The following is a 72,089-nucleotide window of genomic DNA, read 5'->3' on the forward strand; positions in this document are numbered from 1 at the left end:
AATGATCTAGTCTTTGTTGGGGAAGATAATTCTCTGTGGGTTTTTGAACTTCTACAAGTCTTGCTGGGAATTCTAAGAACATGAGGCCCTGACTGCCCTTTGGCTGGATCATTTCTCAAGGTTATGTTTGTAGTGAGTAACTTTGAGCAATGGGATAAGATCTCCCTCCAAGACAAAGAATGGGTCTATTTACTGTTCACTGTAACAAAGGTGGATCTCCCAAGCTCAGATATGACACAACCCCACTGTGTATAAAACATCCATCAGGGACCTTCTGTGTCAACCCCATGGGACTTGGGGACAAAGGGAACTGACATTTACCTGTTGATGCTCTTGGTGCTTGCTGGGCACTGAATAAGGTCCTGTGCCTCTGACCCAGGAGTCTCATGTCTTCTGCCAGTATCCATGAAACAGAAACAGGCTAATTTTATTAGCTTATAAGGAAAGTAAAAGCAGATACCCGACTCTTCACAGGTCTTGACACTTTTGGTGATGTGTTTGGTTGAGTTTCATGAAAAATTCCTCCTTAAGGATTCACTCCTACAGTGTTCTGGTGTTCTTTGTGGGCTCCTGTCATCTTCATTAACCAGCAGAGGGAGCCCATGCTAATTAATTAGGTGAGGCTAGCTTTTTTTGTGGTACACATGTTAAGCATCTTACAGATAAAATCCACCTACAATTATCCTGCTGCTGACAAAAATGTAGGACATAAAACAGTATCATCATTGACTTGGGCTTCAGGGTATCAAAAATAAAAATATTGCATTTTCCAAGGGAACCCTGCTAGGAAGGAGGAAGTTAGGGAATGTGCATTACCAACCCAGAAGAAGTCGGGAGATAGTATTTTCTCAATAAAGGATTTTTCTGAAGTTGATAGCCCTGGATTTTATGAAAGAAGAGGTCCTGAATATAATTAAACAGTTACCTTTGGAACTCTAGAACTATCTCTTTCCTTTATACCATGTATACTACTAAGAAATTAAGTCCTAACTTGAAAATTACTCTGCTTAAAACTGTTCATAAGTAAAGCAGACAAATACGTGCACACGCAGGTCTTATGCACTTTGCTTTGGCATCTTCATGTCTGTACTTTTACCCAGGAAAGTTTCAGGAGTTCTGGGCAAGTCCAGAGCTGACCATCTGCCCGGGGTTAGTTTGATTTCCCTGAGCAAGTTCTAGCATCATACTTGACAATCTCAGAAACTTCTGTTTGTTTACAAAATAAAGCTTCCCTGCGTGGAAGCACACACACACACACACACGCAAAATTTGTTAAAATAAGGGAGAAAACATAATAATTCAAAATTGCACTTAAAAATTGCCCTATAGAGGAAAATAGAATATTATTAATGATAAAGACAGTGATAATGAAAACTGCTAAATATTATCTTTTGTTACTTGAATTTTATTCTGAAACTTGGGAGATATATAGATTGTACAGTGACATGATTCAATCTCTAAATCTGGCTTTCTCCTTCTATTTCACAGTAATCCAATTAGATGGATTTGACAAAGTGGTCTCTTTACCTGTGCGTTTTTTCATTTTCTCATTAGCTTTAATTTTTAATTGTTTTCTTTTACTTACCATTTTCACCATCTTGCTTAGAAATACCTTAGAGAACTAAAGTGGCAGAAGATTAAGAATAGTGAGGACAAGAAAATGGCTGTTTTTCAAATATGGTTAGTCTTTAGGGCAGGCTATGCTCTTGAAGATTTGTAAGAGGAAGTGATGTAAGTAAATGTAATTTTCTCATACAAACAATGTTATGAGTAAAGGGTTATTTTCCTAAATAAGGACTTATGCCTAAAATTTAAAGGAATACTTTAAATACCCTATTGAATTAGCTGGAGATATTAGCTGTAGAGTTTTCTGAGGCACACTGCAAATCAGTTAGGGAGGGCAATTCAGAAACTGGCTGAATATTGTTTATGATTTAATTTGTCCAGGTAGGGCTGGAGGATCCCTGGGAGAGCAGCTGATTTCAATCTAGGAACTTTAGAGACCTTGCTGAGGCTGAGGGTCCAGTCAAGGGCTGGGCAGTGTGGCCACAAAGGAGAATAGTGAGGTGCATGATCCCAGGGGTGCTTGACAATGGGCAGATTTAGGAATGAGTCACTATAAGGCTCAGGGAGATGGATACCGGTTTTGTGAGGAGCACCCAAAGAAAGAGAGAAAGTAGGACTGGGACAGGGAGGCAGAGAACGAAGTGTTCTACAAACACATGAAGTAACCACCACATTTACGGTGCTGTACTAGGCGCTCTTCCACTTGAGGTTAAGGAGGAAAGGTGTGGCTGCTCTCCCGGACTTTCAGCTCGGTGGACACAGCTCAGTCCAACCACTGTGCACACCTTGAGCTGACCACTTCCTTTTGGGCATGCCTGTGAATGAGTTAAGGTTATTTGAGATTAGATTTTTTTTTCCCTCTCTACTTCTTTGCCCCAACAATTTCTGACATTTTTCACACCTCCATATTCTATGGTCCAAAAGAAATGTTTCCTTGAAAGTGGAAACTGTATCAGAAATCTGGCTTTTGTATTTTATCCGCAGCTACTTTCCTTGGAACACATACACAGAAGGCTGAGAGCAAAATGAAATCACTTTAAGTCACAGACACAATTAGGGACAGAGGGGACTTTTTCTTCCCGACCTGAGATCAGCTCTGGGGGCAGTGATACAGCTCACAGTGACAAGTCTGAACTTCAGCTTGTCACTTTGAGTCTGAATTGGGTTAGTTCAGAGGCAAGAGGGCCATGCTGATACCTGCTGGGAGGGTCTCGGAAAGCCTCTCGCCACAGACTCAGCCACCAGTGGCTGTGCTGACCCATAAACGACATGTCAGGCACCACAGAGTCCTATTCATGAGCTCGTGTTTTTGGAAGAAAGGTCCAGAGACTCTAAAAAGGAGCAGTGAGACAGTGACATCATAATGGTATTTATTATTTCAGGTTAGACTGGCACCTACTAAATCACTAAGGCCACAGGTAGGTTTTTCCACTTGAGGGAAGTCTTCTTTTTCCCTCTAAAGCTGGATTACTGGGAGGCGTGAAGCACGCACGTTCCCCAGGAGTGCCAGTGTGGGTGAAATAAAGACTCAAATAATTCCCACTTCATTTTATTTTCACACATTCCCCTCCCTAGAAGTTGAGTGGATTAATTTTTATAGGGCACAGACTGGGGCCAGCTCACACACAGGCCCTCCCGGCTGCTGCCTCCATGGCGTGATGATGATGTGAGGAACATCTCAGGACATCCTGCTCCTTTTGGGCCAGAAATTCCCATTTTACCTAAGCTTTTGGGTTCAAGCTTTCAGGCTTGAATTTTATCAATTTATTTGAAAGACATGACAAAATTATTAACATTTTAGCATAGATTCATTTATCACATGAAGTCTGACAGAATGGGACTGGTGAATTTCCGTGGGGAAGGAGAGAAAAGAGTGAGTGAATGGGGTTCCACCTAGAGAAGTGTCCTGTGCGCTGACTGATGGAAACATGCATGTGTGTGCACGTGTGTTTACAGAGTAGTTGAGGTGGGGTGGGAGTGCATGGGAAATGGAAGTCCTACCAGTCTACTAAATGGTTGAGATGTGGATGGTGACAGATGGCGACTATACTTACCATGACGAACACTGAGTAATGTATGGAACTGTCAGATCACTGTGTTGTACACCTGAAACTAACATAACACTGTATGTTACTTATACTTCAATAAAAAATAGGAAAAATTGGTTGAGATGTATGATGTATGTTAGAACTTGAGGAATGAAAAAAATGTGTATACATGGGATAATATATATGGTTTGTGATATATACATATGGTTTTAAACAAAATTCATAAAGTAAAATAGAGGTTAAAAGAGCAATCGTAGTGATCACCTGATTACCCAAGTTGCATTTCAGATCATGAGAACTCCAAGGGCTTGGACGCTTAAGAAAACTTTATTTTGGTCTTGGTGTGGGGGAGGCCAGAGGAACACAGCTTCCCATGGCTCTGAATCAGCCCAGCGCCTGCCTAGGGGAGTCTTTCTCTCTCTGGAGCTGTGGCTTTCCTGCATTCATATTTTCTTTCCGGGTCTCACAGCAGCTGCATCATTAAACTAACCTGGCACCTGAAAAGAAGGATAAATCCATGCTAAGATTAATGATAATGCACTTAAATTTACATAACATGTCAAGTCCAGAAGGATCCCAAAGTACCATGTAAACCTCTGGGAGGTGCTGGGATTCAGGCGACTTCCTCCAAGGCTCACAGAGTTGGCAGGTGGAGCAGAAAGGGTGGGACCTGTGTCCTAGCCATGGCAGCCACAGCAGGACCACTCACATCAGATGGTCAGGAAGCACAAAATGCTTGACAGACTTGCTTGTTATTGCTAAACTTTTGCAACACTCCAGCTCAGTGACTTAAATGAAACTGTGTTTCCTCCGTTTTTGCAGCTAAAGATAGGAAGCCCAACATGATGAAAGGCCTGATGTCAGCAGCAGACCAAGATGCTTAGTGGCAGAAGGGTGGCAGCCTGGTCATTCTGGCTGAGCCCACCGGCCACTCTGAGCTGCTGCACAGCTGCGGGGTGGGGAGGAGGAGCTGGGCCCCCTTCCTTGCTTCTCTGCTTTAGGCTTGTGGCCTTTTGCTGTTTTTATAACTCTGTCTGGAATTGCTCCTGCCCCAGGGCTCACTCCCTCATGTCATTCAGGCCACTGGCCAAGTACTAGCACGACAGGGAGGACTTCCCTGAGCCCCTGACCACAGTGTCTGCCCCTAGGCATTACTCATCCCCTTACCTGCATTCATCCCATCATAGCATGGACCTATGTGAAAGTGTGTTCTATTTTCATTGGTATTGTTTATTGTCTGTCTCTCCAACTAGAATATGAGCTCCATGAGTTGGGGCTTTTGTTCCATCCCTGCTGTATTCTCAGTGCCTGGAACAGGGCCTGAGACATAGTAAGTCCTCGGTAAACATCCCTTGGATGGGGGAATGCATGGGATGATTGCAGCCCTTACATCATTTGTCCACAGACTGGGTGGAGAGCATCAGGAATGTGTCCAGATGTGGCCTTAGGGAATCTAGTCCAGTGTCTTGTGCACAGGTGACATTTTGTTGAATTAAATGGAATTTTTTTTCTTGGGGAGAGGCCTCTGCTTAGTTTAGGGCATTTTTGATGTTGGACACTAGGAAGATTGAAGCTTTCCTTTTACCATTCAGAGGGGGTTTTGGTGTATCTAGGCTAGGGTAGATTAAAACAGCTGAGTCTCTCTGACTTTTTCCATTGGAAGAAGGTGGGGGAGTTGATTGCATTGGCGTCCCTAGCTGGATCTGCCCTGTTTGAAACTTAGTCCTCCAAATGGAGTCACAACTACACAGAACAATGACTACCTCTGTCTTTAAGAACCCCAGGACCTTTGGACAAAAGATCCAACAGTCAGACGGCGCAGTATAACCACATGTGTGAAACGTTCAGTAGGGCCATGCAGAAAGAAGGTCTTGGGAAAGTAGGATTTTCAGGGGTGGGGAGAAGGGGAAGGGGCATTCCAGGCAGAGAGAATAGCAGGAGCAGACCCAGCAATCCAGTAGCATGTAGGTGTGGACAGGCAGGAGCTATGGGCCCCTGCAGTTAGGTGGTGATATGGATCCATGCCCTGGGATGTGATCTCATTAGCTAAGCAGGACCAGGCCTGGCCAGGATTTGTAAGGAGGACCTCCCAGGAAAACCCTGGGTACTGCATAGATTGATGCTGGTGATTCATTCAGTGGCAAATCTTTCTTCTGATTCATTCTTGAATCAATGTTCTAAGACACAGTGTGTGTGTGTGTGTGTGTGATTGTGCATGTGTTTGTATGTGAAAGGGGATAGCTCACTATTTTTTAAATTTTTTTATTAACATATAATGTATTATTTGTTTCAGAGGTACAGGTCTGTGATTCAACAGTCTTACACAATTCACAGTGCTCACCATAGTACATACTCTCCCCAGTGTCCATCACCCAGCCATCCCATCCCTCCCACCCCCCTCCACTCCAGCAATCCTGTTTATTTCCTGAGATTAAGAGTCTCTTATGGTTTGTCTCCCTCTCTGGTTTCATCTTGTTTCATTTTTCCCTCCCTTCCCCTATGATCCTCTGTCTTGTTTCTCAAATTTCTCATATCAGTGAGATCATATGATACTTTTCTTTCTCTGACTGACTTATTTCACTTAGCATAATGCCCTCTAGTTCCATCCACGTCGTTGCAAATGGCAAGATTTCATTTTTTGATGGCTGCATAATATTTCATTGTATATATATACCACATCTTGTTTATCCATCTGTTGACGGACATCTAGGCTCTTTCCATAGTTTGGCTATTGTGGACATTGCCTCTATAAACATTGGAGTGCATGTGCCCCTTCGGATCACTACATTTGTATCTTTGGGGTAAATACCCAGTGGGATAGCTCACTCTTAGACAGGTAGAGAATCCCTTACATCCCCTAAGAGGATGATACCCTCCTGATGTCTGGGCTATGGGGCTTTCCTTCTGCTAATCCCCTCCCACTGGCAGATTATTTCAGTTGCCTGTTTCCCTAGAAATGATCTCTTGGACTCCTATGTTCTGAGATGATTCTGGCTGATTTTACATCAAGGGGAAACACACACTCAGATATTTCCCTGCCCTAGAATACCTTTCAGAGGGCTAGGTCAAGTGCAGTGGGATGCTCCTCTACAAAATAAAACTCTTCTGGACAAAATGAGGGTGTCCAGCGGTCCATGGGATGGTGTAATGGACCAGGGATCTGGGCGGAGCTCACCACGAGAGGAAGTCACCTGGATGAGGAAGGAGGAAGGAAAGAAGACGTCACCTGGATGAGAGGCAGTGGGCAGTGCCTTGATGAAAGTCACTGTGTAGGGTGTGACTGTCCACCCTAAAGCATCCTTTTGTCTCCTGTACTAGTTCAGCTTCTGTTAACCCCAGATCTGAGCTAAAGCACACTGTTGGAGCATCTCCCCCTTCTTAAATAAAGGTATTTCTTAATTACTTTGGTGAATGTGATAATTTGTATGTGTGCATGGCACATCTCGTCTGCTTGTTCTATGGCAGGGCATGGGCACTCACTGCCCACTCAGGGATTAGACTGCTTGCCAGTTTACTCTCAACATTGAAGTGATTGTGCGGGAGTGGGGAGAGCTGGTCTGAGAGCTGTAAAAATTTGGTCAAGAAGGCAATGGGTAGACTTTGCTCTCTTTCCTCACTGATAATCTCAGAGAAGGGATTTAAATAAAAAATTTTGTATTGGTCTTGTCTTCAGTTGGTCATGTCTTCCTGAGTAATTTTTGTTTTTTGTTTTTCCCCTTAGATAAGGATGTATTCTTAATATTATGAAATAGTTTGATGTGCTTATTACTGGTAGGCTTGTAACTAAGACTCAGAGGCCAGTAGTACTTTTTAGAATACTTTTAAAATTAATTCTTGGTAGCTGGATGTAGGATGCTTCAGGTCATGGGATAAATATGGAAATGTGGCATGCTTTCCACAATGACTCTCTCTTTCCTTAAGATCAACAGCCCTCAAAACCAAGATCAAGAAAACTCTAGGCTTAAGAGCACCATTTATATTTCAGCATAAATAGATCAGTTCATAGATGCAAGCTTTCCCTGTGATATTACTTAGCTATGTATGGATATAAGAATTTTATGGCCACTGCATGATTTTACTTCTTATTGCCAAGTATACATAACCCACATTAGTGAGTTGGTAGTAAAAAATGAGTTTTCTACATTTCTTGACTTTTGTATGTTTGAATTGTAAACTATGTGATGAATATTCTTATCCATATGGAGAAATATCAAGAATTCTCTTTGTGGTAGCTGGGCATATGTATCTAAACTTTCTGGCACACCCAAGTAATAAATCTCTTTGGTAATTTAGACTGCACGAAGCTTGTACTTAAGGTTCAAATTCTATTCCTGCATTTTTATTCATTATTGTGTCGTTGTCCTGGGCCGAAGGTACACCCTCCTTATCTCTGTCAGATTCCTAGCAATTGCAATTACACTTGGAAATGTTGGTCAGTAAGGGGAAGAGTCCCCTTAATTACAAAATGCAGTGCTTGTCATCTGAGAAAAATGAAGCACCCCCAAACCTGATGCATGATCTCTAATCATCCCCTATCCGTGCTTTATTCCTTCCTGTGTGGTTGTCTCTGACATGCCCATTCCTGTGCGCTGACTCTCACCCCTGGGACCTGCTCCTGAGCTGACACCCACCTGCTGTAGTGGAAGGAAGGTTTGCTGCCTCCAGCGAATTATTTTAACAAGCAAGGAGTTGGAGGAAAATGCCAAACCAAACCAGGTTCTTCAGCATGAAAGACAAAAGCAAAGCACAGTTATGGCCTATCAGTGCCTTTGTCTTGATACTCTCAGTTTGCTGAGGTTACATGTAACGTGCTTTCGAAGTTTCTTTCCCGCTCCCTATTATGTACATTAATATATACATCTACTAAGTTCGATACCACGTAGAGCCACTAGATGTCGCTGCCTTCAATCTGTTCCGCTTCCGGCCCAGGCAGCTAAGGCGCTTAGGAGCCAGCCAGGCATTACAGTATGAGAAGAGGCCTAACCTCGAGGATCGTAGGGAGGACTGCGAGGGAGTGCTTGGGGCTGGACGCACTTCCAGAGATCCTTTGCCAAGCTGAAACGAAGGTGAAGAGAGCGGGGGTGGGGGGGGGGGAAGGCGGTCACACTGCGGGGCCAGAGTGCAAGGAGCAGGTGCGGCCTTGAGGCCCTGCACAGGCCGGCGCGGGGGTGCTCTTGCTCGTTCCCAGGGATGCATGCTAGTGGAGCCGGGGAACCACGGAATCTACTGTCACACAGCTATAGAGGCACATGGCCTACCGGGAAAGCCTTAGAGGTAACATCTAGAATGACCGGATATTCGGAAACATGCCCTTTGGGGCAAAGATGTCACCTCCAAGGAAGAGTATTGTTGGAGGCATGGCATCAGCCAAGGCTTGAATTTATTTTTCTGATAATGTTTTTATATTTCTTGATTCAATTATTCATCTTCTATTGGCAGTGTTGCACAGTTTTAATATTCATTTCTATTGTGTATAAACATCTCATCTGCAGCTAATTTGTGTCAAAGGGGCAACAACCCAAATTAGTCCGTCTATTACAATCCAACTACAGTTAGAAGGCTGAGAGCATTCTAGAATGTCTAGAAGAAAGAGGATAACAATAAAAACCAGGTTCTGCATTTTTGTTCCCACAGATACATTCAGGAGCACTTGTTACTAACGGAGACTCTCCCTGTATTTGGGAGCTAAGGTGTCAATGTGCTGTTTCTGAACTCAGGATGGTGAGGAAGAGCCTGTGAGCATGGTACAGGGCACAGTGAGCTATTTCCCTTGTAAATAAGCCTTTTTGCTAAGGAGGGAGGAGATCATTTTCTTCTGCCAGCCGAGCTAGAAATAGAAGGCCTCTGGGCTAAGGAGAATTCTATCTCTGATGGACACATTTGGACAGATCCCATTTGTTCCTACTTGAAGGAGTTAGTTGGATGACAGACTTCAAAGGTTTTATCTACAGCTAGCTGGGGTTTGGGCTGTGGCTAAGTTGGTTCTAAGTGAGGATCCCAGAAGTGCAAAGGCAGGAGAGACAAAAGCATTGTTTACCGGATACTCAAACCAAAGCTGGGGCTCACTGATTAGTAAATGTGGAGCCCTGACCATGTGTCAGATGCTGCTTTAGCTGGGGACACATCAGTGAACAACAGACAATACACATGCCTCTCTGGAGTGTGTCCTTAGCGGGGAAGAGACAAAATACATGAAATAAATCAATTATGTATGTGAATATGTTGAGTAATGCCAAGGAGAAGATAAAGCAGAGAAGGGGGATGGGGAACATAGGGTGAGATGGTTGGGGAAGGTCTCCCCGAGAAGGTGACATTTGAGCCAATGTGTAGGGGATGCGAGGCAGTTAGTCATAGAGAGGCCAGGGGATGGCAAATATTCAAGAACTCTGCCACCCAGTGGTTCAACCATTGGGGTTTTGGAATTGAATATGGTGGTAATATTTACACCAGGGAAACTGGCAAATGCTACAATCCAAGGCTCATTTATTTGGACACCTGGCTTCTCAGCATATCATGGGAGGGGAGAGGAGATGCAGGAGATGCCCAGGATCAGGTCAGTCACTGACTCTGGGACAGGGCTGCAATTACTGGAAGAATAAGGCTGTGCGAGCTCACAGGCTCGGGGGCTGCTGTTCAATGTCAGCTTGGATATTTGTAGGTAGTGCTTTGCTGGATAGTCAAACCTTTCTCTTCACGTTGATGATCTCTCTTTAAAAGAAAGTAGATCTGAAAAGTACCCTAGAGTTAACAGTTATCACACATTTCAGGACCATCCTTTCTTCTTGAAATGATGTGAGAGCTGGAACATTATTCTTCACTTGATCTTAGCCAAAAGGCCGAGAAGCGATGGAACATTATTCTTTACAGTCAGGCCAGAGGAGGCTAAGTCCATTTTGCTGAGTGGAGGTATGTCTATAAGCCGTTTTGGATAAAAACGTGTCCTTATGAGCCTTTCCTTCGCATGTTCTTAGGCTGCCTCTCCCTCCGTCCTAATCCACACCTCCTGAAGACGCCAATGAATTAAACACTGTGCTCCACGACATTTTGAGAAATATATGGTATACCTCAAACTTCAATAGGAATTATTTTGGCATTATCTATGATTTTGACTTTGATACATTTGGTTTTATCAATTTACCCTCCTTGTTATCGAAAACACCCAAGGTTAAATTTTAGGGACAATTTAGCCCTGACCCAGGTTATATGGTTATATATGGGGGGCACTCTTTAGTAACCAGGAAGAGTGCTGCTGCCCTTTAGAATGGGCAGAACCAGAGCAATCCAGAGCGCACAGATCTCTCTTTTGGGGCTAACAAAAACACACTGGAAATTTTACAAGAACTGACTTTTCTGTGAAGTTTCCAGAACTTTCACCTACTACGTGGTCTGGGACCGACAACCCACATCCATCAGTATGGCCCGTTCCAGCTGGGAGCAGGGAGCTCAGAGGTGCCAATCGTCAGCGAGGGATGAGGCGGGCCAGGCGTCCGGGCCCTGGAGCCATGAAGTCCAGGCACTGTCCCCATTTGGCATTGACTCACTCTTCTGGACAGGAAAAGCTACGGTGGACTGCGTCTCTGAGGATTTTGTTGGGGTCAGCTCCTGAGGACCTGTACACTGCCTTTGCAGGGAGCCATGGCTGCTCATCCTCCTCCCAGGAGGAGTGTTTGGGAATGTGTGGGGAGTGTTCTTGATTTTCCTAAAGTCTGGGGAGTGCTTGCCCTGCTGAAAGTGCCAATATGTCCCATGGGGAGAGGCCAGATAGTGCCTGCTACTGCATTCAGCGGGAGTCAAGGCTACAGCAGGAGGGTACAAAAGAGATAGAATCCCTGATTTGTGCTCTGAATGTGGCTATAAGCCTAATGCAGAGGAATGATGGCTGAAGAGTGCTTGGAAGCCTCACACAGTGTCTGCAGAGATGCTGCTGTGGACAGAGCCTTGGAGTGGGCGTGAGGGACTATATTCCAGTCAGGGCTCATTAGCTCTCTGAGCATCTTGGTCAAGGTGCTTACCTCTCTGGGTCTCAATGACTTCTGTAAAGCCAGAGGGCTGGCCCAGATGCTCCTGAAACCCTACCCTTTGTAATCTCTAAATGGAGACCAACAGAGTGTCCAGAGTTCCTCTTAGTGGGACAGGTGGGCAGGTGTGGTTTCCTGAGGAGCTGACTCTGAGTGAGTCTCTAGGGGACAGCACATTCCAGGCAGGGATGGGCCATGAGAATGGTGATGGCTGTGCCCTGTGGTCAGCGGAGGACTGGACCTCAGAAGGTGTTGACAGCAGCCCACCATTTGCATGCAGTGATTCCCAGCTTGTGTGAACGGAGATAGGGGCCCTATAAGGAAATCTACTGGTGGGTGTCACTGGCCTGAGCTCTGCTGTTGATTCCTCTGATGGTTTGTGGAAGGGCTGAGAAAACTGGATCCCACCAAAGGAGAGATAGATGCTCATGAACTGTGCTTTGCTTTATGTACACACATAGTGTGATGGTTAATTTTATGTATTGGTGTGACTAGACCACGGCGCCCAAATAGTTGGTCAAATATTATTGTGTGTATTTCTGTGTTTTGGGGTGAGATAAACATTTGAATCCTTTGAGTAAAGCAGACTGCCCTCCAATCAGTCATTAGGGTGGGCCTCATCCAATCAGTAGAAGGCCTGAATAAAACAAAAGGCTGTTGTTCATAGAGTAAGAGATAATTCTCCTGCCTTGTGGCCTTTGAACTAGGATATCACCTCTTCCTGCTTCCACATCAGTTTCTGGGCTTTGGATTTGAACTGGGACATCAGCTATCAGCTCTGCAGATTTTGGACTTGCCAGTTTCTACAACATGAGCCAGTTCCCTATAATAAATCTCTCTCTATTGATATATGTTTATGTTGACATTGATAGATATAGATATATAGATATAAGGATATATTCCATTGGTTCTATTTCTCTGGAGTACTCTAATTAATACACATATTTGATTATCTCACATGCTGGAGGAGGGAAAGCAGATTGGTTGTGTCCATGAAGCAGTGTGTTCAGAAGACTCAGGATGTGTTTGCAGGCTCCCATGGAGAAATAAGTGCATTAGTTGAGCCCAAGAGTTGGAACTACACGGTGGAAATGCTGCTGGATGCTGCTGGGATGCTGCATAGATGCAAAGTCCTCCCTCCTCCAGAGAGATTAGGGGAGAGTAAACACAAGGTAAATACCTCACACTTCTTTCCCATTGTCCACACTAACATTTCAAATAAACAAGTCTAGGGATGTTGGAGGATGAGCAATCTAATCTATGTATACATTCACAAGGTTTTTGAAAGAAAAATGCTGGGGGAATATTTAGTATCATTGCCATTATTATTTCTGGGTTTCATTCTACCTATGTTTAAAGAAAATGAGGAATAGGTTTCAATGATCTATGTATTTTGGCAAAAAGGTTAAAATTTCCCGCTGGTTCAAATTGAAAAAAACTCTCATAATTTTCAGGTCAGACATATAAATATTCTAAACAAAAACTCATTAGTTCTGCCCACTCCACCATCTATTGAGTTAAGACTGGCTAATCCAGAGGTTGACACAGTTAAATGAAAAGGTTCATTTGGAACTGTTAACACCTTGCAATAACACCTTGCACTCATATGGAACCCTTCATGCTGAAGGATTGCAAAGTGCTCTGCAGACAGTGTATAAATAGAAACCCTCCCCCTGACCAGAGGCAGCCTCCTTATAGGCACAATGCCACCAAAACACACCCCCACAGTCTTTTTATTGAAAGAGAAAAGTGAAACTGAGAGAGTTTTTCCTTTATGCCAATCAGTTCTCGGATTCTCTGACCAAGTGGGTGTTCAACTGACCAACAGGGTATCTAACAATTCAATTCTGACACTAATTCCTAGAGTTAGCATGTACTCTACAGTGTAAGGGCTCAGTTGATGACACTGTCCCCACATTAGACACCAGTTTCAAATGTGGTGCCCAAGCTACCCATATTTCTGCCTGGCTGAGTACAAATTTGGGAGTACCCACAGCCCCCTCTCAGGTTCAATAATTCACTGGAACAAATTGCAGCACTCGGGAAAGCACTTTACTTACTATTACCAGTTTATTATAAAGGATACAACTTCGGAACAGCCAAATGGAAGAGATGCATGGGGCATTGTATTGGGGGTGGAGGGTGCCAATGGAACTTCCATGCTCTCCTGCGGTGCACTGTCCCAGCAGCTCTATGTGTTCACCAACCTGGCGGGTCTGAAACTTGTCCATTAGGGATTTTTATGGTTTCATTACAGAGGCATGATTGATTAAATCATTGGCCATTGGTGATTAGACTCAATTGACAGCCCTTCTCCCCTCCCCAGAAGTTAAGGGAGGATGGGACTGAAAATTCCAACCCTCTAATTGAGCCTTGGACCAACCCCTTCCTGAAACTATCTAGGGACTCATAAGAATCTCCTCATTAGCATAAACTCAGGTGTCGTCTAAAGGGGCTTGTTATGAATAACAAAAGACAGTCCTATCTTTCAGGGAATTCCAAGGGTAAGGTTTTAGGAGATTGATGCCAGGAACCAGGGACAAAGACCAAATATATATTTCCTATTAGACTGTACAAATGACATGGTATTTCAATTGACAGTACTGGTCACACTGGAGTGAGACCAGTACTAATGTGAGCATGTTACTCACATGGAAGGAGTTCTAGGGCATCTTAAATGGCTTCCTCATGTTTTCTCGTCTCACAGTATTGACTAATAAAATTTCTGTGGTGATGAAATGCTCCAGTGTGGTGGCCACTAACCACATGTGGCTATTGAGCACTTGACATGTGGCTAGTGTACTGCAATATTATTATTTTATTATGATGATTACTTTAATTGTGTTGTGCAAAGCTCTATAGGACAAATCCCCTGGAAATGACCAATGACCTCATGGGGAGGGAGCAGCTCCTGCTGGATCTGGAGCAGCCCTATGCCCCTCATTTCTTACTTCCCTCCTTGGAACTGTGACGCAAAGTGAAGAGATCTTGACATCTCCAGAAATGTTTAGTGTTGGATCTACCCACGCATCCATCCATTCATCCCACCCATCCATCTATCCATCCATTTATCCTTTGAACAAATATTTCTTGAGCATATTCAACACTTGGTCATATTCAATGCTTTTCCAGGTAAACAGAGGTTTTGAATTTAGAATTGCCCAGCAATTCTTAGTAGAGACGCAGAATCAAATTTTTAAAAACGATTTTATTTATTTGAGAGAGAGAGTGAGTGAGAGAGAGCACAAGAGCGTAGGGAGAGGGAGAAGCTTACTCCCCTGCCAAACAGGGATCCTGACCCAGGGCTCTATCTCAGGACCCTGAGCTGAAGGCAGACGCTTAGCCGATTGAGCCACCCAGGCACCCCTAGATGCAGAATCATATTTTGAATAAGTGCATAGTTAATCACTAAAACTATGCTTAAACATACTCTTTCCCAGTGACTGCAGATTGAGGGGTGATGCCAAGTGGGACAAAAGGGAGGTGTGAAATGGTATAAAGTATGACTCCAAGCATTAAATATTTGAAGGGTCCTCCCTTAATGAGATAATGGCTGTCCTAACATGGATATGTACCTATTGTATAAATGTAGTGCTCCTTAAGTAGAGTAATTGGTGATTCTTATAATCAAGAGGCCATTGATGATGGAGGGAAGTTGAATAGCATGGAGGGCAGCATCTTAAGGAGCTCAGTTATTTTCTCCCAAGTCGAATGGTGGGTTAGAAAGAGGGGAGAGAAAGGAGGCATTGAAGTGGAGTTTAGGAGGCTGAGTGAAATGACACTCCAGGGAAATTGTTAAGAGCAATGATGGAGACAGAAGCAATTGGAGCAAAACTGGGCCAGGGGAGAGAGCACAAAGCAAGGTGAGTTGCTAACACAGCTCAGGCAGCCTTGTGTCCCCAAGCAACAGAAGCTGGCAGAAGTAAGCACTGAGCACAGGTCTGGGGACCCAGAAGGAACACTTGCAGGAAGGGCTGGACCCTAGGACAGAGCTTGATGCAGGTGGGCTCCTTGGAAAAGGGGTTGCCCCAGGGCCTGGCTGGAAGAGGGGCTTCCTCTGATCCTGAGATGAGAAGGTGAGCTCAAGGTGATAGGCACGTGGTCTCTCTTACCTGGTGGTGAAATTGGACCGCTGGGGTGGCAGGTGGGGGTGGGGCAGGAACAGTTTTTCCAAGAGGAGAGAGAGAAAAGCCAGACAGAAGCTACATTAGGCAAAATTTTTGTGCTTGTTAAATATTTCATGAGAAGGTCCCTGGCTAGGGCCCTTTATGCGTGTCTTAGTCAGTTAGCGCTGTTGTAACAAATTACCATAGACTGAGTGTTTTATAAACAACAAAACTGATTTCTCACAATTCTGGAGGCTGGAAGTCTGATCTTGGTGTGCCAGCAGTCAGGTGAGACCTGTCCAGGTCACAGACTTTGTTGTATCCTGCAATGGGGCAGAAAGGGTGAGGGAGCTCTGAGGGTTTCTTTTATAGGGGCACTAACTCCATTTATGAGGGCTCCACTCTCATGACCTAATCACCTCCCAAAGAGCCCTGCCTCCAGATACCATCACATTGGGCAGTAAGACTTAAACATATATTAATTTGGGGGGGACACAAACATTCAGTCCATAGCAATCTGAAATGGTTTGCCTGGTCCTCAGTGGTTTGGGACCTCACCTCTGTTCACTGTGGTGTTTTGATCCACAGAACTGGACAGTGATTCTTATGACATTGCTTAAAACTCTAAGAGATGGGGTTATTTCTCATGAAGGACACTTGCTTTTCTGCCTACTGTGGCTGGGCCATAGTCCTCTTTGTTCTTTCTGTGGCTGAGTATGAGGTGCAGCTGTATGAGTTTGCAGGTCCTGGGAGCTAGTTTGTGTGCTTAAGATATCCCAGGAGCCATTGCTTCTCTTTTATAAACTTTAATTAATTGTGGTCAATTTATACCTGAGCCTTGGCATAAAGGACTCAATTTAATTTCTCTCTCTTTCTCTCTATACACATGCACACACACAAACACACACAAATACACACACATACATATACATATAGACATATATATACACACAAACATATACATATATATGTATATATATATGTACACACACACATATATAAAAAGGTTTAGAAAAAAATCAGACCAAGTGACTGGTGATTTATGTAAATATTAGAATTCATGAATTCCATTCCAAATAAATCCTTTCCAAACAAAACACATTAATATATGTAATATATATTATTATATTACAATATATTATATCAAATATATATTCATAAGTAAATATAAAAATTAATATATAATATATATTCTAGTCCAAACAAATCCTTTCCAAGCAAAATGCATTTATATGGGTATATATATATAAATAAAAGGGCCAGACATATGGGTGATTCTGCAGCTCTGCATTTTGCTTGGAAAGGATTTGTTTGGAATGGAATTCATGAATTCTTATATTTACATAAATCACCAATCACTTGGTCTGATTTTTCCAAATCTTTACAAGCTTACATAAGTATTTTTAATCTAATTACTTTGAAGTAGTGCGGTTATCAGCATTCCCACTGCTCAGGCTCCTCATTCCAGGGTCGAGATAACTATGCCTTTGAAATGTTAAGGTCAGACCCTCAGATTGAGGAATTTGCTCCTTCCTTGGCTCTGTGCTGGGCCGAGCTGTCAAGCACACATAGCTGGGAGAATTGGTGCTGATGCCAGCCTCAGGGGCAGGGACATGTTGGTAGTCCTGGCCACAGAGACGTGGGATTGGGTGGTAGCAACAGGACAGCTCCGCTTAAGGGCTGAGATCTGGAATGTAGACTGAAGGCTGTGCAAGAGAGGTTAGACCAGAGCAGAGACTGACCCAGAGGTGCTCAGAGGACATGCAGGTGGACGGCAGGTGCTCAGGTCATTGCTCTGGGCTTGTGCTGGGGCCCTGGCTCTTGGGGGATAAATGGAGTACTACAGTGACTCTTCCAGGGGAAGTCTGCAAGGCCAATACACAGTTTTTCCCTGGGGCGTCAGCTTTCCAACCTCTCGGATTCCTGACTTCGTTTCAAAAGCATGCTTCTTTTCTGGTATAAAACCTTTACAATTTGACTTTTATCCAAGAGGGAGTGAAGGCAATTGATTGTAATTTTGTGAAGTGTTTAGTTTAACATACAGAAGTTGAATTTTCATGCCTGAGTTTGACATTGTTTTTTGTGAGTTGGTCTCTGCCTGTCCCTCTAGACACATGCAGTTCTGACCAGCACAGAGGTGTTTTCAGAATGAAATTTATACCCCATTAATACTAACTGGGTGAAAAATGCATTGCTCTTCCACAAAAGCTTATTTAGGGGTCACCTTGACTCCTTTCCAGCAAGTGGGGAAATGGTGGGATGTGGTATGGCAGTGTATCCCCGGCACATAGGCTCAGGAGGCTGAGATCCAGGTGAGCTGTGTGAGGTTAAGGTGAAGGCCCTCTGCCAGGATGGGGGCGGCATGCCACAGGCTCTCAATCAAATGGCTCAAGCTTGCTGTATCAGCACCTGCTTTTGAATTGCTATCGATTATAATGCCGTCTATGTGTGTGGCCCCTCCCACTGGAAGATTGTCCCATCCACTGTCAAACCCAGTGTGTCAGTATAATACCACTCCAGTGTGGGTGTAAGAAGCCCAGCTGCAGAGGAAATGAAGAACCTCCAGGGCCTGCCATGTGGCCAGAGGTCGCTATTCAGTGACACAGAGGCCCGTGGCTTTCCATGGAGGTGGCGTGTGTGGCAGGGTGAATCTTACCTTGTGCCTGGCCTGGATGTGAGGTTCTGGAGGGCCCTATGAGGAGGGCATGCCGAGGCTTCTGCTTGTGCAGAGGCCCCTCTGCTCTCTGGAGGTGGTTCTTAGGCCGCTTGGGAAGGGCAGGAGTTGAGCCCAGTGGGCTCAGAGGCAGCCAGGTAATGGGCTAGTCAGCAATTCTGTGGGAAGGGGCTTCACATTTGAGCTCTTGCTTCCACTTGCTCATTGTGGCTTGAAATTCCTTTACCAGGGGGAAGAATTCTTCCAAAAGATTCAGGTTTCAGGTCCTCATACTTCTTTTGGCAATTTATAAGAAATTTGTCATTGGATCTGGCCTCAAGAGCTTTGAGAAAAGATTTTATCGTCAACCTTAAAATTATAAAAAAAAATCCTTAATTATGTTTTAGGAAATTTATGATTTTTAAGGATGAAGTGTCTTTTAGAGACTTATTTAGCTGTGTGACCTTCAGCAAGTTGTAGTCATCTTTTTAGACCTCAAATGACATTTCTTTAAAAGGAAGCAGTTGTACTATATGATTGCTTAGATCTCTACTAGTTCAAAAAGTAACAATTCTCTGATTAGAATCTTTAATGTGATGATTTTCATAATCAGGAAAACAATGCATATGTTATACGTTCAGGTGGTAATACTGATTAAAAATCACAAAGAAATATAAATGGCCAAGGGCGCCTGGGTGGCTCAGTCGGTTAAGCGACTGCCTTCGGCTCAGGTCATGATCCTGGAGTCCCGGGATCGAGTCCCGCATCGGGCTCCCTGCTCGGCGGGGAGTCTGCTTCTCCCTCTGACCCTCCTCCCTCTCATGCTCTCTGTCTCTCATTCTCTCTGTCTCAAATAAATGAATAAATCTTTGGAAAAAAAAAAAAGAAATATAAATGGCCAATACCAGGTCCTTTCCTGAGGTCAATATTGATAAAGGGCAGGAACGTAGAAAGTGAGGAGAAAAAGAAACAAATGCAAAAAGTGTCAGAAATACACTACACTGGCCAGAGAAGATTCGAGTGTCAGTTTTGCTGGTTAGTCTCTTTGACCTTGGGCATATTGCTCGACCTGTCAGTTTGCTGATCTCTGAGGTGGTAGAGCCCAGTTTGGAGGGTGTCATGAAGCTTACAGCAGTTAGGAGAGTGATGGGCACATGCCTGCCTACCTCAGGGGCTGCTACTCTTATTAATGGTGCTTGTTTGTGAGCCACGACCTGGTTACCAGCAGTTTGGAGTGATTCTCCCCTTAATTCAAGATCACTTCTGAATCTGGGAGTAGAATGAAGTAAAAGGAGGAATGGAAGTTTCAGCCTTGGCTTTAAAAAGTTGGTGAAGCAATGGGAAGTGGTACCTCCCTTTTATGGATCTCAATCTAAGGAGCTCTGTAAAAAAAACCCATGACTGGCACAACACTTTGAAAAACTACTTAGTTTTCTGCTTTTGGCTCTGCAATTTGCATGGATTTTGGAAAAGGTGGTAACTTAAAAAAAAAGCAGCATATTATGTATTTTCAAGATTTTAATGATTTATGCAATTTTTTTAAGGTTTAAAAATTTTCTGTTTTAGGGTGACCTTGTTGGCTTCATAGCCTGAAATGTTTCTGGTTTGAATGGTGTTTGAAAATACAATATAGTCTGTAAAATCAATGTCCTTTCAGTGATTCCATTGCCTGGGTATGAGAGTCATGGAGGACACTGTGCCTTCCCTCTTTCCATGCCACAACACCAGCTGGCCTTGAGCCTTCCCAGAGGCCAGAACTCCCTTGGGGCTCCTTGCCTCCCCTTGAAGGCCAGTGACTGCCACCCAGGGATTTGTGGCAATGCCTTCCTCCCCAGACCCCGGGAAGTCTCTGGGGGGTTCACAGAAGGGTGCCTTTTAGTCACATACAATAGGACTATGAAAATAAGGACAAAGGATAAAACAACAACAACAAAGGATTAAAAGGAAGATATAACCACAATCTAAAGATACTTGCTGCTCTTAGCCGTAATTTAACTTTGAAGTTTCTGGCAACCTGGGTAGATAGATGATAGGTAGAGATATAAATTAAATAAAACACTATAAGCTACATGATTTCCATTATATCATGAATAGAAGTAGACTAGCTTGAATCTTGACTTAAGAGTTTTGTCCTTAACTCTAAAAGGAGTATGTCATGAGTGTCCTTATATAAAGGATATTGACCGAGTAGTTTTTTTTTTTTAAAGATTTTATTTATTTATTTGACAGAGAGAGACACAGCGAGAGAGGGAACACAAGCAAGGGGAGTGGGAGAGGGAGAAGCAGGCTTCCTGCTGAGCAGGGAACCCAATGCGGGGCTCGATCCCAGGACCCTGGGATCATGACCTGAGCTGAAGGCAGACGCTTAATGACTGAGCCACCCAGGTGCCCCGAGTAGTTTTGAATAGAAATGATGCAACAGTTTCAGGGACTATATTTTTCATGTCTATTTCTCATGTTTTCTCTTGCCCATCACATGAGAGGAGATAGGTTATTCCGGAGACCACCTACTCTAAAAAGGTAAGATGAGACCAGAATAATGAGAGGGCCTCAAAAGAAGATTCTGTTGAATCACTAATGAAGAAGGTACACACAGTGCTGCAGTCCTGTTAACCATGATGCTTTCACCTGCCTGGCTGCCAGTATCTCTTATTGCTGTGTTCTGCCCACTGGATTGATCCTGCTCCAGTGTGGCTCCAACACAGAAAGGAAGGGAAGAATGGGTCAATATGATGATGTAGAGATAGGGAGGGTCCACATGCTGGTCTTGCTAAGGGTTTTGGTCCTTCTTTTTTTTTTTTTTTAAACTCTTATATTTAATTTTTAAAACCATCCAAATTGGTAAGGAAGAAGTAAAACTTTCACTATTTGCAGATGACATGATACTATATATATAGAAAACCCTACAGATGCCACCAAAAACTGCTAGAACTGATAACTGAATTCAGTTTTGGTCTTTCTTACAAGAGCAATGCAAAGCCATTGCAGACTTTATTTTTGTTTCATTTTTTTATTGTTATTTTTAGCATTGGAGACACATGATAGGTTTGAATTTTGAAAATAATACTCTCTGTGTGTTGTTTGTAGAGATAGCAAGGCCAGGGTATGTGTAGGAAGCCAACACAACAGGTTAGATGACAAATGAAGGGTTTGGTTCCAGGTAGGATGGTGGCAGTGGGAATGGAGAGAAGTATGTGGACTTGTGGCAATTTGGGTGTGGACTGGGTGATGAGAGAGAGGAACATGCCAATGACAACTCGCAGATTCTGGAATGCAACATGGAATGCCAGCAATAAGGAGGCTGTGGAAGGAGGATGATGAGTTTGGTCTTGGGTGTGCCTATGGGTCCCCAGGAGGGGATAGCTGGTGGTGGGAGTTTGTATGTACACATCTGGATTCGGAGATATCTTAGATGACGGGTTTAAATTGGGAGCCCTCTGCATGTCAATGGGAATTGAGAGTGGGAGATAGTCTGTGGCAGGAAGGGCCATGGGCTTTGGAATTAAGAACAAAGACGTGCCCCAGTGTCGATGTGTCAGGGAAAGGAAGAGCTTGCAAAGGAGACCTAGCAGGAGGAATTGGGAGGGAGGCCTGGGGAGTGGGGTGTCCCAGACTCCAGGGAGGAGAGTGCCTCGAGAAGGGGAAAGGGAGAAGCTGTGTACTATTAGGAGTGTACCCACCTGGCAAATGACGTGGAGGTACTTGAATTTCATGAGAGCTGTCTGGGGCAGTGGTGGGGGTAGCAGCTAGGCTGACATGCTGAAGAGGACACAGAAGATGAGAAAATGGAAAAGGCAAATGTGAGTATGTCTTTCAAGAAGTTAGATTATGAGGGAGAAGAAGAAAGGGATAGAGTCATAGGGTTGAGGAGAATCCAACAGATTTTTAAGTGTGTTGGGGAGTGGGGTGGGGTGGGGTGTGAAAGAGTTAGGTTCTAAAGTTTATATTGCTTCAAATATTTTTTGAATCATTAGCCCAAAAGAACAAATGTACAGGGTGCAGGATTCCGACTAGTGTTGCTGTATTCTACTATCTTGCAGGATACTTTGAATATGGAGGTGTAACTTAAATATAAGTGATCCTACAGAGATTGCCATTGTGGTAACAAGGAGTGGCTACCTTGAAAAATGAGAATGAAGTCTACAGGAGAATGAGACACAGAAATTAGAGAAGAAGAAGACGGGTGAGAGAAGCCTTAAGTCTCCCAGCCAGCTAGATGTAATACATGCTGTCCTGTCCAAAATTCTTAACTCTATTCCCTAAAGTGTAAAAATAGCCCCTGGCCTCTGCCCTCCACTGTTGTCCAGCACTGTCTGCTTCATCACTTAATAGAGCACATTTTGTGATCAGCTCATACCTCTGAGCACAGGTCCTGTTTCTGTCTTTGAGCATACACTGTGCCCATAACAGACAGTTTGAGCTTTCCCCCTTTCCCTCTCCAAATAATCCCCATAAGTGCAACCCATCACACTATACCTCCATTGCTGGACCTAGCCATCGCCCAGGCAGCCAGGAACCCAACAGTGCCAGCTCTGGACAGCAGGCCCTGCTTTTGCAAAAGGAAAAGGAACAAGCCCCAGAAGTGCAGGCGTGGGAAGAGTTTGTGCCTGGGAAAGGGATAAAGTACGAGGCGTCTGTTGGCCAAACACCCCACTTAGCCATGTTTTCCAATGCTAGTGCCTACTGGAGATGGGATGAGGAAACACTCAGAGTGTTTCTCTGCCCAAGAATGAAGAAGGCACACTTTCTCAAAAGACCTGTGATACATGAGAATTTAGATTTCAGTAACTGTGCTGTTGTGGATCCAAATATAATGGGTTTATTTTTTATTTTTTTCATATAACAAAAAACATTCCCTATTTCCTAAGTATCCAGCCATCAGATCCATGCAGGCAAATAGTCTGTTTAGAATAATGAAAAAAAATAAAATCTACATCCTGTGAGTGTGGGTGTGGAGATGGGGACAGCCCTCTCCTACCTCCCTGTGGTTAACTGTTCATCTCCAACCCTCCTTCACTAATCAAACATACAGGGGTAGACAGCACACCTAAACCCCATGTAGACTCATGCACACCTGTGGATGACACTGCCTGACTGCCTTTACTGGGTACACTAAATGGGTTCATAGCTGTCAAGCTCTGGGCAGATGTGCTCTGTGGAAACATCTCTCTCCTTCAGTAAGATAGTGAAGTGGTAATTAAAGCAGTTGCTGGTAGTGAGCCCAAACATAAACAGGGGAGGGGTGACAGAAAGGACATGTCAAATTGAGAGAGAAAGAAGACTTTTTTCATGGGCATTGTGGGGAGGGGTAGAACCCTGTGTATGAGTCTAATTTTGATTCTTGGATTTTGGGTGCTGTATATTTTTGGCATTCATTTGTGATGCTCTCATTATGATTGGCCATGGTGGTACATCTTAAATTTAGTTTGATTGTCCTAATTTGGCCTCCTGACTTGCCCTTCCAGTGATGTGAATCTGTGCTTCTGGAGAGAGCAATAGTGTGGGGCTAGGATACTGTAGGAGAAACAGCAGTCCCCGGGGGGAAGATGAAAAATCAATATCCCAAAGGATCGGATTTGATGGGCAGGGCATGGGGAATGGCAAGAGCCTATGACAATGGTGACACCTTAGTTCAGAGTGGTATCTCTGGAGAAGGACCTTGGCTAGCAACTGGGAATATCGTAGTGTCTAAATGGGAGGGTCTGGCAAGTAATAAGCTTTTTTTTTTTTTTTTAAGATTTTGTTTATTTATTTGATAGAGAGAGACACAGCAAGAGAGGGAACACAAGCAGGGGGAGTGGGGGAGGGAGAAGCAGTCTTCCTGCCAAGCAGGGAGCCTAATGTGGGGCTCGATCCCAGGACTCTGGGACCATGACCTAAGCTGAAGGCAGATGCTTGACTGAGCCACCCAGGCGCCCCTATTTTGAATTAATTTTTATATATGGTGTAAGATAGTGGTCTAGTTTCATTCTTTTGCATGTAGCTGTCCAGTTCTCTAATACTATTTATTGAAAAGACTGTCCCTTCCCCATTGTATATTCTTGCCCCCTTTCGTGTAAATTAATTGAACATATTATGTGTGGGTTTATTTCTGGGCTCTTTAATCTGTTTTACTGATGTATCTGTGTTTATTCCACTATTGTGTTGTTTTGATTACTGTAGCTTTGTAGTAGAGTGTGAAATGAGGGTGCATGATACCTCTGACTTTGTTGTTCTTTCTCAAGATTTTTTGGTTACTTGGGTCCTTTTATGGTTCCATATATATTTTAGAATTATTTTTTCTAGTTCTGTGAAAAATGCCAATGGAATTTTAATAGGGGTAGCATTGAGTCTGTAGATTGCTTTGGTTGTATAGGACATTTTAACAATGTTAATTCTTCCAATCCATTGTATATCTTTCCATTTATTTGTGTCTTCTTCAATTTCTTTCATCAATGTCTTATAGTTTTCAGTCTACAGATTTTTCATCTTCTTGGTCACATTTATTCCTAGATATTTTATTATTTTTGATACAATTGTAAGTGGAATTATTTTGATCTCTCTCTCTGATAGTTTATTATTAGTTTATAGAAACTTAACAGATTTTTGTATATTAATTTTTTATCCTGTATCCTGTATCACTTTACTGAGTTCATTGACTAGTTCTAACAGTTTTTTGGTGGAATCTTTAGGTTTTTCTATTTATAGCATTGTGTCATCTGGAAAACCTCTGAGTAGGTTGTGCTCTTCTGCTGGCTTTGGGTAGGTGGCTGGAGAGTGTAGGGGGTGGGGCATACTTACCAACTTTCCTATTTATGGCATCTTCCATTCCAATTTGTATGCCTTTTTTTTTTTTTTAATTTGTATTGCCTAATTGCTGTGGCTAGGACTTCCAATAATACGTTGAATAAAAGTGAGGAGAGTGGGGATCATGTCTTGTTTTTGATCTCATAGGAAAAGCTATCAGCTTTTCACTACTGATGAATGGTGAGTATGATATTAGCTGTGGGTTTTTCATATGTGGTGTTGAGGTAAGTTACTTCTATACTCACTTGGTTGTGTGTTTTTATCAAACGGATGTTGAATTTTGTCAAATGCTTTTTTCTGCATCTATTGAGATTATTATATGATTTTAATCTTTTAAATTAATATGGTGTATCACATTCACTGATTTAAAAATATTGAACTATCCTTGCATACCTGAATAAATCCCACTTGATCATGTTGTGTGATCCTTTTAATGTATTGCTGACTTTAGTTTCCTAATATTTTGTTAAGGATTTTTGCACCTGTATTCAACAGGGATATTGGCCTGTAATTTTTATTATTACTGTTGTTTTATATGTGTGGTGGTCGTTCTAGTTTTGGTATCAGGGTAATGCTGGCTTCATAAAATGAGTTTGTAGGCATTACCTCCTCTTCAACTTTCTGGAAGAGTTTGAGAAGGCTAGGTATTAAATCTTTAAATGTTTGGTAGAGTTTACCAGTAATGCCATCTGGCTCTGGACTTTTGCTAGTTAGAAGTTTTTGATTACTGATTTAATCTCCTTACTAATAATCAGTCTATTCAGATTTTCTATTTCTTTATGATTCAGTCTTGGAAGATTGTAAGTTTGTAGGAATTTTTACATTTCTTCTAGGTTCTCCAATTTGTTGGCATATAATTATTCATAGTAGTCTCATGATCCTTTGTATTTCTGTGGTATCAGTTGTAACTACTCTTTCATTTCTGATTTTATTTATTGGAACTCTGCCTCTTATTTTCTTGTTGAGTCTAGCTAAAGATTTAATTTTGTTCATCTTTTCAAAGAACCAGATCTTAGTTTTATTGATCTTTACTATTGTCTTTTTAGTCTCTATTTCACTTACTGCCACTCTGATCTTTATTATTTTCTTTCTTCTACTAACTTTGGGCTTCATTTGTTCTTCTTTTTCTAGTTCCTTGAGGTGTAAAGTTAAATTGTTTTTGTGATATTTCTTTTGTTTCTTAAGGTAGTCCTGTATTGCTATGAACTTTCCTATTAGAACTGCTTTTACTGCAGCCCATAGTTTTGGTACTTGCATTTCCATTTTCATTTGTCTCTAGGTGTTTTTTCATTTCTCCTTTGATTTCTTCTATTACCCAGTAGTTGTTCAGTAACAGTTGTTTAATCTCCATGTATTTGTACTTTCACGTTTTTTTCTTGTAATTTTTTTGTAATTTCATACCATTGTGGTAGACATGATACATGATATGATTTCAGTCTTCTTGAATTTGAGATTTGCTTTGTGGCCTAATATGTTATCTATCCAAGAGAATGTTCTACATGCACTTGAGAAGAATGTGTATTCTGCTATTTTGGGATGGCATGTTCTATTAAGTTCCTCTGGTCTAATGTGTCTTTAGGGTCAATGCTTCCTTATTGGTTTTCTGTTTGGATGATCTATCCACTGAAGGGTGTTGAAGTCCCCTATTGTTGTATTGCTTTCCATTCCTCCCTTTAGGTCTGTTAGTATTTGTTTTATATATCTTGGTGCTCCTATGTAGAGTGGATATATATTTATAAATGTTATATCTTCTTGCTGGATTGATCTCTTTATCATTATGTAATGTCCCTCTTTGTCTTCTATTACAGTCTTTATTTTAAAGACTATTTTTTCTGATATGAATATAGCTACACCAGCTTTCTTTACATTTCTATTTGTATGGAATATCTTTTTCCACCCTTTACTTTCAGTCTATCTGTATCTTGTAGGCAGTATACAGATGTGTCTTTTTAAAAAATATATATATATATCCATTCAGCTGTCCTAATTTTTTGATTGGACAGTTTAGTCATTTAATTTAAGGTAATTATTGATAAATATGTACTTATTGCCATTTTGTTAATTGCTTTCTGGTTGTTTTTGTAAGTTCTCTATTCATTTCTTCTTTCTCTTCCCTTGTTATTTGATGACCATTAGTTTTATGTTTAGATTTCTTTCTCATTTTTTGGTGTATTTACAATAATTTTTACTTTGTGGTTACTATGAGGTTCACACATATCCTACGTATATAACCAACTATTTTTAGTTGGTAGCAATGTAAGTTAGAACACATTCCAAAAGTACAGTTTTACTCCCCTCCTCCATGTTCTATGTTTTTGATGTCAAATTTTACATCTTTTTATTGTGTGTATCCCATAAATTATTATTGTAGTTTTAGTTTATTTAGCTAGTTTTGTCTTTTAACCTGCATAGTAGCTTTATAAGTGATTAATCCACTAATTTTACTATATATTTATTTACCTTTCCCAATGAGATTTTTACTTTTGTTATGTTTTCTTATTAATTAGTGCCGTTTCTTTTCAGCTTAAAGAAGTCTGTTTAACATTTCTTGTAAGAGCAGTTTAGTAGTGATGAACTCCTTTAGCTTTTGCTTGTCTAGAAAATTTTTCATCTTTCCTCCAATTTTGAATGATAACCTTGCTGGGTATTCTTGGAAATTTTTTCCTTTCAGCACTTTGAATATGTCATGCCACTGTCTTCTGGCCTGCTAAGTTTCTGCTGATAAATTTTATAAGTTTATGGGGTTTTTCTTGAACATAACAATTTGTTTTTCTCTTGCTGTTTTTAAGATTCTCTCTTTAACTTTTGACATTTTGATTATAATGTATCTTGGTGTGGATCTCTTTGGGTTTATCTTATTTAGAACTCTCTAAGCTTCCTAGACCTAGATGTCTGTTTCCTTTCCTAGGTTAGGAAAGTTTTCAGTCATTATTTCTTCAAGTAAGCTTGTCCCTTTCTTCTCTCTTCTCTTTCTGGGGCACCTATAATATGAATGCTTTATGCTTTAAATGTTGTCCTATAGGTCTCTTTAGTTATCTTCATTTTAAAAAATTCTTTTTTCTTTTTTTTTCTCTGTCTGGGTTAGTTCCATTGCTTTGTCTTCCAGCTCACTGACTTGTTCTTTTGCTTCATCCAGTCTGCTGTTGAACCCCTCTAGTGCATTTTTCAGTTCAGTTATTGCATTCTTCAGTTCTGTGACTTCTGTTTGGTACTTTCTTAGAGTTTCTATCTCTTTGTTGAAGTTTTCGTTGTGTTTATCCATTCTTCTTCTGAGTTCAGTGAGCATCTTTATGGCCATTATTTTGAATTCTTCATCAGGTAAATTACTTATCTTTGTATTATTAAGGTCTTTGTCTGAAGTTTTATCTTATTCTTTTGTTTGTAACATATTTCTCTGTTTCCTTATTTTACTTGACTCTGTGTTTGTTTCTGTGTATTAGGTGAAACAGCTACTTCCCTCAGTCTTGAGGCCTCATGTAGGGGATGGTGTTTACCTTCTTATATTCCTTGGGAGTGCCTCCTTAGCCTCGTAGATATTTGGGAAACTTGAAGTCTTTCCCTCAGGCTGAAGATCCAGGCTAATAGGCCTTTTTCATGGGAATATTGGGGTATTTTTTGGTCTGTCTGTGCAGTGCTCTGGGGATGCTGGCCTGCCAAGAATTGACTTTCTGATTGTTACATGCTTGTGGAGCTCAGAAACACAGTCTTCTTGGCCACTAGAGCCATGAAATCAATGGATATCCTCTGAGTGGATTGTGCCCCTCTGCTGGCTTTGGCTTGGTGGCTGGAGAGTGTAGAGGGTGGGGGATACTTGCCACCTTTAGAAAGGCAGTGGGGAAATGTCTTGACTGTGTGCACCTGTAGGCTTCAGGAGTGCAGTGGGGGAATGCTTTTCTTTGTGCACATAATGGCTTGAGGATGGGAGCAAGAAAATTCCACCCCTGCTCCTGCTCACGAGTCCCAGTCAGGGAGTGGAGGAGTGCTGCAACTGCCTATGTACTCCAGCTTCAGCAAGGCAGAGGGATAGTGCCATGACCACTTGCCCCACCTGTTTTAACAAGGCAGTGAGAGTGTGCCACATCTGAGCTCACCGACGTGTGCTAGCAGGGTAGGTAGAGAGTGCAAAAATGGGTGTCTTCCAGCTCCTTCATCTCCAGGGAACGTTTCAACTGTCCCTGGCCTCTCCAGCGGATGCGTTTTGATCAGAAAATGTATCTCCTTCACATACAGTCTAGGCACTTTTCAAACTACTATTTTTTTGCTGAGTCTTAGGGCAAGTGAGACTGATGTGAGCCCTCTAAAAAGGGAATCTCAGTTTCCCATAGCACTCTGGATCACTTGGATTGCCATGCCAGGGATGGGGTTTTGGTGAGGTTGTGTCTCTCCTACCGGTCTCAATTTGGTCTTTTTATCCTTTTTTTTTGTGGAGAAGCAGTGTATCTAGTTTTCAAATCTTTTTCAGAGGGAAATGGTCCATAAAACTAAAAGACAACTTATGGAATGGGAGAAGATATTTGCAAATGACATATTTGATAAAGGGTTAGTGTCCAAAATCTATAAAGAACTTATCAAACTCAACATGCAAAACCCAAAAAATCCAATTAAAAAATGGACAAAAGACATGAACAGACATTTCTCCAAAGAAGATATTCAGATGGCCAATAGATAGATGAAAAGATGCTCAACATTACTCATCATCAGGCAAATGCAAATAAAAAGTACAATGAGATATCACCTCATACTTGTTAGAAAGGCTAAAATCAAAAACAAGAAACAACAGGTGCTGGTGAGGATGTGGAGAAAAAGAAACCCTCTTGCACTGTTGGTGGGAATGCAAACTGGTGCAGCTACTCTAGAAAACAGTATGGAGGTTCCTCAAAGAGTTAAAAATAGAACTACCCTACAAACCAGGAATTGCACTACTGGCTATTTACCCAAAGAATACAAGAACACTAATTTGAAGGGAACCATGTACCCCTATGTTTATAGCAGCATTATTTACAATAGCCAAGCTATGGAAGCAGCCCAAGTGCCCATCAACTGATGAATGGATAAAGAAGATGAGGTCCATTAACAGATGAATGGTAAAGAAGATGACATATATATAGTGGAATATTATTCAGCCATAAAAAGAGTGAAATCTTGTCATTTGCAATGATGGAGCTAGCACGTATAATGCTAAGCAAAATAAGTCAGTTAGTGAAAGAAAAATACCATATGATTTCACTCATATGTGGGATTTAGCAAACAAAACAAACAAACAAGGGAAAAAAAAGAGATAAACCAAGAAATAGACTCTTAATTATAAAGAACAAACTGATGGTTACCAGAGGGGAGGTGGGTGAGGGGATGGGGAAATAGGGGATGATGATAAAAGAGTATACTTACCATAATGAACATAAGATATAAAATATATACAAATATATATAAAATATAAAAAAATAAAATATGATAAAAAAAGAAATGTCCAATAAACCTGTCTTAGCCAAAAAAACAAAAACAAAAAACAAACAAAAAAACCCACACAAAAAATAAAATTCTTCATAGTATTATTTGGGAAGTGTTCCCCCTCTTCTAAATTTTCTGGAAGAGTTTTGGTAAAATTGTTTTCTTAAGGATCTAGGCCTGGAGTTATCTTTTTTTGAGAGATTTTAAATTATACATTCAGTTTACTTAATAGGTATAGAATTACTTAAGTTCCCTGGTAATTTGTGTTTCCCAGGAATTGATCATTTCTTATAAGTTTAATTTACAAGTATATTTTTTAGAATTCCATTAGCAGTATTCCCTTATTATTCTGCAGGATGTTTAGTGATTTCATCTGTTTTTTTCTTGATATTGGTGACTTGTGTCTTCTCTTACTTGCTTAAAGGTTTGTTGATTTCACTGACTTCTTTTTTCCTCAAAGAACCAACTTTTCTCCCATGAATTTTTTTTTGTTCCAATTTCCCATTGACTTCTGTCTTATCTTTATTATTTCCTTTCTTTTGCTTGCTTTTGGTTTCTTTTGCTCTGCTTTATCTTTCTTTCTTTCTTTTTTTTTTTGAAGTTGAAGCTTAGATTTTTGATTTGAGGTCTTTCCTTTTCTCCATTAGAAATATTTAATGCTATAAATTTCCATCTTATCAATGTTATAGCTGCATCCCATAAGTTTTGATATGTTATGCTTTCATTTTTATTCATTGGGACTTTTAAAGAATGTGCTTTCTGTTGCTGTTGGATGGAGTGTTCTATAAATGTCAGTTAGATCCTGTTGGTTGATGGTGGTGTTTAGTTGCTTTGTATCATTGTTGATTATCTGTCTAGTAGGTCTGTCAATTTCTGGGAGTGAGTGTTGCGGTCCTCAGCTATAATTTGTTTACTTCTCCTTTCACCTCCATTAGTTGAAGCTCTGGTGTTTCATGTATACAAATTTAGAATTGTTATGTATTCTTGAAGGATTAATGTAATGTCCCTCTTTTTACTCTAGTAATCATCTTTGCCAAGAAGTCTACTTTATTGGATATTAATATATTCACTACTGCTTTTTAAAAATTCATGTTGCATAATGTATCTTTTCCTATCCCTTTACTCTGAACCTAGCTATGTTGTTATGTTTCAGGTGAGTTTGTTGTGGACAACATATATTTGGGTCATGTATTTTTTTTTTTATTAAACCACTGTGTTTTTTATTTAACCTGTGTGCTTTTATTGGTATATTTAGATCATTTACATTTAAAGTAATTACTGCCATGGTAGGGCTTAGGTCTAGCTTTATTTTTTCTTTCCTGTTTATTCTGTTTTATATTTTTTCTTTTTATTCCTTGCTTTCCTGTGTGTAACTTGAACATTTTTTTAGAATTCCATTTTGTTTTCTTTATAATATTTTGAGGATATTACTTTGGATAGTGTTCTTTCTGATTGTTCTATGTTTTACCCTATACATATGTAACATCACAGTTTACTGGTGTTGACATTTCATCACTTAAATGAAGTGTTGACCTTGCTTGAAGTTAGGTCCCTTTACTCTCTGTAGTTTTTAAATATAATTGTCTTAAGTATTTCCTTTACATACATTATCATCATATCAAATGGTATTATAAATTTTGCTTGAACCATAAAATATAATTAAAGTAACTCATGAAAGAATAGTCCATTCTGTTTCTTGTATTTTTATTCTTTTCATTGTTCTTTTTCTGTCCTGAAAATTTTAACTTTCTTTAATTATCATTTTCTTTTACTTTCATTTAGCCAGTCTTTTAAGGTAGGTCTGCTAGTAAAAAATTATCTTATTTTTCCTTTGAGAATTTCTTTATTTCCTCTTTATTCCTCAAGGATAGTTTATTGAGATATAGGATTCACAATTGACAGTTCTTTCCTCTGGAAAATTGTGCTACGTCTTTCCAGCCTCCCTGGTTTCAAATGAAAAATCTTGTCATATGAATTCTTCTTTTATAAGTAATGTGTCATTTCACTCTGGCTCTTTTTAAGCTTTTTTTCTTTGTTTTTAACTTTCATAAATTTAATTATGATGTGCCTTGGTGTGGGTTTCTTTGGGTTTATCTTTCAACTTCTTGCAGGTTTATGTATTTTATCAATTTTGGGAAGTTTTTACTCCTTTCTCCTCTCCTTTGGGACTTTGAAAATGTGAATGTTAGATCATTTATTATCCCACAGATTCTTGATACTCTGTTCATTTTTAAGTCTATTTTCTCTCTGTTGTTCAGATTGAGTCAGTTCTATTGATCTGTCTTCAAGTTCACTGAGTGTATTATCAATTATCACCACTCAACTATTGAGTTCATCAAGTAGTTTTAAAATTTTAGTTATTGCCTTTTCCCATTTTGTTCTTTTTTCATTTTGTTAATTTTCATTTTGTTCTTTTTTAAATAGTCTCATGTCTTTACTGAGATTTTCTGTTTTTGTATTTGTTTAGAAATATTGTTGAAACAGTTTTATGATAGCTGGCTTAAGATATATGTCTAATAATTCCAACTTCTAATTCATCTCTGTGTTTGTGTCAGCTAATTATCTTTTTCATTAAAGTTGCTGTTCTATTGGCTTTTGGTATGATGAGTGATTTTTTTTTTTTGTATCCTGGACATTTTGTTTATTATATTAGGATACTCTTAAACTATTTATATCTTCTGTTTTAGCAGATCATTACCCTGTTTAAGTTTAGCCCATAGTTGCTGGCTTTTTTGTTGGTCTAATTCCAATATTAATTTAGTTTTCAGACTTTGCAATGCTATTCTGGTCTGACTAATTCTTCTCTGACACTTCTGGGGTTTCCTTCCTTCCTTTCTTTCTTAAGATTTATTTATTTGAGAGAGAGAGAGAGAAAGAGAGAGAGAGAGAGAGAGAGCGTGCATGAGAGGGGGGAGGGACAGAGTTTGAGAATCCCCGCTGAGCACAGAGCCTGATGCAAGGCTCAGTCTCACAACTCTGAGATCACGACCTGAGCTGAAACCAAGAGTTGGTCGCTCAAGCAACTGAGCCACCCCGGTGCCCCTGGGATTTCCCTTTCAATCCCAGTTGATGTTGCCTACAGGAATGGACAGCACTTCTCTGGGTTGTCTTGTGTTGCTGGCCCACATACTCTCACTGGGGGGCAGAAGCTCAGAAGCCACAAGACCTCAGTCTACTTATGCAGTTGTTGGAGGGCAGGGCAATGAAGGGCTCTGTTCCTGCTTGGCCTTGCAGGTGGACTGGCCTGGCTGCTAGTGCCCAGGTCACAGAGAGCAAGTTGGGGCTTCCCACTAGGACTCTGCTGGGTTTCCTCTTTCCCAGCCCTTTGGGTAGAGAGAAAAGCTTAGAAAAGTTTTTTTTATTTATGCCTCTTAGTAGTTCTGATTTGCAGGCTCCTCAGACCCCTTAGTTTGAGGTCTACGGCAGATAGAAACCCAGAAAATCACATTGCTTTTCCTCAGGTCTTCAAGTCTCTAGTAGCCCACCTCCTTCGCTCTAGGCTTTTTGAGATCTTTTCATCATTGTTTGTTTATAATGTCCAATGTTATTTAGTTGTACTTAGAGGAGAAAGGAGAGAAAAGAACACCATCTTGTTCCAGACCCAGAAGGCTTAAATGGATTTTGCAATATGGACATTTCCTTTGCACTTAAAACTATAGTTTGAGCTCAAAAAATATACATCCACTGCCTATTTGTGTGGGAATGTAGATCTTGTTTAAGAGATTTTTTTAAGGGATCACAGAAAACATTTTGACATTACTTGTGATTCAAACAATGTTAGCTCCTGATGAAATGACTTTATCACATTATAAGTATTATGTATAAGCATTTCTGTCTTATAATTTTTGGTTGACTTTTTTAAGAAATATTATCAAATCTGTAGCAAGTGCTAATTCCCAAAACTATTCAGTGTTTGATAATAGTGGTTGAGGATGGTTCTTCCAACCATTTAAAACGACAAAATCCATTCTTAGCTTGAGCCATATGAAAACAGGCAGAAGGCCTTAGTTTGTCTATTTCTGCTCTACAACTTTTACCTGTGATATGCTGGTAAATGTTTAACAGTTAGATCTCTGGAGACCAAAAGCCCTGGTTTATAGAGTTTGCTGGTTTCTGTGGTGGAAATACTCCCACCATGGCTGATTTCAAGTACCAATGTGATGTCACTCAATAAGTTGTTATGAAAATGTGTGTATAATAGGCTCTCTTGAGCTGGTGCTAGCAGACTTTAGCAAACCACTGATTGAAGAGACCTTAAGAGACCTGCTAAGGAAACCTTAGCTTCTATGCCACACACACTGAATACTTGCAGTAAGCATCATATTTTGGTAATTGTTCATTTAGAGTCTCTCTCACCTTTATAAAACATGCACACATACAGAAAAGTGGCTTTCTGCATGATTTCATTGTAATAGAACAGAACAGGGGAAGAAATAAATCAGATTTTTACTTTTCTGCACTGGGCCTGAAAAACTGGTTTAACCAATCCCACTATTTTCCTCATAAGCAAATATTTACTTTTGGAATGACAAGTCCTGCACCCCAGGTAGTGGTTAATGCCACACATTAAGTAGTGTTTCTTTATGTTATTTACAGAGGCATTACCCTGGTTTGGGTTTCCAAAAAAATGGCAAGTCTTGTTTTAAATGTCTTTTGTGGAGGCATTTGTTAATTTATCAAAGTGATAAAGAAATCTGCTTCTTTGAAAGGTACTTACTTAGTCAGCTGTTTGCTTCCTTGCCCGTGAATGGATACTTTTCCAACTGCATGGGCACCAGGGCAATATCTCATGGAACATGTTTGCTCTAATTGACTCTTTTCAGACCTTCCCCATTTTCTGGCCTCTCCTACTTTCTGCTCTATGTGCTCTTATAGCCCTTTGTCTATGGTACTGGCCACTTTGTAGCTCTGTGTTTTGTGGGCTCTGCTATATCCCTCTGCCTGAACCTACCCTCTGGGGTATTGAACACTACCAGGACCCATGCCTCCCTACCCAAATCAAAACAATGGTTGGCATCTCCCACCATTGGAGCCACCATGGCAAAGACATGAATCCAGATTAAGGGATCTCTTTTACCCTGAGACCAATTCCATTGGGGGAGGGGTGTTTCCCTGAACCAACAAGAAAATCTCAGACAGGGTGTCCAAGAATTCAGCTCAATTCTGACACTATCTGCCTGGAGATAGCATCAGATTCCATAGGTTAAAGGGCTCAGTCCTACAAGACTGCCCTCCCCACCCCCCGCAACCCTCCACTTCAGATCTCAACCACAAGCCCCAGGTTGTTACCTGGGCTACTACTGACCAATAGACTGTGTCAGAGGTTCCCAGGACCTCCTCCCTAGATTTGATTAATTTGCTAGAGTGGCTCACAGAACTCAGAGAAACATTTTACTAGATCATATTGGTTTATTATAAATGGATATAACTCGAACAGCCAGATGGAAGAGATGCACAGGGCAAGGTATGGGAAGGGCTGTGGAGCTTCCTCTGCATGCAAGCCAACTCTCCCCTCACTTCCACATGTTCACTAGCCTGAAAGCTCTTTAAATCCAGGCCTCTTGTTTTTGTTTTGTTTTGTTTTGTTTTGTTTAAGATTTTATTTTTTTATTTGTGAGAGAGAGACAGAGAGAGAACAAGCGGGGGAAGGGCAGAGGGACAAGCAGACCCCCTGCTGAGTGGGAGCCCAATGTGGGGCTCTATCCCAGGACCCTGAAATCATGACCTGAGCTGAAGGCAGACGCTTGAGCCACCCAGGCGCCCCGGCCTCTTGGGTTTTATGGAAGCTTCATTAAATAGGCAGAATTGATTAAATCATTAGCCACTGGCATCTGATTCAATGTCCAGTCCCTCTCCTCTCTGGGGAGGCCGGGACTGTAGGACTGAAAGTTCCAAACCTCTAATCATGTGGTTGGCTCTACCATAAGCCAGCCCCCATCCTTAGATGCTTTCCAAAAGCCACTCATTAACATAACAAAAACACTCTTTTATCACTCTCAACACTTAGGAAATTCCAAGGGTTTTGGGAGCTGTGAGCCAGGAACTGTGGTTGAAGACCAAATATATCTCAATGATCAAATATATATATTTTTAATAAATCATAATATCACAGGGCCAAAGGCCTGATAAGCATCAAATGCGGCTGCAGTATTAATAGAGAGCTCTTGTCTCATTGGGTAATCTTGGAATGGTAGAATTTCTGGGAATGAGCAGGGCAGTGGGACAGTCAGGATTCTCAAAGCAACTGCTGACCTCTGTTGCTCATAAGATCTACCTGAAGTTTGGTGTAAACAAGTCAGTAAAGTTGTTCTCTTTGCCTCATTTATAAGCTGTCTGCCACATGGAGTCAAAGCAGAGCTTAATCCTGGAAACAAGGGGGTTACATTTCTTCCCTGGGCCTACCAGTGACTCAGGAGTCTGTCAGCACTTTTTATTTTGGGAAATGGGACAGAACCTTATCTGTGGGAGAAGGGTTTGAAAGCATTCTACTAAATCCCTTTGTTACCACTCTTCATAAAGCTGAGGGACTATCTGTGTGCAGATGGAGGAAGGGTGCTAGACAATGGCAGAGCAGGACCAGGATTGCTAGAGTGGTGGTTGTACACTATCAGGCATCACCGCCCATCCCATCCTGAGTTACAGCTACCCCTATTGAGGGCTGGTGATTGAAATTTATGATTTGAGGGTCTTTTGTTTTTCTTAAGGATGCATCACTTGTGGAAATGGAACCTCCCCAGAGGGAAGTGCAAAACTCCTTAAGAAATATCAGTGATTTAAATTCTTAATTATGGTTAGTTCATCATATCCTTCTCAGAAGACTAGGGGCCACAGGGAGGGAGAAAAGGGCTAAAGGAGATGGGGTGTCTGAAGGTAGCAGCTCAGAGATAGCTGAGGGCAGACAAAGGGCAAACTTTGGCCATTTCACGCTGTTGCCTCTGGCCAGCCCTTGGAGAAGCAACATAACATTAACTATTTCAGCAATAACTTTATAAAAGGACTATGGGATGTTCAGGACATTCACTAGGAGGACATAGACACACATTTGCCTATGGGACCCTTGTTTTCCAAGAACGTAGCTTTTATTTTAGTTGAAACAGATCCTGACTTAGTAGAGTCACAGCCTCTTTCTAAAGCACAAAAGCAGAATGGGACTTGGCTGGCAAAAGAAAGAAATTTGCTTTCTGAGAGATGTCCAATCACCCATGTTTCCAGGACCTTCTATAGTTTCTTTCATATTACTGTATGTGGAAATTTCTTATGCAGAACAACATTCTGAGGCATTACACAGTCTTAATTTATCAAAGGGAGATCATGCTCACAGTGTAGAGCTTGGGGAAAGAGTTAACTTCTATTGAGCACCTACTTTGAGGTGAGAGCTTGCCTAAAGTTCTCAGTTAAAACCCCATTCTCTTAGTCAGCTTGGGCTGCTCTAACAAAATACCACAGACTGGTAGCTTACACAACAAACATTTATTTTTCAGTCCTGGACCCTAGAAGTCCAAGATCAAGGTGCTGGCCAATTGCATTTCTGGTGGGGGCCCTCTTCCTGGCTTGCACACAACTTCCTTCTCCCTGTGTCTTCACGTAGCCTCTCCTTGGTTCATGGGGAGACAGAGATCTCTCTCTTCCTTTTCTTATAAGGCCAGCAATCCTATCAGATTAGAACCCCACCTTTATGACTTCATTTAACCTTAACTACCTCTAAAAGCCCATCTCAAATACAGTCACTTTGGGGGTTAGGTCTTCAACATATGAATTTTGCGGGACATGATTCAGTTCACAGCACCCACTCTGACTCAAGGTAGAGTGTGTTTAAAATGGTAAAATAGTTACAGAAGAGAAACTGAGGCCACAGAGGTGAAGAAGTAACGAACAAAGAAGTGACTCACCAACTCCAGAATGCCGGCTGGTCGGATCCAGATATGCTCTCTCCATGAAGCATGCTAAGGTCCAGACGCTGGGCTCTTTTAGGAGGAAGGGCATGGTGAGAGCTGCATCCAGTCTATCTGGAATGAGCCTGAAAGCTTCCTGGCAAAGGGCGGGCATGTAGTGCTTCTCCTCTGTAAGTGTTTGGTAAGTTGAAAAGCAAAATTCTGAAAAAGTGGATAGTTCCCTCTGATATTCGAGGGCCAGTTGTGCACTCCATATTCCTCAGAGAGGAACAGAGGCTCTAACAAGTGAATATTGTGGGCAGAGTCCTAAGAACTTGTGATGGAACCATGGTGCCAACTCAGGTGACCAACTGTCACCTGTGCTAAATTATTCTCTATCCTACCTGTTCACAGGGGACTCAGCGCAGAGCTGTTGAAACCTCACCTTGGCTGAGCCCCCTTTTCCTTTCAGTCACTCATTTAACATTTGCTCCTTAAATATTTATTAACCCCTAAAGTATGTGGTGCTGTTTTGTGTGCTGGAGGTAAGGAGGTGAGCAGAACAAAGCTGCATACTGATTGTCAGCACTCCATTTCCTTTCCAGGAGGCACAGTGGGCAGGGGCCTGGTTACTTGACGCTTCTGGACAAGCCTGGTGTTGTTTATCTCTATTTCATTTAATTTTAATTTTATTTAATTTACTTCATTTTATTTCATTTAACTTCATTTATTTTAGGACAAATGCAGAAAGCCATGCTGCCAGAGGAGATAGTGCCACAGAAGAAACTAATTATAAAGACCAAGTGGTCATACACTGGCAGGATTTGCCGCTATAATCAAACGAAACACAGTTAATCTGGCACACATTTCAGGATGTACGTAGTCATTACTGTGTTATATGATAATCAGGCATAAATGATCAGCAGTTAACCAAAATAACTATAATCAGTGCGACTTTAACACAGACAAGTCATCTTCTAAATGTTTTCTCTTATTAGGTCTCTAGCACTCAGATCTGGTGTCACTCTAGCTCTCCTGGTACTGTGTGTGGCTGCCACATCCCAGTGTGCAAAGACAGAGCTCTTCATCTCGTGTGCTCCATCAGCTGGGCCTTCCTGGGCCCACTAGCCCTGCTCTGAGTCCCTTCTGTACCTCCTCCCATTCACCAGAATCCCCACATTCTTCTCCCTGTCCCACCAGGTGCCTTTGCCCCCGTCCTGAGCCCAAAGCTGTAGGAAGAGGCTGGGATCTGCAGGGCGTGTGGTCTCCCAGTGGGAGCTGGCCAAGTGGGGGAGGGAGAGAGATGGAAAATCTACAACCCCTGGAGAGCCCGGGGTGCAGGAATGGGAGGGAGGTTGCGAGCCAGGGTGAGGGGACAGTGTGGGCAGCAGAGGAACATAGTCCCGGTGCCCACACCTCTTTCAGATCCAGGCTCCAGGGACTCTTGATGTGATTTTAGGTGTAAGGAGGATTTATCCAAAACCCTCCCCTCCAACCAGACATTCCTTTAACAAGACACAAAGCTTCCATTTAATGATTGGAGATAACAATCTGAAATGCAAATGCTTGGAGAATTACTACTCTGGCTTGAAAGGGTTTGGGATCCAGGATAAATATGCTGCTTTAATTTAGAAAGGGGTTAAGAAGCAGGAAGCCCTGGGAGACAGGAGAGGGCAGGAAGGAGATGCCTTTCAGGAGGGAAGGAGGAAAATGTGATTGGATTCTGAGTTAAGTTCCCAAATCTGCCTCAGGTCTAGATCTGTTCTAGGCCGATGGGAGTTGTTGGTTAAGGGATGTTGGGCCACCTGCATGACTCATATACCAAGTTGGCCATTCTGTCATCAGAGGACTTTGTAAAGAGTGATTCTTGATAGAAAAAGATGATTTACATTTAATAAAGTGAGGTTAGATTGCAAGGAAGCTGTCTAACATGTCAGGCGTTGCATTTCAGGGCAATTACTAGATGCTTTGGGTGGAGTTACAGGCATAAGGCCAAAAGTTGAATGACTTTAAGCCACCCAAGTAGAATGATTCTTGCTGAGAAATGGATGGCCTGAAGTGTTGGGGGGCTGGGTGGCTAGCGGGCTGGGAGGGAGTGGGGGCCGCCTACCTCGGGAAAGGATCTGGTGGTAGCAATGCATTGCTTTGTAGGGAAGGCTTCCATAGAAGGGTCAGAGGAGCATAGGTGCCCAGGACGAGAGCAGACACTACTTTCCCTGTGTCTGGCTGTGGGCCATGGCCCACATCCCTCTGGGGCCAGGGGAAAGCCTGTACCCCAGCCAGGGCTGCCCCCAGACAAACGGCACTGAGCATGCTAGGAACATCAGAGGATTGAGGGCCAAACTATAAGTTTCTTAGGAGCCCGGGAAAGAAACAGAGGTTCCCATAAAGTTCCTCTAATCAAGGTCCTATCAGTACAACAGAATTACTGATTTCAGGATTATGCTCATTACTTAGGGGGGCAACACACCCAAAAAGAAACGAAAGACAGATGGCTCACTCTGAATCATATTTTTTTATCAGACAATACTTAATGTCCAAGAAGGCAGAAGAAAAAAATTAGAACCCAGATTAGTCTGATGTAGCACATTCTCTTGTGATTATTTCGATTTCTTGGATTTCACTTCAGAGGTTACTCTTATTTGGGACAGGATGCCAACTGTTGTCACTTAAGACACATTTCACAGCAAAGCATTGTTCTGGATCTCAGGGAAAAACACTGGTCTTTCTGAAAATCTTAAATTCTCAGAGTCATCTTATCCACTTTCTCCCACCATAGAGAATAACATGTGTTTCTCATAAAGTTGTACATGTTTATCAAATATGTAAATTAACAAATACCACAGACATTTTTGTATTATAAAATATATATGAAATATTTTATATTTAATAGGGAACTTTTCTTCATCAGAAAGGGGGTGGAGGTTGGTCCATGCACTAGGACCTTCCATCTGGAGTGGAGAATTCCATTCCTGGCCATTCCTGGCCCAGGTCCAAACTGTAGGCAATTGGCCCACCTCTTCCTGACTCCCTTTCTGAGTGGGCGGAGGAAGCAGAAGTACATGCCATGCAGTCACGGGAGCCCGGAGATTCAGCTCATCCATGTATCTTCCGTGCAGTCCTTGAATAATTAGGACATGCATAGATTTAGGATATCAAACCCCAGGGGAGGGGTGGGCATGTGTTCTCTGAAGAAGCCCCCATTCCCACCCCAAGGATATGATACACCTGTTACCTATTCACAGAGTTAGTTAGGCCTGCTGGGAAGGTTGAAAATATTACTCGAAATGAATTACCATTTGATTTAGCTATCAGTTAGCATTGTTGTTGAGTCTGTTGTTAATTCATAAATAAGCACATAATTATATCCTTTCTATCATCTTTGTACATCTCCTAATCAATTCCACTCATAGATTGTCACTGTGGATCTTCCTTCCCGCGTGGAATGCAACCCCTGCCCCACTAGACCTAGCTCAAGGCTCTCTTTATGAAACCTTCCCTGATGGATTCTCCCAGTGTTGTGAGTTTCCTTACGATTGAATCAACTCTACGTCATGTAACTTACATCTCAAAGCAAAATAGTAATTAATTCCTATTTAGCACTCACAACATGCCACTTACCATTCCAAATGCTTTTCAAATGTTAACTTGTTCCACATGCATAAATCTCTATGCGACAGGTACCATTTTTATTCTCTGTTTGCAGACAAGAAAAGTGAAGGCCTGAATGGTCACTCCATTTCTGCATGTCCCACCACTTGTCAGAGTTATAAAACAAAGCTGTGCGTCTGGGCATCTGGTCCAGTCCCTCTCCATGGGCACTCCTCTCCAGGGGAGGCATGAATGCGAGAGCACTCCCTGCCAGTGACTCCTGGCTTCATACCAGAGTGATCTGCAGAGCCTTTACAAATTAAAAGTTCCCGGGTTTCCCACTCAGAGTCTGTGATTTAGTGGATCAGGGAACGTCTTCAACTTCCTTCAGTGCTTTGAGGGTGAAGCCAAGTTTGGGGAACTTCTTTCCTGTAGCACGATCCTAAGTGCACAGTAGGGGTAAAATGAATGTGTGTGTGCGTGTGTGTGTGTGTGTGTGTGTGTGTGTGTGGATTGCCTAGCAGAAGCCTCAACATCAGAGTTCTCAGATGTATGTGAGTCTGTAGATCATATGACAAGTCACAGACAGAGGAGAGCTGTCACCTATCCTATCAGGTATGGAAAATTTTGACAATGGTTGGTAACTGATTTTAGGGAAATTTATTGTAATTTAAAATAAAAACTTCTAATTGGAAGGCAAATTTCTCCCCAAACTCATGCTTCCAGTTTTGTCACTTGCCTAGGTACTGAGTCCTCTTGCAGGTCAGAATGTGCCCAGACATGCTCGTGGGTGACGCTGATGTCCAACACTCCGGAGGGATGGCAGTGAGCCACAGAACGCGGAAAAAAAAGCTGTTCACTCTTGGTGGAGAGGTAGCCTTAGACTCTATTAAGTTAGTTGTGTCACTGTGTATCAAAGTCCGAGCCAAACACTTTTTTAAAAGTACAGCACTTTGTTCATGGTGTGGTGTCCACTGGCGTTTTGTTTGGTCCAGAAGATGGACAATCAGCCGATGGGCCTCCCCAGTGTGTGAGTCTCACTGCCCTTCACAACCTGCTTCCCCTCCACCAGAACTGAAGAAAGATATTTTAATATGAATTCCTGCTCCCTGCAAGTTTCCAGAGTTCACATCTTTCTCTCTGACATCAGAGCAAAACACAAAACGGCAAAAGATCCCAGGGTAGCAACTATGCGGGATTAATTTCCCTTTCTTTTGGCCCTTCTCTCCTCCTCTAAGGGTTAAGTCTGTGGAGGGAAGGATTGCTAGACTTTGTGTCTGTGCTTGGTGGGAACTATTAAATTACTGCTGGATGTTTTTGATTATACCACACATCAGTGCTTGAGCACTGAGGCCCTGGAAGCCACATGTGCCTCGCTGGCCTGGCCTGCGCCTGCGCCTGGCCCCCGGCACCCGGCCCCACACTCGCTCGCGGGGGCCTCTCCGTGGCACCGACACAGTGCAAGGATGGGAGCTGGTGCTGGCAAAGCGAAAGGAAACGGGCAATAAAACTGAGAGCTGAGCGGCTTACTGGAGCCAGGACGCTGGGGTCTGCTTAATTGCTCCGAAATGAAAAAGATTCGGGGGTTTTCATGAAATCCCATAGGTACACTTGCCAAGCCTCAAATATTAGATTGAATTACAGTTTCTAATCCCTCCCCTCTCCCTCAGCCATGTGTCTTATTTCTTTTAGAGGTTTGTCCACAGCTCTGGGCCGGGAGGAGAAAGGTTAACCTGAGCGGTAGCCAGGCTTTCCCAGGTCCCTGCAAGCACACAGAGGTGCCCTCTGGGAGCTCTCCATCACTGGGCATCCGGCATCCATTGGTGCCAGTGCTCCAGAAACATTGAGAACAAAGGTGTGTCCCCCAAGGCCTAGGGGCGGCCATGCTCTGGGGGTCACCAGGGTCAAAGTGTACAGATCATTTCTCTGGACAGAATTGGTATCTTTTATCAGAGACTTAAAGGAGTCTTGCAAAAGTTAAGAAGTACTAATAGAGAAAACAGAAGTATGGTAACACAGTTAGGGATTTTCCTGGGGGAGAAGAGGATTTTCTGGACTGCCTAAAGGAGGAATGGGAAAAGTGGACAAGGTTGCTGAAGTCAGAAGGGTAGTAGATAGTCAGTATCCAAATGACAGAGAGGGGAGGGGGCACAGCATTCTCCATCTGACCTCAGCGGTGGGAAGTGTGTCACTGAGCAACTGAGGGCAGGAAACCTGGCTGCGGTAGAAAGGATGTAGCATGAAAACCAGCCCGATGAGTCATGCAAGATGAACACTGGCCTATAATAAGAGCAAAGAGCTGTTAGAAGGGAGAAGCCAGGAGCACAGGGAGGTATAGGAGGGATGGGCGGGAGGGCAAGCGGGGCTGATGGTGTGGCCTGCTGCTCCCAGTTCATACTGGCTTCACACTCTCCAGGCAAAACCTGGGCGTGGCGGACATGCTAGTGTGACCTCTGAGACTGAGCTCAGAGGCAAGGACTCGTTCTTCAGGCAGGTTTTATCTTCTCCGGGGCTTTTGCCTAACTCACCTTGTTTGTCTCACAAACCTTCAGGTTTCTTTTTATGTTTTGTGGAATAAGTGTATTGGGATTGTTCCATAAGACACAGGCTTCAGGGTCGGGGGGTGGCAAGCACCGAAAGGAACTTTCCTTCTGGGTGATAGAAACTCTCCAAATTTTCAAAGCATTCTTAGGTGAAAAAAAAAGGCACTGAGGTCTGTTTTGAGGAAATGCGCAAGAAAAGTGATAGGAAGACTGAGAGTAACAGTGCCATGGTATGAAATCAAGGAAACTTTGGAGACCGTCAAGATTAATATGTAAGGAAAACAGGGGAAGTCTACCTGAGTGTGAGCTACTGATTCCATCATCACGAGTGAAGAGGCTCTTTGTTTTCTAGTTCCTAGTTTACTGAGCACATGGCTTAGCGTAAACTGAATCTGGTGATTCGGTTCTTTCCTGCACTCACACCACTAAGTTCATAGTGTCTTCTGTGGCAGGGTATTTACTACTGCCTGGAGGTGGCACCTCCATGACAAGGGCACCATCGCCGTCATGACGGTCTTCCTGTCCCCCATGTCTTCCTGCCTCTCTGTGGTCTGACCTCGTATCTCGTGTTCCGCTCATCTTTGTGGTTGTATGTCATGGGTTTTTCCAAATCAACTCTGTGTGGTCTTTTTGTGGTTTTGTTGGTGGATGAAGGACCTGCTTCTGTGACAGCACGGCCTTCTAGAAGTAGTCATCCGGACTTTCAGTGTGTGCTGTTCCCTCAAAGAACATTGGTACCCCATGCTTCCTTGGCAGACGGAAAACTGGGATCTTGTGACATAGTTGCCATGGGATGATTCTTGTTCCCAGGGAACAACATGATCTTCAAGGTAAGGACAGTAGCTAAACCTCAGGGTGAGGAAAAGCACTGTGGAGGCAGAGAGGCAGATGAGGCACAAAAGGACAATTCAAGTGACTGTCCAGCTTCCCCAGCCTTTGGAGAGATGAACTTTCCAGATGCCCTTATTCCCAGCCTTGTGTCTTCATGTGAAGAAGGCCCACACATCTCTCTCTGGGGGACCACAGGCTTGTGAGCTCTTCTTCAGAAGAACAGCACTCACTGGCAGATCTGGTGAGCCTGAGCCTCGTTCACACCCACATGGTGAAAAAGGGGTCTCTGTGTCTTCCCTCTGCAACTGGACAGAAGGAAGGAGCAGAGAAATAACACACACTCTCGTGGGGACACCGTGGGCTTTTTCACATACATCATTTGATTTAACCTCCCAGGAACTTCCTAGGAGCTAATTATTATTCTCATTATTTTAAATAACAAAACTAAAGCCCAGAAGAATATTAGTTAACACTAGCTGTTGTAACAAATAAACCCCGAAATGTAAAAGGTTTTAAAAATGACAGAAGTCTATTTCTCATTCATTTAAATCCCAACAGGTGTTCCTTCTCAAGGGGAACTCTCCTCCAAGCGGTACTTCAGAGATGTGGTTCCCTCCACTCTTGAGACTTAAATCACTTTCAAGTCTTCTGCAGTGCTCTGGCTCCAATGGTGAGACTGATTTGAAAGAAGGGTATTTTAGAACTGGAATGAACCATAGCAATAAGTAGTCCAAACTCTGTATTTTATTGATTAAGAAACTGAGATTCAAGAAGATTGAGGGATTGGTCAAGTCCTAGATAGAGATAAGATTTCCCCCCTCAGTAAATTAAAACAAACAAACAAACTACAAATTCAATTCAGCTTTTATTTGTAGATATGAAGCATAGGGGTTCAAAGTTCCAGAAATCCTTGGTATGAATATTTGGGCAAGGAGAAAATAATGCATGTGGCCGTAGGCAGTGTAGGAAATGCCTTTGAAGGGGGGTAACAGTAGGTGCTTTTCTCTGCCACTTCAATTCTCACCTGCTTTTCAAAATATTTGTTTCTCTCTATTGACTAACAGAAAGTGTTTCCAATAGGTGACAAGTGGGGTTTCCTGATTCATCATCACAAGGGCAAATCTGATTATGTCTTATCTTTGGTATTCCCTATATTCCCATGAACTGCAACTTGGAGCAGGATAGGAAAGAGAGAAAGCAAACGTTTTGCAGATCTTTATCAGGTTCCCCTGAGGGAAGCAGGAGAGGAAAAAGCTTGTAAGACTAGCATGCAAGGACTGGCTAGAAGAGAAGAGGGGTAGTGGATAGAGAGGAACCCAGTTTTATACAGAAAACAACAGCAAAAGATGAGTCAGGATAGTTCTGGTGCAAAAATATACAGGGAGGGGATGAAGAAGTGATAGCGTAAATATCACCCTTTGATTCACTTCTATCTAGAGCCACAGAATGAAATCACTTCTCTCCCTAGGAGATTAAAATCCAGTCTCTCTGTCTCCACCACGGAATGTCTGCCTTTCTCATTAACTGGACTTCCATATGTGGTACGGGATGACCTAAGCTGTGGAGGGCAGCGAGCTGACCAGAACAAAGGTCAGATTGTAATCTCCAAGCATCAAATCTATTTTTTGTCCACACTCTCAACATCCACTTCCTACCACCAAATAAAAGGTAGAAGAAAGAACAACATAAAACTGTAACAACAAAAAGGTTGTGATGTGAAATAAAGCCCTGGAAATGTCCATCTGCTGTTATCAACGCGTTTGGGACTAAAATCTTTACCACTAATTCCTGTTTGGCTGTGGTGGTGTGCAGGACAGCCCTAGGGAAATCGGTAACGGGGGGGGGGGGGGAGGGGGGCGGAGACACACAACCTGTTAAGGAGACCATCACCAAAACGGAATGCATGCTTAGTAGACACAGTAAGTCCAGGTTTGCATAATAATTTTTTTTAAGGGAGAGAAATAATTTGTAAGAGAAAAAGTCATTCATTTTGAACACTATATTTTGTCCATTTGGTTGTTTGTAGTGGCCAAATCTACAAAAGTGCAAAACTTAAAACAACAACAACAACAACAACTCTCATTGAAATCTCTTGGACGATATACAATCTTCCAGAAAAGCCCCTGTGTTTTCCTTTAAGTTAGACAACAAGTGGGGAGAAGTGGGTTTGTTGTCCTGGAATACATGGTAGCAGAGGGAGAGTTTAAGTCTGAAGTTTGAAGCGTTAGATTCTTATCAATTGTGTAGAGCAAAGTGGAAATAAATTGTACATCGATTTCAAGTGAATTAGTTTCCTGAGCTCTCTGGAGGCTTGGGTGATTTTAGTAGTGGAATTCTGATGCTCTCCAACACCAACAGACAAAAAACATACAAACCATGGCTAAGATTGGAGAACTCTCAACTACAATGGAATTTTTAAACATCTTTTTTTAAACAGCACTGGCCTGAAATATCTGAGAGATTTCATTATAATGTTCAGATCTGTTTCCTGGTAAAGGTAACTGCATGACCGACAATGAAGTCAGAATGAAAAATGAGGATAGAGCAGGAAAGATAAAAGACATCTTTCTTTGCAGTAGCAAGCGTTTGGTGACCAACTGCCTTATTTTACTTTTTAAAATTTTGTTTTATTTTCCGATTTTATTTGGTTCATAATATTATTTTCCTTGGGCTCGATACGGCAAATGTGCAATACTTTTGGCTACTTTGGAGAATAAAATGGAAAACCCTGTTTCTGGACAGGAGGAAATGGAGCTCCAGCATACAGCTGAAACGCCAGTGACTGGCAGCCTACACACTCCTGCTACAGGCTCCTGGAGGGAGGGCTGGCTTGGGTCTCCACATACGCCCCTTCCTCCTGCTCCTCCTCCTCCTTTCTCCCACACTTCTCCCAATGTGTACGAGCTTCAAAGCAATCTCTAGTAGCTAAGTGACCAAGTCTTGGAAGCCTGACATTGGGATGTTCTGGAAAAGACTTTGGAGACAGAATAGGACAGGCAGCAAAACCCAGCTGCATCTAGAAACAGTTCTATTTTGGTGACAGTTCCTGTGATGCTTTCAAATCAGCAAAATATCTCTTTAAAACAGATAATCTTCTGGCTGCTAAGCTGGGTTGTTTTGTTTTGTTTTGGTATGGAAACATTTTATAGTTCAGAAAACTTTCTTGAATAAAAAAAGTTATATATTTTCTTCAATACTGCAATCAAGTAGCTAAGGTGTTGGAAATGTTAACAGCAACGAAACCATATTTGTTGTAAGAACTTAACGCTCTGATTGCTTGCATTTTTCCTTCTACCTCCCTCCACATTTCTTTTTGTCTTATTAAAAGGATACCCATGATGACCTCCTGGGTATATTTCTAAAAAAAAAAAAAAAAAGAATCCTTTTGTCTTAAATTCCATTAGTTTTTGAGCCTCTGGAATTTCACAAGAGGTGTCAAATTTAGCTGACCCCAAACTTTTCACTTGAACAGAAATAGAAGCCTAGAGGGGAAAAGCCATGCTGTGTGCTAAGGATATATGACCCATGAAAAGAACTACAATAGAATATGTTAAATGATCTCGTTAAGAGCATTACAATTCCTCAGAGTTCTGTTTTACCTCTCTTGGAGTGGGGTGTATAGAGCTTTGTTCAGATTTGCTGTGGCTGATTCTAATAAAAATAATTTAAAAAACAAATCTGAAATGAGTTTTTATTCACTAATTTAATGCTTTTACCAATATTACCTTTTTTAGTTTCTTCACTTCTTTTGTTGTCAGTTGTTATTCATTCATCGATTCAATTCTTAGTAAGTGCCTATCATGTTTCTATGGGGAATAGAAAGGTAACTAAGAAACAGATCCTACCTGCAAAGAATGTAGTCTCAATTTTGTAATTTTAGACTTGAAATATTATGTCTCTGATTTTTTAAATCCAATGAAATGATGAGATGTTATTTATATGTCGTGCCTTGGGTGCATTCTATAAACACACATTGGTATTTTATGGCAAACTTAAGCTGCTTTTTGGGGGCCTTTTGCCATTTATGGTTTTGCTCATACAACTCTTTCTGGCCTTTAGACTTTGCTCAGAAAGACCCTTCGCTATTTCTAGAACAGGACCTCACACTTCTTGGGGATACCAGACGCGTATAGACATGCTTGTTCTTCCTCAGAATCTGTGCAGTCGTGTGTGTGAGACTGCACATGAGCACAGAAAACTGTCCCCGCCATGGGAACTTGCAGTACTGTGGAGACAAACCGGGCAGCAAATATCTACCATAAGACAAGTTCCGTAATAGAGGTTCCTACCAAGTGCTACTATGGGAGCATAGTTGGTAGGACCTTGGAGAAGGGATGTAGGTAGTTTGGGAAAGTTCAAAGCAGGAGATGACACAGGATGCCCGGATGGAAAAGAATGGCTTAGAAGGCAGGGGACGAAGATGCTATCCATCCAGGGGTTTTGTGGGAGACGAGGTGGAGCCTGGGGCTGTTGTTCGTCCCTCTGGCCAGAGCTGCCTCCATAGCTGACCCAGTATGCTTGTTCTTCACCAAATCCAGTCTCAAGGATGCCTGTGACTCTCCAACACACATGCCTGTGTGAGTCAGTCTGAAGGAATCCAGGGGTGGTAAGGGCCATTCACTTGCAGATACTCTGAGATTCTCAGAGAACTGTCCTTGGAATCTGGGAGGGTCTAACAGCACGCCCTCTGCACTCAGAGGGGAAAAATAATGTTTGTTCTTATTTTTGAAGACTCTTTCTGCTGACTTCAGCACATTTCACCACATCTGCATAGCGACTAAGAAAGTCCCATATAAAGTCCTGTAGTGTGCCAGGCACAGCCTGACAGGCACTGGGGCGGCCTCAGTCTTACCCTAGGGGTCTGCCCAAGTACACACAGCTGACAGGTGTGCAGCCCAGGTCTTGGGACTCTCTGTCCACTGTGCCACATCAGTCTGATTTATTGGAAATTGACTTTTTTAAGACGGTGACAGTCTTGTGATCATGCAGAATGATAAACTGCTTTATAGGCATCTGTAAATTCCTGGCATCTGAAATTCCATCTCTAGGGGTTTCTTCCTCCTATGAATCGTTGTGAACAGAGAAAACTCCAGCAAGTCTTATCAGTTGTGTATGCAGAGAATATCAGAGGTTCTTCTCAGAGCTGGCTGTTACTGGGGGGCTGTCAGGGAGGGTGCTGCCCAGCTATCACTGGGCAGTGAAGGTGGACAGAGCTGCAGAAGCCTGGAAGAGGAGAGGCACTGGGAGATGAGAACCATTTTACCCAACACATACTTTCTATTTAGGACGTGCTCAAACTGCTTCTTGGGTTGACCATCCAAATTTGCTAGAACTTTGGTTGTCAATGTGACAGCAGCAATGAGGGAGGGTAGTCTGATTTCTTTCCTTGTGATCCGGGCCTCCGGTTGTAAATATTTTGGATGACTTCAGTGGGATCCTCCTTGTCACCCATAATTAGAAAAGCCACAAAGTGGAAAGAAGCCTGGGTGGGACAGGCTCACCTTCCCTGCAGAGTGGGCTGACAACCATATCCTATAAAATGACCCCTTCCCTTCTGCTCAGGGTACCATGTGAAGCGGGCACAGTGGAGATTGCCTGGGAGTGTGGCCCATTTCTGCTGCTCCTGGTAGATTCTGGGCAGCTAAGGAGGGGCTGTGTAGGCTGCCTGTGTGCCCAGAGCCAACCAGCACCACGAGCTGGGACACAATTAACGGGTAACTCAGTCCTTTTCCAACCTAATTCAGATGTTTCATTATGAGTCTTTAGAGTTGGACCAAGCTAGTCCAAATATCATTCTGTTTACCTGACCTAGTAAAATGGCTTGTGTTTTTTTTTTTTTTTTTTAGACAGGGAACTGAATTTGTAGCTTTTTTCACCCTACAATTATTGTACAGGAGATCTGGAAGGGAAACTTCTGGATCTTAATTGCTTCATTTTGCAGAGTTGCTGTGTACCACAGCGGCCAAAGCACAGGCTTTGGAGGCCTGAGGACCTGGGTTCTAACTCTCAGGTCTTAACTGTGTGAGATACACAAGCTTTTGATGTCTGAGTTTCTTCCTTCTAGTAGGGGAATAATAGTACTTACGCCCAGGTTGCTCTAAGGATTATGTGAGCTGGCCATGTGGAGGGCAGGGTGCTGTGGTCATTGCTATCAGTATTATCATCATTAGCCTCTGGAATTTAAAGGTCCTGTCTGTGCTTAGAAAGACAGGCCCAGATCTAGTGTAGAGCAAGTGGCCTGTGTCCCCAGGCCTGAGTCTGGTCACTCTGTGCTGTGTCATCTGGAATACGCCCTGTATTTATATGTGGCACCACTTACAGTCACCCACGCAATGCTGCACTGAAAGCAGACCAAGGGCACAAGTGGCATCCTTTTTTTATGCTACACAGATATGCTCCTGGGACATAGAGGAGAAGGAAACAAGTTTTAAGAAAATATAAGACCTGACATGACTTTGAAGGTAGGCTCTGCCCTGTCCCTGCGAAACCTGTAGAATGCCCTTAATTTCTTGAAATCTTGGTTTCCTCATCTATAAAATGGGGATAACAGTAGAGCCTCAATCGTGGGATAACTGTAGGAGTGAACAATCTGTAAAGGTACGTCGCACATTGGCTGGCACACAGCCAGCACCCCCCACATGGAGTTACTAATATTCCTGGTACATCCTCATCATCCTAATGAGGAGTGCTGGGAGGAAGGTGAGGACCTTGTCCTCTTCCATTTGAGTGCTGGGAGAGAACCTCAGCACTCTGCTTCCACGAGTTCCACAAAGTCACAACCTGTAATTAGTCACCTGTGAGGAGCTTTACTTCATGCCCGTCTACCTGCTCCACAGGGAGGGCTGCTGGCTGGCCCTATGTGAAGTAAGAATCCCATCTGTTTGCTTTTCCTTCTTGGATCCTGGCGCCTGGACCTGGCACATGGTAGGTGCTCAATAAATATTTGCTGAACAAATGAATACAGAGGGATAACACATCCTTGTTACTTCTCTGGACCATCTCCTTCTGGGACAGTTGAAAGAGCACAGGCTCCAGACGTAGCCTTGGGTTCAAATCCCACGTACCTGGCTGACTAGCCTTGGTGTCACTGCTGACACTTGTGCCTGGGGGCCCCAGATGTGAGGTGTGGGACTGGTGACCACACCTGTCTCCCAGGGTCGTTCTGAACATCCAGGGAAGTAGTGGAGGATGAATTTCAGCAATCTTCCTTTCTTATGAAGACATCTTATAGGAATTGAACTAGCATGTTGGAGTTTTCTTAATCACTACATCTTACTTTTAATACCTTTTCCAAAGACAGGAATTCTCCTGTTTTTCATTAGTTTTGTCTGTATAAACAGATGTGCTGGACATAAATGAACTAAAGTAAAATCCAGTTTCTAAAAACTCATAAAAACTAAATTATGCCAGATTATAAATTTGATCTTGTATTTCAGCTTTTAGAAGCTGACCACTCTGATTTAGTAAAAATAGGACAGTGTTTTTCCTCACTGAGGCATCTTAGGGTCACTATGCAATTTATAAATTTGTGTCTCTTGCTTCCCACCCCCCCAATTTGTTTGCTAGGCTAATTCTGATTCTACGTTGCTTTGCTCCTTAGAGACACACCTGGATGAGGACAGCTTACCCAAGAATAGGTATCAGTTAGTGTTTAAGAATCTTCTCAAAAGACAGTTCTTTCCAGAAAGTACCCTCTCCTAATTCCAGGATCCTAGGAAGGGCACCCCAAAACACATGCCATGATTTGGGCCTCCTCTCCCACCTCCTTCAAAAGGGGCTTCATTCCTTCGGAGCTCTTGGCAACGTAGATATCATCTGGCACTGGGCACCCAGGGCCCTTATGGAGCATGAGGGTGAGGAGGCCCAGCCCTGAGCTGGTCAGTCCACTTTGGCAGCACCCACTTAATTTCTCTACCTGCAATTTGAAGGTGATGGTTTTGGGCACACAGCTCACAGAGCAAGGTTGTAGAAGTGGCCTGTGTAAAAAAAAATTGTTAGAAAAAGACTCCGACCTTTCTACTGGTGGAAACAAGCAGCATGTACCCACGAAGCAGGTTTCTGATGCCTTCCTCCCTGGGACTCTCCCTGGGGAGCTGCCTCAGAAGGTCTCTGCACCCCCTAGTCAGCGGGGGCATATGGAGGCCGGGCCAGGCACCAGGCCTTTCCAGCAACCTGCTCCACCTCATCTCGGATTTGACGTTTTTTGCTCCCTCCACTAGCTACCTGTCTCACCGCTAGTAAGGCCCCACACCCTCACTCAGGAAGCCACTGTGCACCTTATGCTCCTGATCATGGTTACTTCAGTGCTCCGGAATCTGGCCCGGACCGGGCGCCGCCCTTGCCGGGGTCGGGGACGCATTCCCCAGCTCCAGCTTCCCCCTTGCCCTGGGTCCAGGTCCCCGCGAACCCCCACCCTCCGCCCGCCAGGCCACCCCCTGCCCTGGGTCCCACGTCCCCAGGCCCTATCCCCGCCCCCGCCCAGCCTCCACCTGCCGCCCGCCGCCGGGCTGACCGCCTCCCCCTGCTCTTCGCTGGCGCCAGCCGCTCGATGGGTCTTGCACTCTGATTATTTGTGTTAACAGTTAATTTAGCACCGTGGCCACGTGTGCCAAAGCTGCCTCCACTTCCTGCGGGCTCCCAACAAATGGCACTTTTATGAGACCTTTCGAAGCGGCTCCGGGGCAGTCTCCGGCGTTCGTGGCCTCGGCCTGGGCGCACAGACCCCACTTCTCTGGCCTTGCACTCTCCACCGGGGGCGCCTACTCTGTTCAGGCCACGTAGCAGCTGCGGTCTTGAGAAGTTTGCAGGAAAGGAGCTATTTCTGGCAACTCCGCCCCTCCACCCGCGGCACTGTCTGATCTAATGGAGATTTATAGAGCCAGCCCTGTGCGCACCGCGGCGGCGCTTTCCCGGACGCCCGCTTGTGCCGGGTGCCGGCGATTACAAAAATCTGTGCTTGGTCCTAGCGGATGGCTGACTGCTGTCCTGACAAGCTTGGCTGACTTCCGCTCCACCCCCCGTCCCCCCCCCCCCACCAACGGCTCTCTCCCCCCTCCACCCCCCACACCCCGGCCTCCGATAATTTCGTAAAATGTGGAAACACGCACGGAATATTTCTGATCCCTTTTGACTCATCCTAACATCCCATTCATCCCTCGGATCTAATTCCTTTCAGTCCCTGGGGTGGTTCCTTGTGCTAAAATGCCTTGATGTCACGAAACACGTGTTTTGGCTTTTAATCCCTTTATAAATTTTTTCCCAACTAAGTGCGGTATTTTGCAGCAAGGAGAGGGAAATGGCTCCTTCAAAGAGTTACAGAGAGGAGGACTTTTATATCCACCAGAGTTTTCTAAACTCTGGCTTTTCTTTCTTTTAAAGAATTGATTTTTCCCTTGCTTAGATTTTTAATATAGGTGATGTTCCAGAATACTAATAATATTTAGTCTTTTACTTATGGGGAAAACTCTATCATGTTTGCAGTGTATGTTCTGGCACAGAGAAGAGGCTGTGTAAGCTGCTTATCAGGACTTAGAAAGAGGGGTTAGGTGTGAGCTGGCAGGGACCCCGGTCTTTTCTGGTCTAAGGGACCCTAGTAAACCTGGGCCAATTTTAGTGTAAACTGGGGATTGCAATCTGCTCTACTGTCACTCCAGAATAGTTTAGACCAGGGATTGCCCTGGATGGGCTCAAATTCTTGCATATCCTGCATTCCTCAATCCATTTTGGATGGCTGGAGACTGGGCACCTCCAGTTCTCAGGGAAGGTTTCTGAGACTAACCCTTAATGGTGGAATTACCTTTTGTGTTGGAGCTGGGTGTGCATTTAACCTCACTTCTTTCTATTTGACTCTTACCTTCCACTTTCTTGGACCATTCAAATTGAATGTCCCCACCATAAGATCTCCATGTAGTCACCTACCATTTGGCAAAAACCCCTACTTCTCCCCTTAAAAATGAGTGTGTTTGGGGCTGACCCCACTCCCCAAAGAGAGAGACAAAGGTGTCTGTTTCTACATGAAAATGTAAATGCATGCCTGGAGCCTGTGTCTGTGTGTTGTGATATCTGAACAGGGATGATGAAATCTGTCTTCCATACCCAGAATGCTAAAACTATGTTTTTTTTTGTTTTTAAAGGTTTTATTTATTTATTTGAGAGAAAGAGAGAGAGAGAAAGAGAGAGAGAGAAGGGGGAGGGGCAGAGGGAGAGAGAGAAACAGACTCCCCGCTCAGCAGAGAGCACAAGGACTATCCCAGGGTCCTGGGATCATGATCTGAACCCAAGGCAGATGCTTAACCCTACTGAGCCACCCAGGCACCCCTAAAATTATGTTTTTGAAGGTCACCAAGTGGCCTCCAATGTGTCAGATTCATGGCCAAAACCTCATCCTCATTCCCATTAAGTTCTCAAACATATTTGACAAAATTGTTCAGTCAGACTCTGTCTGGAAACTCCTCTGATCTCTGCTACCGGGAACAAACCAACCCCTCTCCCAGTTCCTTTTCCTACTCCTGCCTCCAGACTGGATGGGTTCAGGCTGCATCTTCAACACCTGTCTTTTTGCAGATGACTCTGAAATTGAAATGCTTAGTCCTAAAGGCCAGCCCCATATTTCTAACTAAATCAGACACTTATGAGTGGTTGAATTGCCATCATCTGGGATGTAACATGTTCAATTGTTTGTTGGTTCAATAATGCTGACAACCTAGTGTCTATATTCTTGGTGTTGGGGACATAGTAATGAAAAAATAAAACATCAAGTCCCTGCAGTGGTAGGGGTGAGGATCTACTGGAAGCAAGGTCCCAAGTGCCCAGGACTGCCATGCTTCTCATCTCCTGGAATCACACACTTGCAGACTGTTTAATGTTCCCAACATTAATGTTCCCATTCCATCAAGGCCTGTTGGTTCTCCTTTCACAATGGCTTTCTAATCCATTCTTAATTTTTTTGTTGTTGTTCTTTTTTTCTTCTCCTTCCTTCTGAATTCCTAACTACTTCTAGATTCTTCAGACTTCCCCCCACTGAAACTGTGATGTTTTCTCCCCCTGCTGCTAGATTACTTTTCAAAAAGTACAGATCTGATCGATTCAGCTATTCATTAAACAAGCAAATATATTAAGAACCTATGATATGCCAGACACAAAGCTAAGTGCTGAGTGTATAGAGAAAAAAAAAAGAGACAGCTGTAGAAATCCTTACAGATCTCACAATCTACTGTATAGAGAACTGGACTAAAAACCAAATTAAAACACAGTGTGATAACTAAGAAATTTGATTCTCTATCATCTACTAGATTAAACTTATGTTTTCTTACCATGGATCCAAAGCTCACCACCACCTGGGCCCAACCTGGCGTCCTAGCTTTCTTTAATCTCCTTCCTGTCCTGATGACCACACTGTGCTAAGTGCCTCTTCCGGAGTGTGCCCCACCTTTCCTGCCATTCTGTTTTGCCTTTGCCTTTTCTGTTTGTCTGCAATGCCCTCACCTACCATCACTATCAATTCAAATTCAATCTATCCTCTAAAACAGAGCTGAAATCCTATGTTTTCCAAGCAGTTATTACTCAGAATTCCTCCAACTGAAAATCTTAGCCCCTTTCCCAAGCTTTTTAAACATTCTATTTGGATCCGTTCCATGACATCATCAGACACTGCCTATTATTGGAGTTATTTGCACCCTTGAACTCCCTGCTATAGTGTAATTTCCCTAAGAGCAGAGACCCCATATTCTTTGTCTTGTTATAATCTACAGTGAAATTGTGGTAACCTGCAGATGTAGACAGGGAGTACTTTTGAGTGAATGAGTGGCTAATTGAGAGGGCTCACAGAGGAAGTAGACATCCTTGGGGCTTTAGGAGTGGGGGGTCATATTCAGGGTATTGATGTGAAGGACAAAGATCCTTTCTCAGAAGAGAGGAGACTATAAAGGTGTAGGGTTTGGGAAAGAACCCACAGACAGAGAGAAGACAGCAACATCGTGATTGGAACATGGGCCTCTGAACTGGAGAGCCTGGCATTGTTAACCAAGTATATTTTCAGTGAGAATTTAAAATGACCGTGTCAAAGACCCCAGAGGAAAAAATACCTCATTTTACGTGAGCTAAGGGGAATGACTCAACCCTGATTTCAGAGTGAAACTAGAATAGACCAGCCCAGAAGAACAGTAACCCCAGGGACTAAAGGGAAGTAATGATTAGAAGCTTCCACAAGTTAGCTAATTCTTTAAACCAGTTAGCTGAGTGATATAGTTTGTTCTTTTGCAATCTCTACTGTATGTAATTTGTACCCTGACTTTCCCCTCTGCCCCCAGGGGGCCCGTTTTCTATGGAAGAGCCATTAAGACTGACCTTTAAAAGGATGAAGGATTGTAGGGATCACAGAAACACAGAGGACTTCCTCATATTATGGATGAGGAAAACAGATTTTCAGCAGCTCATTAGTGGCAGCTGGGAAGGAGTCCTTTCTGCTGCATTCAGCAGGTGGATTTTTTTAGGATGCTTTTGACTTACATTGAAAGAGCATCTCAAAGTGGCTTAAACAAGTAAAGAAAGGTATTTCTCATTTCTCTGAAAGGCCACAGGCTCCAGGTCTGTGGCTCTACTTCATGGTTGACCCTGACTAGCAGCAACACCTGGAGCAGCAACTTTGCATCCACCTGGATGTTGAGGCCGACTGGCTGCAGGTGGAGTTCCAGAACCATCTCTGACAAGGGGGATGGGGATGTGAGCTTGACTTAGATGCCTCAGGGCTCACTCATGGAGCTGGACATGGGGTCAGGTTTCCCTGAGCTCTGTGGGCTGTCTAGGTGGCTTCTTGCAGAAGGGGTAAGAGGGAAGGATGCTTGGGAGGCACCAGAGAATGGCCTGGAAAATGGAGGGCAGTTCCTCACACATATCATGCTTGGGAGCCACATAGCATCGAACAACTTACAAAGAATGTTGGTTGAGTTTTAAGTCCTTAGATGTCAGATATTTTACTTTTTAAAAACTACCTACGGCATGCTAGAGCACGCTCACTGCCTGGGATTCTGGGACTGTGCAGGCAGGGAGGCTGAGGCTGCTCATTTTCTCTGGTCACACCCTGTCCCCACAAGGTCTGCCCCCAGTCTGCCTTTCCTCCAGTCCCTCCCACCTCAGTTACTGGCTGACTCCCTCTGCATGTTCTGCCATCCATTCTCTGTCTTTTCCCATAAGCCTTTTCTTTCTTTCATGGATGCATATGCCCGGTGCAGCATATGCATATGCATATACTGAAGTAGCATTTAAATTCTGAGTTGAAGCAGATATTTAGGAAATTGGGAAGGTGCATCAAAATCTTTTCCATTCTTATTCTTTTTTAGTGCTAACTACTCTGTATTGAGCAAACACTTGTACTGGACATTGTATATAACATGATCTCATTGAAGCCAGGCAAGAGTTCTGTGAAGGGGCTGTTAAGAGACCTGGCTACAATCATATAAATTGTTGGGGTTCTGGATTGAAATCCTATGTTTTTATCTTCACAGTCTTCTGCCAAAGTCTATCTCATTGAGGGAAATTTAATATTGCATAGTTTTTGGTCATCAGCATGGGTGGCTAAGTAAAGGTCAGCATCTATAACCCACCAAAGAGACCTTGGTGTTTTCTAACTACTCCCCTATTATACATTTAATGAGGTTTGTCTGGGAACAATGCACTCTGTACAGTGGAACAATCTGACTACATTCCTTACTGACAGATAGAGGTTTGGATAGATCAGGGGCCAACTGTGCCTCTAATACATTTTTACATGTGGATAGAAATACCACAGCCTGATTATATGGAGCCTAGCTTCTTCAGGACTGGGCATCCTGTGCCCAGGCGCCACTACTGTGGAGGAATCTCACAGTGCCAAGGCCTTCGTGGCTGATGAGCAAAGCAGGAAAGAGACAGTCCAGGTTGGCCTCAGTTGGGCATTTGCTTTACCTGTTCAGGTTCTGCCACGGCTCTTGCACATGCTGACGTTGCCTGTGCTGTGCATATATACTGCACAGACTGGGAGCATTGCTTCTAAAAGACAACATGTCCAGGTGTGTGAAGAATGATCTGGTGTCTGGGACTCTCATTATTACAAAGTATCCCAGGGAAAGCGTCACTGGCTTCCCGACTTAGGTTAAAATTAGCAATGTGGGTTTATTAACCAAGAGGCACCGAGCCCTGTTCATCATATCCTCCCTAGATTCTATGAGCTACTCCATACTTTTTCAGTAAGTTGCTGTTTACTTTAAGTTGGCCAAGCAGGTTTTCATTTCTTGAAGTCAAAGAGAACTGAAACCATGATGACATGACAGGTAGATGTTGGTTTAGAAAGCACAAAAATATGATTTGCTACTTGATTGTCTCAAATGATTAATGCCCCACCTGGCATCCCAGCCTGTGTCTGTGAAGAAGCCACTTCAGGAATACACTGTTTAAATCATTTGCCTTGAGAGAAGGCCTAGGGGAAACAGACTGTGATAATACATCCAGAATGACCTATTGGCAGCTTCTTACTTTCTTACCAGTATCTGTGTCCCCGGCTTCCATCTGACTCTGTGAAATATGCCTACATGCTTACTCTAAACTACCCCTGAGCCTCAAATATCTGGATCAAGCTACAGTTATAAAGAGAAAGGAAAAAACAAAAGTAGGGGTAGTGACTTTTGATTGAGGGTCAGGGATGGAATTTAGAGCAAAAATATATTTGGGTTTAAAGACAGTATCTATAGCTATTTTAATCCTCCTTCTTCCTCTATCTAAAGGATTTCTGTATATTCCAACAACCAGTGGGTCAACGCTAAGACTTTAAACCTCAAGCTGACTAAGGGAAGTGCTGGCAGGCATGGTGGCTCTGTTAGTAAAGCAGAACAGAGTTTTCTAAGATGTTGATGGGCAGGGTCTTCAGAGATCATGCAACCTCCACCCACCCCTCAGTTAGTAAAAGTGGAGACTCTGATGTCCAGAGAAGTAAAATGGAGGTGAAGCATCCCCCAAAGCTGGCCACCTCTCCCAGGGCTCTGGCTAGCACATTTTGTGTGTTAGCTTCACCATGGTGGTCACTGCCCAGACCTGTGTCCTTGGTTTAGGATTCACTGAGCAGGTAGACATGGAACACCCCAAAATAAACAAAGTTGAAGAAAGGAATGTTGGCCAAAAAGAAAGATGCACTTACTGATGACTGTGTCTTTTGGTGCCCTGATGATGTTGAGCTGGACTCTATCACGCATTGCCCCTAGAGGTCTTATCATTGTCACTCTGCTTGGGAATAAATAATTGCTTAAAGCTTTGGTCAGCTGAAAGCACATCATTGCACTTATCTGAACATAAACTGTAAGAGATTATGGAGGAAGAAACATAACTTGATTATACATTGAGCTGGATTTATAGACATGGGATTAGAAGTAGAACCATAAGAAGTTTGGGGGTTACAGTTGGTGGAGTGTTTCAGTGAACTTGTTTTTTTCCCCCTGTCATTACAGGCTTTGCATTTCTGGGTATTATTTTGTACCTTTGTGGTTTGAATGAAAGATTCTCCCAATTTTCTCTTAATTCAGTGCCAGAGTCAAGCTTCTAAGTGAGTAAATGACAGCTGAGATTCACTGTCATGGATTAAGCTATTGCAATAAAGGAAACCAAATTCAGAACTACACCAGCCAGACCTGCCTTAATGTGTATTGCCAGTGTTGTAAAACTATGAATAAGAAGAGGAAACAAGTCACTCCTATGGATGTTGTCACAGATTGCTCCCAAACTGCCACATGGCTAGTGGGAATGTGTCCTGCTTTCCCTGGGGTTTCTTCAGCTTACTGCTCCTGACTCTGCTCCCAAGGACCAGTCAGGAAAGTCCTCTGAATCTTCAGTTATGCCTCAGACAGTTTCCACTGCACTGCAGGCTGTTCCATGTCTTATTTCTAAGTGAATCACTATTGAAAGGAAACTCTCAGAGGGCTTCTGCATGCTTCTATTTGTGTTTTTACTTGATTTGTGAAATGATATTGCTTAAATCATTTCCTAGATTAACTTCAAACACCATTAGAATCACAGTCCATGAGGAGTTGTCTGATCTGGTTGTAATATATAAGGAATTAGTACTTTCTGGCACAGAAAAAAATCCATTCTTAGATAATATTTTGAGTACCACAGTGAAGGGCTTCCTCACAGAGATCTGCATGGGGTGTTATGTTCTCATCAGGAGATTGGAGATGCTTTGACTTTTAAAAGAATTATGGGTTTGTTTTTCCCTCCATGGGAGGAACTTTATCATCTTCCCTGCACCCAGCTTAAGCTAAGAACCACGATGCAGAATTCTGAGGCTTATAAAGTTTTGACTTAAAATCTAGTAGCTTTGATCTCCAAGTGCTAGATGGCGTAGAATGAAAATGCTGACAATGCCTTGTATCACAGCCAGCCATCTTCATATTCATTTAAGGAGACAGATGAGCTGCCTCTGGTCAGTGAGAGAAGATGGGAGCAATCCTGGGGGGGCAATGTGAGCTGCCACATCCTGAGGAACTTGGAGCACAGGGCCCTTGACTTGGGGTCAATCTCTCCAGGATGCAACAGAACCTTAATGTCATTAAAATATCAAAACATATTGAAACTTTTCCATCAAGCTATTTAAATTTGCATGTAGTGAAAACTGTGTTGCTTCTTGTTAAATATGTATGAAAAAACACTAAATTTCCCAGGAAACCTCATAAAGGATAGATGTAGGGAAAGACCTTGCGGTAGGCTGGGAGCGCATGCATGGACATGCATCCATGGAGCTGGCTGTGCATCACATTCTTGCTGGGAATCAGACAGTGTGTCTGCTCTTGAAGGAACCACATTCTCACAGGGACTCTGGGCCCTTGTTCAGGGCACCCACGCCTCACTCCTGTGGCCAACAAACTCCCCAGATGCTGACTGTGAATCACTGGACAAATCCCGTTGGGTGCCTTGTGTTTCCTTACTTCGAACACAGTCCTTCTGTTTCACCTGGGTGTAGGGATCATTGGTCTCTGGGGCTTCTGCCCAATGCAGGTGTCAGAGGAATCAGAACAATTATAAACCTGCATTAGAGGACAGTTCTCTCCCTCAACTGGTGCTTTTTTAAGTTTCCTGAGTTTACTGAGCTCTGTCCTGTGCCCTGGGCATTGCACTGGTACATTGCATGAAGCACTGTATTTCATCCTCGTAACATTCTTAGAAGGTCTAGACTATTTTCTCTACTTTATAAAAAAGCAACTGAGTCACAGAGAGAGATTGAGGCTAGAGAACCTGGCCAAAATTTCACAGCTAGGGAGTGGTTTGCACAGTACTTAGATGCAGGTCTACTTAGCTGAACTTTGTGCTTTTTTCTCCCAAAGTGAGAGACCAGGTGGTACAAGGATGATGTAGAAGGGGGCTAAAATGGCAAAGTGTCTTCTGCTGTGTAAGGTCTGTGTTTTCCCAAATAGGAAAAGAAGATGACTAGTGTGGTGTCTGGTGAATCGATGATTCATTTGTATTCCACCAGGATGTTGGGTGGCTTGGTGTAGTGACTAGCATGTTACTTCTCTAAATTGGTGCACGTGGCTGGCCCTCGAAGTCTTCTTGGGCAGGGCTGTCTACATGGGAAACAGCTATAACGGACCTAGGCCTCATTCTGCCCAGGACCTACTGTTCACTCTGTGCTTGTGTGTGGGCTTCCCAGGTTGAAACCAAGTCCTTGCTTGGCCCAAGGGCAGCCCCAGCTGTTTCATCCCCTAGCTTTTGGAGAATCTGTTGCAGCCATAGAATCTGACTCACTTGAGAAGTTCGAACCTGGGTTCCACTTGCCTCACAGTTAAGTCTGCTACATTCTTCTTATCTGGGCCAGATCAGCCCTCACCCCTCCTTATTGCGAAAATGAGACCTCAGCCTTCTCAGTTAGGGTCCTCTCATTTTGCCATTCCCACAGAAATTATTTAGGAGAAGTATACAGTTACAAAAAGAAAGCTTTCCATATTGTGATGTTAGAAAAATTGGAATCCCTTTTCAAAGTTGTATTTGCTACAGAAAAAACAAGAAAAAATAAATGACAATTTCTTTTTCTCCTCTCCTCTTTTCCTTCCTCTGCACACATATGAACAAATCCTACACACACACACACACACACACACACAGAGCTACAAGCACTTGTGGGGACCACTCCCTCTTGCAAGCAAAGCTGCTGAGAAAGCACACGCCAGCCATGGTGGTGAAGTCATGCAAATGCTATGCCCCCAAAGGCCACAGGAATTGTGGAAAGATTTGTGTAAATATCTCATGCATTCTTGTGATCTAAGGTTTATGGAAATGAAAACCACAATTGAAAAGCCAATGCCACATTTATTCCTCCTTCGTCCTTTTCTCCTTTAGAATAAATTCATAGAACATTTTATGGAGCAGCCAACAAAATAAATTATTTCAACTTTATTACCAGGAAGACATGAACCAAAGTGCGCTGCAAGGACTAACCAGGTTAAACAGGATCCACTTGGGAAAATGATGAAAGAACACTGCCAGCCATCCCTGCTGCCCCCTGGGCTGGAGTTCTGAGACATGAGGACAAGAGTGGCTACCTCATTTCCCCCATTTCCAGATGGGATTGGTAGGATTATGAATGCTCAGTTGGTTCAAACTCTATTTTACTCCCATGAACTTCAGGCTTCTTTCCTCATCTCTCCTTTTTTTAATTTTGTGGGGAACACTGGAATTGGAATGTCTCACATACTCAGCACAGCTCAGACATTCGACTTGCTGAAGCTTCCCTGGCACCAAGTTTAAAGAAACCATCGAGGAACACATGGTTTTCCACACACAGCTGGAGCTGAGGCACACCCTCCCCAGAATCCCAGCAGCAGGCCTTCCGGAGTCCTTTCTGCCTTGGCCATTTTATAGGCCTGACAGGGAGGAAGGGCACTGTCTGGAGAGAAACCTGGGATACTATAGGCTCATGCTCACCCTCCTCCCTCATACCTTGTTTAACACAGCAGGGAAGTCAGCACAATGAAAACACATTTGGACCTTAAATTTTACAATGCACTAGTGTGTGATGTTAAAGTTTTCATTTAATTCTTACCCCAATTTTTCTGACTTATAAGAAGGAGCAGTGGGTTAAATATGTTCAAATCTGACTTCCTGCTTTCTCCTGCCCCTCACTTTCCTCCACTCATCTTCTGTTGATGTGTGTCAGCCTTATATTGAATGGACTTGGTTTGGGAACATGCAAAGTAAGCAACAATACTATTTTTAATTAATCCAGCTGAAGATCCCTTCACTGCTCTGGGATGAGATTTTGGGCACAGCTCATAGCTTTCTTATTCACTTTCAGGTATTAAAAGTTCAGCTTGGCTTTAATAAAAACTTTATTCCCCCATATAATTGGATCTGCCCCTTACCCTGGCCCTAGATCTCAATCCTAATCTAGGCTCGGGACCTGGCTTTGGAGAAAGGGAACATTTCTCCATCCTGTCCTCCTCCTCTGGAGTTATGGCTGGGGAAGGAGAAATTTCTGACAGGAAGGTCCGTTTTGCCTAAGGTAGCTATTATCTAACATAGCTAACACCTTCTCCAGGTGCCCAGATACTGGCTTTTTCTTTTTTTTTTCTTTTTCTTTTTTTTAATTCTTATGTTAATCCCCATACATTACATCATTAATTTTAGATGAAGTGTTCCATGATTCATTGTTTGTGCATAACACCCAGTGCTCCATGCAGAATGTGCCCTCCTCAATACCCACCACCAGGCTAACCCATCCTCCCACCCCCTTCCCCTCTAGAACCCTGTTTGTTTTTCAGAGTCCATCGTCTCTCATGGTTCATCTACCCCTCCGATTTCCCCCGCTTCATTCTTCCCCTCCCGCTACCTTCTTCTTCTTCTTTTTTTTTTTCTTAACATATATTGCATTATTTGTTTCAGAGGTACAGATCTGAGATATACTGGCTTTTTCTTTACATTGATGCTTCAGTGGGTTCTTTGGGGAACACTCATTTTGAAAGAGGACCTCAAACCCTGAGCTGTTTACTGAGACACTTGTTTGGTCCAGCTGACTACTTGGACTCACCCTTGACTTCTGCTCCAACAGTACACCATACCTGGATTTTTCTGCTGGGTTGCCTCACTCTTCAGCCCTCTTAGGGCAGGGTCTTTTCAAGAAAGCTTAAGCACAGCCTCCTCTGAACTGTGGAATCTGGCTAATGGTGGCATGGACCATGACCTGTCTCACAGGTGGAAATGCAGCTCCTGCTTCAACTTGTTCTTCTTCCTCTGCCATCCATTATGGAAGCTCATGCAGCTTCTCTGGTTAGGCTTTCCCAACAAGAAGCAGGCACATCCATACAACTCTTGAAGATCTCTCTGACTGGACCAGCAGGTACTGGACCTGTGAAATACCCTCATTTGGTTTGAGGTACATGTCTTGGGGAATGAGAATACCATAGAACTTCTCCCACTAAGCTAAACACTTTTTTATATTAAAAAAATCCCTTCTTGTCTGGGTGGGTCAACAAAATGACAGAGTAGGCAGTACCCACCCCTCCACAGAAATGTGAAAGAATGAGCAAAAACTGTCAGAATGAACTTTTAAAGAACTCTTCAAAATGGTCAAAAGTTTATAGCAACCAAGAGAATGATGAATCAAGAAAAACACAAATTTAAAATGGTGTAGAATTTTTGTGCCATACCCCCTTTACAGTTGATGACAGTCTTGAAGAAGGCAGACTGAATTTCTAGAGTGGGAGCCTGGTCCCTGACTCCAGAACTTATTTGAAAATTATTGTGTTTGCCTCTTCTTACCGTTCTGGGAACTACCTGAAGGACTGACACAAGGTGCTTGTCTCTGTTTCACCTAATTCAGAAATCACTCAGGGTGGAAAGGTAGTGGGCATTTCCTGAAAACATTGTAAGGCAAACGAGTGATTTACAGCTTCTTGAGCAAAAGATTATGGTTGAAACATAAAATAGATCACCTAAATCCTGGGAGGGAAAACTGAAGAGAGAGAGCAAGAGAGAGAGAGAGAGAGAATGAAATTAGGACATTCAAAAGCACCTGAATATAGCATGAAATTTAGAAAGGAATGCACAGAGAAGTTCTGAGAAAACCCTAAGCTTTTACCACTGACTGATCTAAAGACCCAGCAAGCCCAAAATGAGCTGTAAGCACAAAATGAAGGCTAAAGCTGAGCTATAAACAGATTGGCTAAGTGTTGAAGGAGTGCCCCAGCACAGAGTCAATCTTAAAATATTAGTAGAGATTTGTTTTGTTTTGCTTTGTTTTTTAGCTGTTGGGATTCAAAGAAATCTGTCAGAACACCAGCTGAAAGCAAGCTAAAGGAATAGTCTTCAGTGACCACACATGACTCGGAATACAGTATTTGAAAAAATAGTTTGGTAAAGTCATTACACAAATGGATGACTACAGCCTTCAAAACAAAAACACCAAACCATGGGGAAGGAGAATAATCTGATTTCCAGAGTAACCACACTATAATATTTAAACATCCAATTTTCAGTAAGAAATCACACATACAATGAAATTGGAAAGTGTGGTTCATTGAAAGGAACAAAATAAATGGATATAAATCATCACTGAGAAAGCTCAGACATTCCAGTAACTAGACAAAAATTTAAGTCATCTGTCTTAAATATGTTCAAGGAGCTAATAGAAACTATGGACAAAGCACTAAAGGAAACCAGATAGAAATCATTAAAAAGAACTAAATAGAAATAATAGAAAATTCTGGAACTAAAGTACAATAACTGAAATGAAAAATTCACTGGAGGATTTCAACATCAGATTCAAACAGAAGAAAGAATCAAAAAAATTGAAGATAGAACAACTGAAATTATATAATCTGTGGAATACAAAGAAAAGAGAATGAACAAAAGCAAGCAGTGCCCAAGGGACTTGTGAGATATCATTTAAAAAATCAACATATGTGTTATTGGAGTCCCAGAAAGAGAGCTAGATAAAAGGGCAGAAATAATATTTGAAGAAATAATGGCTGAAATTTTCCCAAGCAGGAGAGATGAATTTACAAAATCAAGAAGCTCAACAAACTCCAAGTGCGATAAATGGAAAGAAATTCACATCGAGACAGATTACATAATTGTTGAAAGCCAAGGGCAATGGGAGAATCTTGAAAACAGCAGGAGAGAAGTGACTCATCACATATAAGGGAGCCTCAATTGTATTAACAGCTGATTTCTCATCAGAAACATGGAGGATAGATGCAGTGTGATGACACACAAAATATGAAGGAAAAAAACCCCATCAACCAAGAACTCTGTACTTGGGAAGACTATTCTTCAAAACTGAAAGACAAATTAAGACATTCCCAGTTAAACAAAAGCTGAGGAAATTTGTTATCAGTAGGCTTTCCTTACAAGAAATACCAAAGGGAGCAAAATGAAAGGACACTAGACAATAACTTAAAACCAGATGAAGCAGGGCGCCTGGGTGGCTCAGTTGTTGAGCAACTGCCTTCGGCTCAGGTCATGGTCCCAGAGTCCTGGGATCGAGCCCCGCGTCGGGCTCCCCGCTCCGCGGGAGGCCTGCTTCTCCGTCTCCCACTCCCCCTGCTTGTGTTCCCTCTCTCGCTGTGTCTCTCTCTGTCAAATAAAAAAATAAAATCTTAAAAAAAAAAAATAAAACCAGATGAAGCAACAAAGATCTCTAGGAAAGGTAACTATGTAGGTGAATACAAAAGCCAATATAATTGCATTTTTGGTTTGTAATTCTACCTTTTATTTTCTACATTATTTAGACATATATCTAAAACAATTAAAAATCTGTTATTGGGCACACAAATTATGCAAATGTAATTTATGACAACACAAATGAAAGGGGAAAGAGCTGTATAGGAGCAGAGTTTTTGTATTCTACTGAAGTTAAGTTGGTATCAATTATAACAAAATTGTTATAAATTTAGGATGTTAATTGTAATCTCCATTATAACCACACAAGAAGACTAAAAAAGTATGTATGAAGAAAATGAGAAGGGAATCAAAATGTTTTACTAGAAAAAAACCAACCAAATACAAAAGAAGATAACAATGGAGGAAATGAGGGATAAAAATGGGACAAGACACAGAGAAAACAGATATGAAAATATTAGAAGGAAATCCTTCCTTATTAGTCCTTCCTTTCTTACATTTAATTACATTAAATGCAAATGGATTATATTAAATGCAAACTCTTCATTTCAAAATACCAACATTAAAAAAGTGAATCAAATGCACAAACATCTTTTCATGAAAAAATTCTCATCAAAATAGGAATAGAAGAAAACTTCTTCAACAATATAAAGGACATTTATGAAAAACCCACAGCTGACATCACATTTAGTGGTGAAAGACTGAAATCTTTCCCCTTAATATTAGGAACAAGATAATTATGTCCACTTTTACCACTGCTTTTCAACATTGTATTAGGAATTCTAGCCACAGAAATTAGGCAGGAAGAAAAAAAAAGACATCAACAATGGAAAAGAAAAAGTAGAACTATCTTTATTTGCAGATAACATGATACTATATACATAAATATATATAAAATACCAAAGAACCCACAGGAAAGCTACTAAACTAATAAATGCATTCAACAGAGTTGCAGGGTATAATATCAACACACAAAAATCAATTGTGTTTTTATACACCAACAATGAGCAAGTCTAAAGGGAATAAGACAATAATTTTATTTACAATATCATCCAGAAGAATAAAATACCTAGGAATCAATTTAATTAAGTAGGTGAAAGACTTGTCTAGTGAAAACTACAAAACATTGCTGAAAGAAATTAAAGAAGACAAATAAATGGAAAGACATCCTATGTTCATGGACTAGAAGTCTTAATATTGTTAAGATGTTAATTCTACCTGAGCAATCTACAGATTCAATGCTTTCTTTATTAAAATTCCAATGACATTTTTGCACAAAAGGAAAAGCTAATCCACAAATTAATATGGAATAATAGAGGGTTTTGAATAGCCAAAACAATCTTGAAAAAGGAAAATAAAGTTGGATAACTCACATGTCCCTACTTCAACAGTTACTACAAACTACAGCGATGAAAACAGTGTGGTGCTGGCATACATGTAGACATATAGACCAATAGAATAGAACTGAGAGTCCAGAAATGGACCCATACATTTGTGGTCAACTGATTTTTGACAAGTGTACCTAGACCACTCAATGGGGAAACAATAATGGTGCGGGACAACTGGTAACCCATATGCAAAAGAAAAAGTTAGACCCCTGTCTGGCACCATATACAAGAATTAACTCAAAATAGATTAATGGTCTAAATATAAGAATGGAACTCATAAAATTCTTAGAAGAATACATAGAGGTAAATGTTCAGGACCATGGGTTTGATAATGGATTCATAGATATGAGCAACACAAGAAAAAGTTGATAAATTGGATTTCATAAAAATTAAAAAATTTTGCACATCTAAAGACCGTATCAGAAAAGTGCAATGGCAACCTATAGAATGAAAGAAAATATTTGGAAATTATATAGTTGATCAGAGTATAGGATCCAGAATATATAAAAAATTCCTACAACTCAAAAACAAAGACAAACAACCAAACTAAAAAAAAAAAATGTGCAGAAGACTTTCTCTAAAGGAGATATACAAATGCTTAACAAATACATAAAAAGATAGATGCTCAACATCATTAATCAATTGAAAACCTTGTACATTGCTGCTAAGAATATAGGATGGTACAATCTCTGTGGAATACAGGGTGGCATTTCTTTAAAAAGTTAAACTTAGAATTATCATATGACCCCACAATTCCATTCCTAGAAATATACCCAAAAGAAGTGAAAATGGGTACTCAAACAAGAAGTTGAACAAACACATGCATAGTAGCACAATTCACAACAGCCAAAAGATGGAAACAGTTCTACTGCTCATCAGTGGATGGATGGATAGACAAAAGTGGCATATCCACGATGGAATATTATTCAGCTATAAAAAGGAATGAAGTGCTGATACATACAACAGTGTAGATTAACTTTGAAAAAATTATACTAAGTGAAAGAATTCAGACACAACAGGTCATATATTATATGATTTCATTTATACAAAATATATAGAATAGATAAATCTGTAGAGACAGAATTTAATTTGGTGGTTTTCAGGGGCTGAAGAGAAGGGGATTGGGGGATAAACTGCCAAATGGGTAAGAGGTTTTACTTTGGTGTGATGAAAATGTTTTGGAATTAGATAGAGGTGGTAGTTGTGCAGCATTGTGAATGTACAAAATGCAATTGAATTGTTTATTTTAAAATGGGTAATTTAACAAAATCTCTCAATCTGCTCCATCCATTTGGAGGCTCTCCTGAGGCTGGAAGTGGGTGGAGACTAAGTGTCCCAGAACAGATGCTGGGCTATCTCTTGGAAAGTCTATCATTGTTTTTTTTTTTTTTTTTTTTTTTTAAGAATGTGACTAGTGCTTTCATCCTTGGGACCTTAGTGAGATATCCTATTGCTGTGTGTTCTCTGTAATTTTGTTGAGGCTCCATGCCTCTTCTCTCCAAAGGGGAGCGTGCAATAGAGTGGAGACTATGAGCACCAAAAAAAATGGGTTGCAATGTACTCTTGACCTCTCAAGTTAATTTTACACTCTTACCTGAAGGAAGAACATAACCCAAGCCAGGACCAAAGCCATGGCTCCTCTTTGCAAGGACCCATGAAAAATTGTTCATTACATAATTATGAGTCTTAGGTATCTTAAAGAGATAGAGGCTTTTGAAAATTTCTCTAGCATCCACATATCCCAGTTCCTCTCCTTTTATAGGTAAACTGAGGCTCAGGCATATTGAAAGTTTGCCCGGAATCCATAGAGATAAAAGGTAGATTAGTGGTTGCTTAGGGCTGGAGTGGTTGGTTGTAAATAGGGAGTGGCTGCTAATGGGTAGGAGTTTTCTTTTGGGGTGACAAAAATATGCTAAAATTGATTGTGGTTCTGGTTGTGCAACTCTATGAATATACTAAAAATCATTGAATTGTGCATGCTAAATCGGTGAATTGTATGGTATGTGAATTATATCTTCATAGAGCTGAGATATATGTATGTATATGTATGTATGTATATATATGTGTAATATTATCTATCTATCATCTATCTATCTATCATCTATCATCTATCTATCTATCTATCATCTATTTATCTATCATCTATCTATCTATCCTCTATTTATCTATTATCTATCATCTACCTATCATCTATCATCTATCTATCTATCTTTCTATCTATCTATCTATCCATCTAAAATTGCCTGGGCCCATTCACAGCTAATTAGTGGCAGGGGAGCCCTTCAGCTCTCTTACCTTGAATGACCTATTACTATGAGTCTCAGATGACTTTGTCCTAATACCTGTGTCTTTTGCTAGGACTGCTTTGAATAACTGCTTTGATCCTCTAAATCACTTGCCCATCACAAGCTTCATTTGTCTACCCCTATAAGACCAGTCAGATGATGCATGCTGCACTGGGCTTCATATTCTAAGTGGGTGATATTATAGGTATACTCCTCTGTTGGAATGAAGATGGTTGTGTGTTTGGAAAACATAATCTTCCAAGGAAGCCAATAATGAAGTTTTCACTTTCTAAGTATTTTCTGATGCAGTGGCCCTGTTGGGA

The 72,089-nt window shown here is 42.2% G+C and overlaps 1 long non-coding RNA gene across 2 annotated transcripts; it reads left to right on the forward strand.

Moving 5' to 3' along the window:
- The first annotated feature begins 8,537 nt into the window (after window positions 1–8,537).
- On the forward strand, window positions 8,538–49,138 carry LOC115936801 (uncharacterized). Of its 2 annotated transcripts, XR_014144162.1 has the most exons (6): window positions 8,538–8,680; window positions 9,249–9,358; window positions 10,586–12,804; window positions 22,432–22,574; window positions 46,020–46,131; window positions 46,930–49,138. It is a non-coding gene; the product is annotated as an uncharacterized LOC115936801 (long non-coding RNA). The 2 variants fall into 2 exon arrangements; XR_014144161.1 differs by having other exon boundaries at window positions 9,249–12,804.
- Window positions 49,139–72,089: the final 22,951 nt, after the last annotated feature.

This window comes from Leptonychotes weddellii, chromosome 4 (assembly GCF_054177405.1).
Source record: "Leptonychotes weddellii isolate Sample4059 chromosome 4, ASM5417740v2, whole genome shotgun sequence".
NCBI lineage: Eukaryota > Metazoa > Chordata > Mammalia > Carnivora > Phocidae > Leptonychotes > Leptonychotes weddellii.